The following is a 62,808-nucleotide window of genomic DNA, read 5'->3' on the forward strand; positions in this document are numbered from 1 at the left end:
TTAGATGACTTAACTGATGCAATATGAGTCATATATTACACCCATGACAGAACTTGACACACACCCTATCAGAACTGATTACCCAACGTGTAAGTGGTTACTTATGTGACGTTTATAGTCACCCACTCTTCATGAAAAAAAAATCAATTGTTTTTAATAAGGACCATGTATTACACGGGTTAGATGGCTATGTGACGTTTATGATCACCCACTCTTCATGAAAAAAAAATCAATTATTTTTTAATAAGAACCATATATTACACCGGTTAAATGGCTTAACCAATGTAATATGGATAATATATTACACCCATGGACTCCTACTTTTGTGACGTTTATGGCCACCCACTTTTCATGAAAAAAATCTAAAAACTTATATATGGAAATATAATTTAAACCGGATAGATGGTTTAACCGGTGCAATATTTTGAGTAAAAAAATTATATATTACACCAGTTGTTATAAAGAACCAACATAATATATTCCTTTTACCCTATTTTAAAACTCGCATCTTATTGTTCGGTAGCGTTACTACCATATTTTGAATGTCATGTTTTAATCTCAGTCTGTCACATCTGCAACGTATGTTAATGTTAAACGGTGTCGATATATCATAACTCAATAAAATAATAACAATAGGAAAAAGATAATGTAGATGAAAACTGTTTAAATATATAGCAACACCAATTGATCCATATAACAATTCAAGCCGGTTAGAATAATTTAAAGGTTTTATTACTGTATTTAACACGAGCTCTTAATACAAGACTTACAACAAGCCTTCAAAAGATCCTTTAGTAACCAATGTAACAACTACGACTAAAAAGCAAGGAGAGACGCCAAATTTCTTGCACTAATATTTGGGATGAAATCAAATAACATTAACTGATTTTACGATAAAATTATGTGAAGAAATAGGAATATACGAGACTAATTATCAAAATTTCATTAAAACTTTTAACTTCCAAGCGCTGACGACAAGGAGACTACAACTAAGCAGCATCACAAAACCATTATCCTTCAGGCAACTAGCTCCTTCAACCGGTTAGCTCGGTACTATCTTCGGTGGCGGCGGCTGCATTTGAAGAGAACAGCAAATCAAATAACTTATAAAATCACAAAAATGTCAAAAGAAACTATTATCATAGGAAAATTAAGAACACTTTCGTAACATTACTACCATCTGAAGCGCAAGGCACTACAGTAATACGTTTCTGTACGTGATCCAAACCCTGATTTTGTGAGCCAAAAATTTCTAGAGATTTCAACCCTATAGAACCGATCATGATAGATAATCTTGAAGGATGCGATGTATGATTCTAAAGTATTTCCTACCAAAATTGGACTGAAGCAACTCCAACAATTAAATATAATTTTTAAGCCCATTGCTAAGGACATTAATATTTTCAAGATTAATAAATTCTTACCATTGACAACTCTTCCTCGTGTTTTGGAATAAAAGCGGTGTCAACTTTGCCATTTCTGAAATCCTGCAATAAGATGAAAATATGACATATATTTATTTAGTCATATAAATTCTGACTTCTGACCAAAAGAATATGCTACCAAAAGTACACAAAAGGCACACTCACCTCTATGTCAAGGATAAGTTTATGATAATCAATTGTTGTAGGAACTCCTGTATCAAGACCGAAATTGTTACTTTAACTTTACAAAGCGAAGGGTTTAAAAAAATATCAAGAAAATTAGGTTAGTTATAAATCCTATATCACACACAAGACCATCTGATGTGAGGCATGACCTACAACACCAAACTGACTAGCAGCTGATGCGTAAAAGGAACTAGACTGTAATAGTATTTCGGTATCCAACCTAAACCCAGATTCTGAAAGCCAAAAACTGCTAAAGCCAAATTTATAGCAAGAGGTGTGCCTTCGTTTTAAAACAGAAGGGTTTAAAATTGGAGATCTTTGTAACAGAGTTGGTTCAATGGATATGATTTCTTGGATCAGAAAGCTGCACCTCCTGCAATCTGTTTCAAACAACAGAAGACGAGGATTTGGTTCTTTAAAACAAACTTCTTTGTTCTTTTTGCAAGTACATTTACCAAGGAGCAAATGAAAAGTATTAAGAATGTTTCAGCCTTTTCAGGCTTCAGGCGAGCAATGGACCTACAGCAAGTACAGGTAGTTAAAACAAAATTGAAATCGTTTTAAACAAAGATCAAGATCAAGATCAGATTCTTTTTAAAACTGAAGTGTATTAAATTGGCAATATCTGTGACCAAGTTCAGTGGATATGATCCTTTGGGTTAGAAAAACTGCACCTCCTGCAATTTGTTTCAAACTACAGAGGAAGAGGACCTAGTTCTTTAATGGTGCAAAGGAAAAGTATTTGATTGTTTCGGGTCTCTTCTGGATTCAGGCATTCAACTAACTAACACCAAGTATAGGTATTTGACAGAATAATCACAATCATAAAAATCAAATTAATTTACCTGTGATAACTGTGTCATCAAGAGCCCTTTTCATGCGTTCAATGGCTTTTTCTCTATTTGGAGCCCAAACAATCAGCTACAAAAAGTTCACAAAGTCAAGACAAGAGTAAGAGTTTGAAACAAAAAACGCACTTTATATATAGTTTGGGGTATCACATCTAGCCTCCTCACAATAAATTGAACATAAATTGAAACTCGCATCTAGAATATATTACATGCTATTCATTTAATATTTGAACCTCTTTTTTTGTTTTTTTAATCCATTAACTCGCTCCACTTGTGTGGGGGGAAATGAGCAATTATAAATCACATATTACATTCTCCTTTTAACAAATTCTGTAAATTTAATTTATATTTATAACCTATCATTTCTTCTTCAATCCAAAAGCCCAATCATCAAGAGAAGCAAAAAAAATGCAGTTGAGTTTTCAAGGAAAAGACCATGACAAAAATATTTCTGTATTATATATTGATGTTGTTATTGATTACATTGAAAAGTACAGCCAAGAAATTTATATGAACAGGACATAGACAAGTTACAAATACTTGATGTCCATAGACAACACAGACATAAATTATGTAGTATAACAATGCAGGGTAGGATGACAAATCAAAGCTATAAAAGAACAAATAGGCATACCTTTCCAAGAAGGGAGTCATAGCTTGGAGGAACAACATAATCAGGATAAACATGGCTATCCATTCTGACAAATGGACCTCCAGATGGCAAGTATGCTGTAATTCTACCTGTTATTTGAGGAAGAAGTTTCCTTAGATTAATAAACTTTTTTAAATAAAAGATAAAACAAACCCATAAAATGCAAGCACTTGGCACAACAAAATTCAAATGATAGAGAGAGGTAATTGACCAAATGACCTAAAATATGTATGAAATCTATTGAGCTCTAAGCATTAAGCTGTATTTTTTTTATACTTTTGACATAAATTTGCAGAAATATATCACTCCTACATCAAGATACCTGGCCCTGGTCTAAATCCCTTAAAAGCATCTTCAGCATTGATACGACATTCAATAGAATGTCCTCTGAGCACAATATCCTCCTGTAGAAAATAAACTACAATAAGACCAAGATTCTAAAGAATCAAAAGTAAAATATACCTGTATTACCTGTTTAAATCTAAGTTTTTCTCCCATAGCAACACGAATTTGCTCTTCTATCAAATCTGTTGAGGAAATCATTTCTGTCACAGGATGCTCAACCTGACACAAGAATAAAATAATGGAAATTATTCACTCACAAATATTGAAAATTTCCCTAGGTTTCTTTTCATATAAAACAAGTATATAATAGAAATTATTTTGAACCTGGATACGAGTGTTCATCTCCATGAAGTAAAAGGAACCCCTTTCATCCAAAAGGAACTCCACTGTTCCAACACCTATGTAACCAATAGATGCAGCAGCTGCAACTGCTGCATCTCCCATTGCCTTTCGCAACTCAGGGGTCAGGGCAGGAGATGGTGCTTCTTCTAGCAGCTTCTGATTACGCCTCTGCATGAAAAAAACACAATTAACAGAACTCTTTATGGGTACAACATAAACAGAAAAATAGAAACTAAATTTGAAACCCCTTTTGATATTGCTATCTTACTATAAAACTTACTTAACAATAATATTAAAGTCACAAGACAAAACAAGTTCAAGGTTTTTAGTCCTTCATTTTATCACACGTATCTGCTATTTGTTATCAAGCAATACGAGAAATACATGGGAAACTCCATAGTGAACACAAATATAATTGAAAAAACCATAAAATAATCATTATGGCAATTGCTTCAATTAATGCCTGTAAATAACATTGCTTTAAATTTTCATAATGCAGAGTCATAAAAATAAAATACAAAACTTTTTTTCAAAATGCATACCATACATATTTTAATTACTTTATGTTCAGTTTTTTAATCTTTAGTTCACCTGGGTCAGAAATTACAAGTTTGAGAACACAGTTATTATTATGTTATATTCAATGTCATTTTAATGTAATCAATATTCAATTTTTACATAATTTGGAAAACTAAACAGAGAGATAGAAATGAAGGAGTTCAGTTTGGAGTACCTGGATGCTGCAATCACGTTCTCCAAAGTGAACGATGTTACCATGTTTATCGGCAAGAACCTGTTATCCATGAAGCATAAGGATAGATTACAACTCCAAAATATCACCAACAATCATAAAGTATTAATCTTTAAGTAATTCAATAGGACCTAAGCCCTTGATATAATTTCATAATCGGTAATTTAAATTATACTAGAAATTTGTCTGATCAATTACAAGACTGACTGTTTAGACAATCACCATCACAGCTTTTATTCAGCCTGCTTTAACATATAGCCAAGAGTATGCGGTTAACTATGTGATCCATGAAATTGCCACGAATACAAAATACGGAATTTAAATTGACATTATTTTTTGAGGTGAACAGTATACATTGTGGAACCTTTTAGGCTTCTGACTTTGGTGTTGTAGCTTTCATTATTGATTGAATTTAGTTAATCAAATTGAATAATGGCATCAAATAATATCTACTTCTTTCTGAGACACAGATAACCAATATATTTTATTTGATGTAAACAAAAAACAATCAATTATTACATTTCTCAAATGCAAAAGTTCAATTTCTTAAGTAATTCCCAATTTGAGTGTTTTCCACAGAATCCCATAAAGATAGCATTACCTGGAACTCAATGTGCCTTGGGTTTTGAATGTACTTCTCCAGATAAACACCATCATTGCCAAATGCAGCGGCGGCTTCACTCTTAGCTTGCTGCAAATAAATCAAATCGGAAAAAAAAAATCACCAAATATGCATGTCCACTCCCACATCAATGGGATAAGCTCTACCTGCCTACAACTATTTACAATAATAAAATCCATCTCCCTTCCACCAGAATCCATTAAGATGGTCAAGCAATAAAACATATTTCTGCAAAGCAGCAGTTTCTGTTACAGAACAACTGCTGCAACAAATAAACTGCACAAAACCTTGTTCTTCGTATTGGCACCAAGCAAAGTACTAAGAAATCTTGATCCATTACCTTATTAGAAAATAGATAATGTAAAAGACTGTCCTCAAAGTGGAAGCACTCGGGCTTCAGTTTTTTTCCTTAACCTGATTTTTGCAGTTCTTACAATAAGGTGATTTTAAGAATGTACAAAATAATGTATCTTTTTGAGATTTATTTAAAAGAAGGGTTCTTTTTTAAAAAGTAAATTTCATTTTAAAAGGTTAGCTATAATTGTAGGTTTTTTAGGAGAAACACAAAGCAGCCTCTCAAAATAATCAGAAATTTTATTAAGATTCTGATTTTTTGGAGGAAAAAAAGAAACTAAACACACTAAGAATTTTTAAAGTGTTATGTTTTCAAAGTATAAGTAATATTAATGGAAAAAATATGAAACAATCAAACTCTTGATCACCGTTGTTTCTATACTTCAATGTGTTTCAAATTTACAACTTCTAGCTTTTTCCTATAGCTATTACAACAGATAAGAAACTAAAGATCATAACTGGTTCTGCAGTGCAGACAACATAACAAGAAATACCTGCAACAACTTCACAAATTCATCAGGTTCTTTAGCAAGACGCATGCCACGTCCTCCACCACCAGCTGTTGCCTAAGAAACACCAATGTTTGCCAGTTTACAAGAAGCTGTTAAACATTGTACAGGATAACTTCACAGTTCCCATTTATAAAGTTTTAATCAGAAATGAAATGAATCATGTGGAACCTTGTAGAGACTATAATTTTTTTTTTCTTCAATGCACCACAAAGTAGAATATACGGGATCTTCAACACACTCTCACACTAAGGACTGAACATTTCAAACATGAAGCTAGATATTTGAAGGTGGTCCGATCACGGTCCGAGTGACCAACAAACCTTGCAAGAATAGGCTTTAATACTATTTTAGAAAGTGAATTTAGGTCAAACTCATCCTTACAAAACCAACTTGCAAGGTAAGATTTGTACCCATTTTTACATATTATAATTTGGCCACATTTTTAGTCGCTATGAGATTTCCAACAACAAAAAATCAAAATGACCATCACTATAAACATGGTCAGTACAGTAATCACTCTATCCATGGCCAGTACAGTAATCACTCTATCCATGGCCACAAACAATTACAACGTAACCACAAGAAGATATGGTGGGTCCTAGGAAACAAGTGACCATAAAGAAAAGCAGAAGCACGTCAGGAAAGCTGATTTATATATAAATCAAATGTTACTATCTTTTTCAAGATCAATGTGTTACAACCCACATTTTTAGTCGCTATGAGATTTCCAACAACAAAAAATCAAAATGACCATCACTATAAACATGGCCAGTACAGTAATCACTCTATCCATGGCCACAAACAATTACAACGTAACCACAAGAAGATATTGTGGGTCCTAGGAAACAAGTGACCATAAAGGAAAGCAGAAGCACGTCAGGAAAGCTGATTTATATATAAATCAAATGTTACTATCTTTTTCAAGATCAATGTGTTACAACCTTGCCATTTTTATGCCAGTCTAATTGAGTCAACTATAGTCTATAACCCAACACAAAATGTACAATTGGACAAAGACTCAATCCATAACAATGTTCAACTTACTTTTATTGACACTGCAAAGAATACATAACACAGCTAAGCAAGTGAAATTGGCAATCATTTCTTTGAAAGAGACAATCCTGAATCATAAACTCCTCTCCTATTTAATTTCCCCCTAAAATGGGATATGTACACAAGTATACGCTAAAAAAATTGAATATGAAATGAAACCCTATACAGAACAGAAGAACTTCAAGAAAATTAGTAGAGTTCCAAAAGGGATGCAATATGCTATTTGCTATCACAGGTGTAAATTCCTCCCGTAGGCTGTAATTACGAAAGTCTGCAGAAGAAATTCTTCCTTTCCTTTTCTTTCCCATTTTTACAATATATTCTCACCCTATTATGGTTATAACTTCAAATTGAAAATTATTTTAAGGAAGGCAAAGTAAAGAAAAGGAAACTCAGACTACTTTGTTCGTTTTTGCCTAACCTTTCATAACCACAACACTTAAGCCCTTGTTAGTATAAATGGAGGGTTATACTTGGAGATGAAGCTAACTTTTTTTCATTGTCACTGTTGGAAAAAATTTAAGACAACACAAACATAAATGAGAGTGTGCCAACATAGTAGATACCTCTCAAATATATTACTTTTGTTAAGAACCTAGCTTTTCAAGATTACTTTGTAGATTCGCACACGAGATTATGTTGTATGTATAATGCAAGTGTTCTATGAATACGTCAATCCAAAACATTAGAATTATCTTCAAATAGGCACAAGACTACAAATACAAAATAATAAAGCAATCTACCTTGATCATCACAGGGAAACCAATCTCTTTTGCCAGCCTGATAGCTTCCTCTGTGCTCTGTTACATAAATTCAATTCATCAAAGTGATGGTACAGAGTCTGATATTGGCCTCCAAATTTAACATTGAAGCTCCTTATTAACATGAGTCTAATATAATACCTGTAAAAGACCCTCGCTTCCTGGAACAGTGGGAACACCTGCTTTCTTCATTGTTTCTCTGGCAGTTGCTTTGTCACCCATAACCCGAATACTATCAGGCTGAAAGTTTAAACTAAATATTCAGCATTACCATATAATTTGAAAAGGAATTTTTTTTATTTCACAGCTTTATGAAATAAATTATCTAAATATACTCAACAGAGAAAACATTAAAAATTAAAATCAATCCATTCAAATCAAATCAAATTTGGGACAATATATAACTTGCAATCCCCCTTTGGCTTGGCCTACACTATTAACATCCTTAAAAACTGAACTCTTCAAGCACAAATCTGCAACCACATTTTGCGTACAGGTTAACAATACTGTCATTTTAGCTCTGTAATGCTCTCAGCAAACATAGCTTACTAGTTACAACTTTCAAGCCGGTCACCATGGATAAACACTAAACAGCAACCCTCATACAATTTCACTGTTTCTATATATTCTAATACTCAAGATATTTTAATGGCTTAGTGTATCTACAGTAACTGGAAATGAAATTACAGGCTTCGAGATCGTTTAAATAGAAGCAAGTTTTAAGATTTAATAGGATAGATCGTATAAGTCTCATTCAATCCAGGTGAGTCAGTTGTAAAGCTCTAAATTAGGAAAGTCCAAAGACAACAAGCAAACAAACATGTATTCTACACGCTACACAGTCTACTCACTTTAGGCCCGATAAAGTTGATTCTATGACCGCAGCACATTTCAACAAACCGAGCATTCTCCGCAAGAAAACCATAGCCAGGATGCAACATCGTGCAATTGCGGCTAAGAGCAGCAGACAGAACATTCGGAATCAGCAAGTACCTGAACGGAAACAGCAAGAAAAATTCCATCAACCACACGAATATAGACGAACACACAAACAACAACCGAAATTAAAAAAAAAGGCAGCCTAACATACGATTGGTTACTCGGAGCTTCGCCAATGCAAACAGCTTCATCAGCCAATTTGACATGAAGCGAGTCCTTATCAATGGTGGAGTACACAGCCACGCAAGGAATCCCCAATTCACGGGCGGTTCGAATCACTCGAACCGCAATCTCGCCTCTGTTCGCGATAAGGATCTTATCGCCGCTACAAGTCGCGTGGAGAGCACCACAGTGACGCGTTTGGCGCTGTTTGCGGACGTGACTAACTTGACCTACTTGCCTAGGAAACTTCACTCTGTTCGTTCCTGCTAAGAAACTGCATTGCGAACTCTTAATCCCTCCCTTCCTCGCAGATAAGCCCTAGTTTCGTCGTTTTCCATTTCAGATCAGATTGAAATTCAGATTGAGAGCAACAAAACGATATTAAACGAGCGAATTAATCAACACACAGTGTTACTACGAGAGTAGGAATTGTGATTTGCGAGCGAAATGGAGAAGAAAATGAACGAGTGCTTACTGCGACGGGAAGAGAAGGCGAGGTAACGGACTTGCAGGCGGAGAGTGTGACTTCCATTTCCTGTAGAAAGAAAGAGAGAAAGGCAATGCAAACGGCGTGTGAGTGAAATATATATATAAACACAGTGATTGTGAAGGAGTGGTGAATGGAGCTTGTAGTGGTTTACCTATTTGAGATGATGGCAATGGTGTGATTGTAAGAGAGTGTATGATTTGTGTTGCGTTGTGATGGGAGTGAATTTTGATGTGGATGGCGATGGAAACGAGGGAGGCGCCAAATTGAAAGCTCCGCCTAAATCTAAATCTAAATGCAAATGCTGGTTTAGTTGGACTTTGGCAGTTGGAAGGTGAGGGTGTTCATCCTCTTCCATCACAACCCTTCATTTATCCTTTTTATCACTCCACAAAAGTGGACTGCTACGTGGCCCACCGCAATTGGGCTCTTTCAAGCCTGTTTCACTTTATCACCTGTTTTGTTCAATTTGTCAAAATAAAATTTAATTTGAGTATAAATAGGACACGAGACAAAGAGTTTAACCTAGATTTCATTAGTTGTATTGTAACATATATATAATTTTTAAAATATAAGACACAAAAATATGAATATATATTAAATAATTATAAATTATATAAATTGATAATAAAGATGAAGATGTGTATGTTTTAGTTTTTTCAACTGAAAAATTTTAATCATGAATTGTTCGAAAGGATTTGTTTATTATTTTTATAATCATTTTAAAAATTTATATAATAAGTTTAATTTTTTTTAAAATTAATGTATTTATTTTTTAAAAAGTTGTGTTAAAATTGTGTAAAATTACCAGAAATCTAACAAATATTTTTTGAATTGAAATCTTTATCGAAACAATCTTAGAAGTGTTGGTGTCCGTATGTCGACACACATACACCATTCAAAAAGCGTGTCTGATACGTATGTCGACTCATATACACCATTTAAAAAGTGTGTCCGATAAGTTATTGATAAATTATTTTCACATATCATAATAAAAAATAATCGTGAAAGTGAAAACAGTGATAATTAAAAATATATAGTCATGTAAAAAAATAGATGTATAAAAATATTTACATTATCGTTATCTGTATTTATTTTTTTCTTCCCAATCCCTTATAACATTAAGCAATTCGAGCACGACAAATTTTTCTACAAACACATGAAAATTGAGCAATAGATTTAATAAAGTTCCAATAAGAAAAGCCAACTTCCTGCTAATTGAGCAATAGATCTAATCAATAGTCAAACACTCTAGAAATCATTATTGTCCACTAATGTAAGTAAATTTTTGCTACTGAATTTAGGGACTGTGATATGTTAGGGAATGGCGTGTTTATGCATTTTGTGTTTGCAGGTTGAAATGCTCCTTCATGTTTGAGATAATCAAGACAAGAAGTATCGTTTTTAAATTATTAGACAAAGAAATAAGTTGATACTTGGGAAGATGTTTTTTTCGTAGAAGAATCATCGAAAGGGAAAATATAGGAATGTGTTATGGGGCAAATGGAATAAGGGGAATGTATTTACAAACAAGAGAGGTTATGTAATTTCAGACTAAAACACAGAATAAATAAAAACTTTTCAGCTCAACCAAAGGAATCAGACATAGTTTTTTTTTCCTTCTCAACAACTTGCCTCCCAAAATCCCTTTTCTGACCCAATTAGTACCCATATATTTTTAATTTAACCAATTTAGTTCATCAATTTCCTAATCTATAATCCTCCATTTCTTATGCAATTAAACCAATTTGTCTTCTACTCAATACTCAAACCAAAATATGAAATTTTACTTAAAAAATCAATTTTATACACCTTCAAACATTGCACGTTAAAAATCTTAGTTTTTTGTTAAATTTAAAGTACATTTTCTTTTCTGATATCTTAAAATAATTTCACACTTCATTTCCCGATTAAAGAATAAAAAAACAAAATTGAATAGTTTTAAAATAAGACTGATCCAGCTAAAAGAAAGTCACGAATTCTTACCATCCAAACTATAAGTTCCTTAAATGCATACTTTAAAACATATATATGCTCTTGACTGACATTTATCTACTATAAAGACCTATTTCAACATACTTTAAACCTATTCTAAGAAAGAAAAATAAAACTAATTTCTTCATTAACAAAAATTAACTCAAATTAATTTGCAAAACTTCCACCTGAACTTTTTTTTAAAATATATATTGCATAAATTATTTTTTTATCTTTTAAACTAATTTTAACTTTTACTTACATTTTTCTTATTTTCTCTTCCAAAGAAACTAGTTCAAAGTAAACAACAATCAGAAGGACGAAGGGCGCGTTTTCCTAAAAGAAATTACTGTACATTCACTCATCTGAGAAGCATGAGTAAACGCAAAAGAATGAACTGTCGAGCAAATTAAATTATCACCGAAAACAATTAACTGTCGATCAAAATTTGTATTGAAAAATTTCAGCAATTACAAGCAAATATCTTCAGCACCTCACTCCCCAAGCCCCAAGATAGGCAAGGGGTTCTGAAGGCAATAATACTCTGAACAAAATGGACCAAATGCTGTAATCTGTTATATCATACCATACCACATCTATTGACAGGATGTTTTCAATCGATCTGAAGTTTATATCATTCTATACTGACTACTTTCACTATTGGTCACAATCTAAACTTACAACATGCTCTAAAAGTTGAATGCAAATATTTACACAAAAAGGCTTACAAGAGAAATGGGGTACACCTCCAAAGGTTGAATTTGAAAGTAAACTTTCTGCCAGCCGGAATAACCATGAATATAACGAATGGACTACAGGAAAACGACCTCACAAATACAGAGAATTTGCAAACATAATGCCTCGTCGAAGACTTTCGCTTGCAGCTGCAAATTTATTCTCCAAGTCAGCCTCTCCAACTGCATTTGCAGCAGCACGCAACTGGAAAGTGGAAGGGTAATTTGAACACTAAAACTTGTCATGTCACTGAATTATCTTTGATTTCCAAATTTGAATTCGACTAAGAAAGTGTTCAGATAACGAGAATAATCAAGCATATCAATTGTTTATTTTATAAGCCCATGAAGGTAAAATTATAATATTTTGAAACAGTTAAAGAACTGCGCTGGGGCACTATGACTTCGTTTGTCCCAAATACATACATTAAAGTGTCAGCCCAGGCTATCTATAGTGAAGGAATTTCAAAAACTGCTAAATATATAAGAGGTAATTTCTGGTGGAAATTTGTTTACCTGGTTCAAAAACTCATCAAGCCTTCTAGCACTCCGAATGATACTCCCCTCAAAGATATCAGTCATTTGTATAACATCGGCAAAATTTGCTCCCTGGGAGAAAATTTTGAAAGCAAGGACCAGAAAAATTAATATAAATATACTCAAAACAAGTGACTCTTTCATTTTCGCTTCTCTCACTAATACAAGAGAGCACATACCCACCATTAGTCTCACTGAGCTGAGAAGTATATACATGTCTTGCATTACGGTATAAAATGATTTTTAGCACCACAATATATCCAGATGAGTTCATGTTGAAGATACTTGGTTTGGTATGTCACTTAGGTAATGACTAGTAGACCATGGAGTTTGTCACTAACATATTCTGCGGCATTCTTTAATCTAATGTTAGATCAAAAGTTCATGCTTAGAAGATAAAAAATTTAAGACACTAAGGACACCTAACTTATAAATTCTGCAAGAACATCTTAAATCCCAAATCATACAAATTTTGCTAGTCATATTTCCGTTTCTCTTTCTCTCTGTATATATATATATATATATATATATATTCAAAGAAATGCTCAACGAATAGTTTCAGATCCTATAATCACAACTCAAACAAATGCAAAAGGCTCAAGCTTAGGCAAGGTTTTTGACAAGTTGTGTGACAATTTGATATATTGTGAAAAGATTTAATTATCCTCAAGCCTTTTTATTTTCCTCCTTACATGGACTTTTAAATGGCAAGTTTCCTGAAGCTCACTGTTGAAACTTAAAATCCATATTAATGAAGAAAAGTAACAATTTAATGATGCTTGAATATCTAACGATGATCATCAACCCAAAGAAAGCCTAAAAAATTAATGTTTACTTTAGTGGCAAAAACAACATCAGCACAACATGAAGTTAAATTTATAGTATAAACAGTTGGACAGTAAGAAATTGCCCAAAACTAGAAAAGACAAAATGCAAAAAACCAAAAGTGAAAACTTTTTTTGAGAAAGAAAAAATTATTTTAACAAAAACCATAATAATAATAATAATAACAATAATAAAATTAAAATTATCATATTTTCATGTGACATTGCTTTTTGTCTACATTTTTTGTTCTTCCATGAAAAAAACTCTTAACATCATAATGACTTCAACAATCGGCACATATCCAATAAAATCCAGCATTTCAAACTGTCCAGAACCATCAATCCAAAAGCAGGAGACATTTGGACTTGAAACACAGACAATGCACAGACCCACCAATTTTGTGTTTAAATTAAACTATTTTTCACTAGGGGAAGGGGACAACAATGATCAAACCCTAGACCACTTGGATCATGAGAGGCTTTGGAAAGTAAATGACTTAAGTAAGCAAGCGTTCAAGCCAAAAATATGGTATAACTAACCTTTGACCAGGAGTATATCACATCCATCAAGTATGGCCTTACTGTTGATTCAACATACTCATCCACATTTATATCCAATTTGCATTCATGTTGAATCTGACAAATGGTAATCCGATTTATATGTTAATTCAGAATTGCCAAAAGATTTAAGTAAAGTGATAAAAACACCTACTTCTGCTATCCTTCTTGCACTATCTTGAAGTTGTTGCAAAGGCCTTGCAAGCTCGGTTCTTAGTTGTATCTGCTCATTTGATTTATCTCCCGGGATGAAACAACTTGCAAGGGCAGCAACTTGATGGTGGTCAAGGTCATTAAAAGTACCTAATGGGGGCAAAGAAGAAAAACGCATTACAAAAATAATGAACTGCAAATTATACAGAAAGCAGAATGAGAAAACAAATATTAATTCACCATTAAACATCAATTCAGTGACAAGGAGTTCATCTCCAGTGTCAACCAAGCATGCTGCCCGTCCCTTCAACTGAACTACACCATCAGTATCAATATGACCAAGCTTCCTTAAGACTCGCGAGCGATTTTTTAATTCTTCACGAAATTTTTGTAGCTGAAAATTTAACAATTTTATTTCTATAAGCATTGAACCCATCAAAACAACAACCAAATCATGCAAAAGGAGATTCAAAAAAGTAAATGAAGGAATGTAGTTATCAGATATATTGCACTCTATTTGTCATCAATAAAATCTGCACATTAACAATCCACCCACTGATAAGTTGTTAATATGCATGGAGCCTCGTGGATATACACACAAAAATGCATAGCAGACACAGTTGAGTAGATTCACATTCAGTTCCAAACTTCTAAGATGTGATCTGGATTAATAAGTAAATCCAGCAAAGTCAATACCTGAGAATCCCGCATTTTTGTCTTCAATTGCTGAATTTCATGATTCACTTCTGCTTTCCTCTCAAAGCATTTAATTTGATCCACATCTTGGTGCTACTTGTAACAATACAAGGTAACATTAAAATCAAAGTCAAGGAAAATCATATTTATAACATAAAAGAAAGAGAAAATGGAGTTCATGAACAAACCTTATGCATAGGATGAGCAAACATTTTCTTCTCAATTTCCTCTATTTGATTGACTACTTCAACTATCTCAGAGTCTCGTACGTCCATGTCCTGAAAAATTTATTTTAAAGAATATGCAACATAAATAATGTTTGATTCAGTAGTAGAGTTAAACATCACTGAAGCTCAATAGTTTTCTGACTTGGTCTCTATAATAGTTGGAAAATAATGCGCCCATCAAATCTTTTGACCAGATATTACAAAAAAGAAAGATTTTATATTTTAATAGTAATCATGACATTAAATAATCTTAACCATTCAGAAGGAGAATGAAATAGAGAAGTTACAAGGTAAATGCAATGAAGGAGAATATTAAGCATGAACTTAGCTATTATGTGTATGTATAATTGTAGCATGTAGTCAGAGCTGTTGTGCACAGCTACCTCATGTAACCTTTTCAGTAAAGGCAATTTGCTATCTCTTGTGTTTCAAGTAGTTAGCTATAAATACTAAAGTCTACTTCTACTTTCAACAAATTAATAGAATGAATACCATTTAGTTTGTTAAACATCTCTCTCTTGTTTGATTCTTTAAACATGGTATCTAGAGCCATTTTTCTGAAGTCTCTTCCTCTTCCCATCCAAGGTTCCCTTTGCGCCATTCGCCATGGCTTCCACCTCAAACTCCTTTCCAACCTCCATTACTGAGAAGCTGGATGATTCAATTTATCTCCATTGGAGCCAATATGTTGAACTGGTCATCAAATCGCATAAGTTCCAGCTATTTGTTGTTAATTCTCACTGTAGAGGATCATGCATTTGATTGTCTTAATCCTGAATATGGGACGTGGGAAGTGCAATATCAGACATTACTTGTCTGGCTTTAGTCTACTCTTTCTAAATTGGTTCTCTCTGGTGTTCTTGGATTGACTCACTCCTATGAAGTTTGGGAGAAAATTCACAAATATTTGGTGCTGCACACTGTTTGTCTAGATTCTATGGGAGAATATCTTCTCAAGATCAAGAGTTTTGTTGATGAACTCGTGGGCATTGGGGATAATAATTATCCAGCTAGACGAGGAGTTTTATAATTATAGAAAAATTACCAGATCCAATATAATCAAGAATAACTAGAATATATATGTATTATTAGGAGCTTTTTTATTTATTCTTGTATCATATCTTTAGTATTTGGGGATATCAAATCTCTATGTATTGTATTGATTCTTTTTCTCAATATAAATCAAGCACTTATATTGTCTTGGAAACATACTGTTTCAACTCAATGTCTCTTTCTTCTCTATATCTTGACATTAATAAAAGCTTCTATCACACGTAAATAGCATGATTCTATTACCAAGTGAATAATTTTGATGACCAAAGTTGAATTATTTTACTATTTTAACTCTTGATAAAAACAAAACAATAACATACAACCAACTAGCTACATCTGTGTGTGGAAAATAATTACCTTTACAGGGTTAAGTTTTGGAATACCTCCTGGAAAACGATTTATCAGCTCATGTAGAGCTAGCAGTACACTCTGCCTTGCTTCCAGGGGTCGAAGATCAGAAGGTATAGATACCCTCAGTTTACCAAGAGTAGATATTAATGGTAATTGAACAGGGACCTATTACAAAAGGAGCAGCCAAGAAAAAAATAACAAGTTTTCAGATAAAGGGAAAGTTCCATAAGAAGACACTAAAAAAAATCATGTAACAGTTTGAAATATCGACTTACCACATGCATTTCACCTTTCTCTCCAGGGCGGGGTGGATATGGTTTTGGCCGTGAATTGTTTTCAGATGAACAAGGTGAACATTGAAGTAAAGTATCAACTATATAACCACCACCAGAAGGTTTCTTAACAACATTAACTACAACACCCCAGCCCCAATCAGTTCCACCTTCTCTGACTTTGATCTGAAAAGGTTACAAAGTGCATTCTAACTCAGTAAAGCAAAAGATAAGGAAAAGGTGTACAAGACAAAGTAAACAATAACATAAAAATTGAAAAAATGTAGACAGAGATTAAAGGGGTGCAAAAAAACCAAATAGATATATAATATATCTACAAATCAATATTTGCGCTGTTGCTAAAGAAAACTATATAAGCACAACATAATTCAAAATCATTTGCAAGCTGATTCATAATAATACAGTATCGCATACCAATCGACCAGGAACAAGAAAATAAAGGATTATTTCTGGCCGAATTATTTTTGCCATCATCTTCTTCTCCAACTGTGCTATTTCCAATTTTAACTTATGATACTCAGACACTTCAGCCTGCACAAATTATAATAAAACAAATGCCAATATCAACAAAATACCACACATAAATAAGAAAACTACACTACGTAACTAGGAACAAATATTACCTCCCCTGAAGCATCAAGCAAGGTTACCTCCTGCTCCAGATTTGACACCCTTTTCTCTATATCTGGTAAGGCCTGAACAAGAATAAGATGCTAATAAGATATAGATCTCGGTGCAACAAAAATTAATAAGATTTTGAAGGAAATGGTTCAGTATAAACCTTTTCATATTGAAATTGATGAAATGAATTTCGTATCACGTGTTCAGCAGTGAACTGACCCTCTGCACGGCTCATCAAATTTAAAATTGAGTAGTAGCTAAGCCTGAAAGTACTAACTAAAGGAGCAGGTTTACCCAAAACCATGTCTTTGAGGTTATTCATTTCCATCTACATAAAATAATCAGATAAAATGTATGTTGTGAATATAAAACTAACTAGTTTTCAAATAAGGAACTGTTGTATAGATAGCAGATAAGAAAAAATGAACACGATACACAGCAACAAACTTATAGTCTCATTGACATGCCATATGAGTGAGTTATAAACAAAACAGAAAAAAAAATATATAAATAATAGATTTCCACAGCACAAATAAACAGTTTAATTTGCTATCCTAAATGTAAGAAAGGAAAATAGAAGAGAAACAAATAAATACATTTCACAACAAACCAACCCAGAAACTTCATTGTTCATTTGGCGTGACAAATAATACAAATAAATAGTACCATGTGTCTCACTAACAAATTAACACTAATTAAACTACTTGTCTCAAATTAGATTTAAATGATTTACTCCAAAAAGAAAACTCCAACCAGTGGCATGATTTAATCAAAATACTTTATTAGTTAATTAGTTTCTGAGAAGAACTCTTTCACATTTACCAATTTAATCTCATTTTTGCTTTAAACACTCAATTGAAAGCTGGTTCAAAACGAACTAAACCTTATGCATTGAATCTACACCTGACCAACTTAATAGATTGAATTGTTTACCTTCTTGCATATTCATTTGTAATCAAAAAGTTTCCTAAACAAAATGCATTGGATCTTTCAGTGTGCAGTATTTTTTTGATACAGGTACGGGTACACAGTACATTACTCTGTCCGATGTGTGATATTTGGGGGTATGCATAAAAATACTATTAGGTTTGGGCCAATACTTAATATAAATTAAAAAAAAAGTTCAACTTAATTCCAGTTTAAATATTATGATTATATAAAAACACTACACAATATTTTTAGTCAAACTCAAATTGTCATTTTGAATATGTTAATGTTTAAACAAATCCTATTCTAGTGGTAAGAAAGACATTCAATGGTGTTCATAATTTCATTTTATTTTTTTTATTCTCAGAAGACATACAAAACGTGATATTATGTAAAAAAGTGATTACAATACTTGAACGGCATATACACACACACAAAAACTTCAATTGGTACCACAGAATGGCGGGACTATGTGACGAGATGGCTATCCAAGATTTAAAACATTGACGAGTACACATGTCCCAGCTCAGAGGTGAGTCAATCAACGTACCACAGAATCTTACACAATGTCCTTATTTTGTAAACCTTTTCCTCTTACATAACATCATTCTTTTTTAAACCTTTTCCAAGGAAACAAAAGAAAGGACTCTGAATACCAAGAATATATTTGAAATAAGCCAACTTATGTGAAACATAAGAGAATAGATCTGTATGATTTATATGTTGATGGAAGAGCAGGAATTAGTCTAATCTTTTAGTTAGGACACCAACAAAAACAAAAGCCTTACCCACACAAGTTGATAGAACACCACACAACAAGGCTAAGAAAAGATAGAGATCTAATTGTGGAATCTCATGAAAAAGCTCTCAAATTTATGCAACAGAAAACAAATTTGACCACCAATATCTCACCTGTTCATCAATCATTATGATACAGATTCCCCGCTCATCTTTGCCACGACGCCCAGCCCTTCCACTCATCTGAAGGCAGCAAATCAATAATATTAATGTGGGCACCAGAATGAATATTTTAACAACCACCATCACCCAAAAATATATCATCTCTCACCTGTATATATTCACCAGATCCAATATATCGGTGACTATCACCATCCCACTTCTTAACAGCAGTGAATACAACTGTTTTCGCTGGCATATTCAAACCCATGGCAAACTGAAAAAAAAATGTATCCGAGACTCAATCTAGAAGTAACAGAAAAAAAGAAATCAGAAGCTGGACAAAATCTTACTGTTTCAGTGGCAAATAGGGCTTTTACAAGACCTTCCTGGAAAAGAAGCTCAACCAATTCTTTGATAACAGGAAGAAGTCCAGAATGATGGACAGCAATCCCTCGCTGAAGAAGAGGCAACATCAGCTCAATAGCAGGTAAGCACCTGTCTTCTTCATTCAAACATAGCACTGCATTTCGAAAAACCTGCTCCACGTTTTCCTTTTCTTCTGGGGTGTTGAAGTCAAGCTTAGACATAGACATTGCATGTTGTTCACACTCTCTTCTACTGAAGCTAAAGATGATAACAGGTTGGAATTTCCGTTCCATTATCATCTGAAAAATAAGCAACACACTAGCTCAAATAAAGACTAAGCACAAGTTTTTTCAATAGAGTAGTTTATTGAGACAAGAAAAATAGGGAAATGAGGATAGGAAGTCCTCCTTAAGAAACGCAAATGTAGAAAATAGACCCCATCATAGTAAAGCTACTCAATCTCTTAACATTATTGTGAAGGACAATCATTTGAAAAGGCCATGTGCTTTACACCATATGGCAGGAAGCCAAACGCTTAAATCACTTCCATGTTTTTGGTTAGTTTATTTAAAAATCAAAGTGCTTTTACTGTTACACTGTTGTAAGAGAAATTTGAAAATAAAAAACAATTATTTACACTAAAAAAGGCTTTCTCAAAAATGCAATAAATTTTAAAGGCAGCTTTAGACTTCCAAAATTAATAAGGCAGACCAAACTACAAAAGACTTTAGAATAAAAGTTAAAAGAAAATGCAAGAAAACATCCCAAAGGGAACAAGAGACTTGGAAGGACTATGAATACATTTATGACTAATCTAAAAACAATGTAGATTCCCAACTTTTGAATTCTAGACGGGGAGTTCCAACACATCGTTTTACCTTATATTTATAAGTTGTTCATAACTTTCTATAATGCAGAACTTATACAAACAGGGCTCTAGACAAGTAATTATAAGATAAACCCAAATAAGTCGTAAGCGATCTCTCCCAGAGTCACCCTAAATAAATTAATTAATAAAAGCTATGAAAACTTAACAGAAGATATCAAGACTTAACATACTACTCATTTATGGTTAATAAAACTGACATGCTGAATAACATAGTGTCAAACTAACCTTAACAATCTTGTAAATGTCAGAACCACCAGAAGAAGCATTGCCACCTCTTCCACCTCTTCCACCGCTTTTCCCACCTCTCCTCCCATCAGCCAAATTCTGTTTCACGAAAGTATCATGCAGCTTCAGAAAATTGTCCTCCCTGAACTGTTCATTCTCATCCACAACCAAATACAACCCACTCCCTCCAATAGGAAACGCATAGTGCTGTAGCGGGGTAGGCCTAAAATCAGTGTACACAACGTGACAAGGCTGCTTGTGGATATTACAAATCCACTCCGCAAATTCCGTCGCATTCGACATAGTAGCGGAGAGAAACACCATCTTAATCGCCGGAGGCAGAAAGACTATACTCTCTTCCCATACAACGCCTCGTTCGCGATCCTTCATGTAGTGAATTTCATCGAATATAACCCACGCTACTTCTTTCAGGACTTCGGAGCCTCGGTAGAGCATTCCGCGGAGAATCTCGGTGGTCATGACGAGACACGTGGCATTCGGTGAGAGTGTGACGTCGCCGGTCATGAGCCCGACGTCGGTGAACTCCTGGCTGAGCTCACGGTACTTCTGGTTGCTGAGGGCCTTGAGCGGGGACGTGTAGATGACGCGCTGCCGGTCTCGGAAGGACATGGCAATGGCGTATTCGGCCACGGCGGTTTTGCCGGCAGAGGTGTGGGCGGAGACGAGAACAGACTCGTTGCGCTCCAAACACGCTATAGAGACCTGTTGGAAGGGGTCGAGGGCGAAGGGATAGGACTTCGCCATGGCACCATTGTGGAGAGGGTTCGAGAGAGTTCCGTGGAGCTCGGAGTCCTTGTTCGAGACGTAACCGCTCGGAACGGCGACTTCGTGCACGCACGTGCGCTCTGCGCTGCGAGCTCGTTTCGGCTTCGAAGCGGTGTCTGGGACTGCAGCTGGGAGTTCAGGTTCTCTTCGCTTTCCCAGCGACGGTGATTCCTTCTTCTCGTTCTCCATTTCCTTCGAGCTTCTGCGAGTGCTGCTACTGCCAAAGTTTGAATCTAACGGTGAACACGCGGGGAGTGTAACCTTGTTTGATTTTCAGGCCAAAACCCTAACTTGTGCGCGTGTCCACAATTTTGTTATTTTCAGTGCCTGTTCAGTTTACTAGCCTTCGAGCTTCGAGCTTGCTTCTTTGTGATTGTGGGCTTGGAGTGGAATGACAGGCCCAAAAAAATGATAAAATAATGTAATAAATATAAGACTACGGCAATTGCTTCCTGCACCATATCACTACCCAATCACAGGAAAAAAGCCGAAAATACCCTTAAAAAAATGGGGTACATATAAAATTACATTCCGGACTTCCTTTTCCAGAACACAACAATCTCTTCTAGATAATTTTTTTCGGAATGTATTATTTTTAGTTCTGGATTTTTTTATCCAAAATGGAATTTTGATTTTCTTTTTTTGGATTTTTATATCCAAAACACAAAAATCTCTTCCAGATTTATTTTTCCGGAATGTATTATTTTCACTTACGAATTTTTATTTCTGAAATAAAAGATATTTACGAAATTTTTGAAATTATGTTGGGTGCAGGTTCAAAAGTGTTGGGTGCAGAAAAAGAATTGGCCTAAATAAAGATGGATGTGATAAAGTTATAATAAATAAATTCTAACTAGTTTTATTTTATGTAATTCTCCATTTTCAGGATACTTTTTTTTTCTTTTATCAACAATGAATAAATAAAATTAAAGGGTATACTTCAGGGGTATCCTAACTCATATACATTAACCAGAAGTGGACTTCCTAAATTATCCACAAAAGAAACTCTCCTTTATGGTTGGAGCAGCACAACCTTAAAGTGAGAAAACCACACATGGAGCTCGTCGTTTCATCGATCGGCGATCATGTTCACCTTTGCATAACTTCGACGACCACCGACTACGCACGCATGGAGATCGTCGTTTCATTGACCGGCGATCATATTGGCTTTGGATAACTTCGGCGACCACCGACTACACACATACGGAAAACGTCGCTTTATCGATCGACGATCATGTTGACCTATGGAGAACGCCGCTTCATCGACCGGCGATCATGTTGACCTTTGCATACCTTCGACGACCACCGACTACGCACGCATGGAGATCTTCGTTTCATCGACCGGCGATCATGTTGGCCTTGCATAACTTCGGCGACCACCGACTACACACACCTTCGACGACCACCGACTACGCACGCATGGAGATCTCCGTTTCATCGACCGGCGATCATGTTGGCCTTGCATAACTTCGGCGACCACCGACTACACACACATGGAGAACGCCGCTTCATCGATCGGCGATCATGTTGACCTTTGCATACCTTCGACGACCACCGACTACGCACGCATGGAGATCTCCGTTTCATCGACTTGCGATCATGATAGCCTTGCATAACTTCGGCGACCACCGACTACACACATATGAAGAGCGCCACTTCATCGACCGGCGATCATGACATCCTTCCCAAATCTTTGGCTCTTGCTGATAGCTTCGGTGATGTCCTCTGCCTTTCTCATTTGCAGCTGGTGATGCACACCAGAGGATTCATCATTCATTCAGCAAAAGAGCAATTGAATTGTTGTGCCTTATTTTTCAGCCATAACCACGATTTGAGTTGGGCATTGTGAAACACTTCTTCCGCATCAGCTAGTCCTTGATTGAACACCACTTGGTTTCTCTGCTCCTATAAACACCATATTATGGTTGCCCACACACCTTTCCAAACCTCGTTTTGTACCTTGCTGCTCTGCATTAAATGGAAACTCACAAAGTGGGCCATAATGTCATTATGTTGGACAAACACTATTCCACTCCATCTGAAGCATAAAGCTCATACATGTATTGCAATCTTACATTCCAAGAACAGATGCTGGCATGATTCCTCCTTTGTTTGGCACATCGGACACACTAGTGTGCTTAACACAACTCCTCTCCTGCCCAAAGACACCCTAGTTGGCATTCTGCCCATCAAAACCCTCCATGTTGTGGTTAACACGTTAGGGAACGCCTTAGCCTTCCATAAATACTTAAAGGCATCATAGTGTGGTCCCCTATCAATTTTATCAAGGCAAGCATAAGCAAAACTTGTAAGAAATTATGTAAATTAATTTCTATAAAGTGACTCACATGACTTAGAGTTTGGGCTTTGGGCCCAAATATGATTTAATAATAATAATAGAATTAAAGGCCCATTGGTTAATGTGAGAAATATATATCTGATGATATACCTAATGAAAACCTACATCTGATGGAGATTGGGTACTAAATGTTATAGGGTTTTGTCTCTGCAATTAATAGTTGTCTCACTGTTAACCATCACGAAAGTGTGTGACAAGAACGGAATTGCAAGAGATAGATTGAGATAAAGGAGATAAAGTAACTGCTCAATTAGGATCACTCATGGATCAAGGTAAGTGTCTATTCCTTATTCATTGTATGTTTTGTGTGAGAATCATGATATGATAAGATTTATTTGTGAACATAATTGTATGTGTTCAATTTACGTTTATTAATGTTTTGACTTACATGTGGTATCAGAGCCTTGTTGCTCATTTTTGTGATTCTCCATTAATGTTTTTCCAAAATTCAAAGAACCCTAATTTTAAAATATTTTCAATTTAAGAACACTAATTTTAAAATTAGGATTTATAGATTAAGGTTTCCATTCCTCTATAATAGATCCCTAATTGTCCTAAACCATCAAAATTAAAGAACCCTAATTTTAATTAATCCCAATTGAAGAACCCTAATTTTTAAAATTAAGGTTTATGGATCAACACCATTAACGGCGTAAAACCTTTTGAACCCAAACGCAAGAAAGTGGCTGCTGCTGCTGCGGCACGGTGACTCATTGTGAGAGGGGTGGTTAACGGCATCCCTGCAGCTTAAGAAATTTTGCTTCATGAAAAAGAAGCAAATTTGATTTACTGTGCCTTAGGTTATCAATTTTATTAATATTATATTATAATATAATAAAATGCATGAAAAGAATCCAATTAGTGAATCTATGTATGAATTATTCACTGTCATCATGAAATGCATGAATTCTTTGTTGCACCCCATATTAAAGTTTAATCAATTGTTACTTTTCTGTAATTTAAGTTATGTTATAATGTAATTAAATTTACATTTAAATTAAACTTTAATTAATTAATTAAAAGTGAGTAACGAAAAATTATTTTTTGTTTTATGTATCATGTTTTAATGTAATTTTATTTGCATTAAATTAAAGTTTAATTAAAGTTTTAATGAAATTTTATTATGTTTTAATGTAATTTTATTTGCATTAAATTAAAGTTTAATTAAAATTTTAATAAAATTTTATTATGTTCATTAAATTAAAGTTTAATTAATTGACTGAAAGTGAGGAATGGAAAATTAATTTTCCGCTTTATGTATTTAATTTTAAATTGAAATTTTGGAATTACTTGTATGATGGATTTGTAATCACCAAAGTGATCAAATCTTTAAGTTTTATTTAATTCCAAATTATGGATGAAATTTTATTTCAATTAATGATATTATTTATGGAATTATTTGTATGATAGATTTGTAATCACCAAAGTGATCAAATCTTTATGTTTTATTTAATTCCAAATTATGGATGATGAAATTTTATTTCAATTAATGATATTATTTATGGAATTATTTGTATGATAGATTTGTAATCACCAAAGTGATCAAATCTTTAAGTTTTATTTAATTCCAGATTACTGATAAATTTTATTCCAATTACCTATAGAATGGATGCTAAGTTATTTATATATATGGGTAAATGGAAATTCATTATTATAGGGCATTATGGATCACCCAAAGGTTGATTAGTTGTCCTTATAATTAATGGATATGATTGTTGGTAGTGAGTATGTGTTATTAGTTTTGCTTGTATATCCAAAGATAACAAGTGTTTCTAGTTAATGCATACATCTTGCCAAATAAAGTTAATACTATTAGCATCATTATGTTTTTTGTATTAATGAATCTCCCAAAGGAGAACATTAGTATACATAAAATGTTTTCTGAATCTGTATAGTATGTTTAGTTTATGACTCAAAGTATTAATGTTAAGCATGTGTGATCAAGTATTGTTCCTGTATCTTTATGCGAATGAGCATAGCAAGTAATATTAAGTCTGATCTTCCCAAAACTGATGGTGCAAAAGAATTTATGAAATTTGTGGAAGAGCGCTCCCAAACTACTGATAAGTCTCTTGTTGGGACATTAATGAGTATATTAACCACCATGGAATTTGATGGTTCTCGTAATATGCACGAACATGTCATTGAAATGACTAATATTGCGGCAAGACTTAAGTCTATTGGATCTGGTACTCTTTATGATGGATTATATAGATTGAATCTCGATAAACTATATGTTGAAACTCTTATGACCTCGCATCATAATGTTGGCACTAAACGAAGTTTGGTGAATGAATGTTCTACTTTCTTGTGGCACAAACGTTTGGGACATATTTCCAAGGAAAGAATGGAGAGATTGGTAAAGTATGAAATACTTCCAAGTTTTGGATTTTAATGATCTAAATGTATGTGTGGATTGTATTAAAGGCAAACAAACAAAACACACAAAGAAGGGAGCCACAAAAAGTACTTAGCTTCTTGAAATTATACACACTAATATATGTGGACCTTTTGATGCAAGTTCTTTCAATAAAGAAAGGTATTTTATCACCTTCATTGATGATTTTTCACGTTATGGTTATGTCTATGTACTGCATGAAAAATCGCAAGCGGTGAATGCCTTGGAAGTTTATATAAATGAAGGAAAGACAATTAGACAGAAAGGTGAAAATTGTCAGGTCAGATAGAGGTGGTGAATATTATGGAAAATATGATGAAAGTGGACAACACCCTGGTCCGTTTGCTAAGTTCCTTGAGAGACGTGGTATTTGTGCTCAATACACAATGCCAGGTACACCACAACAAAATGGTATTTCAGAAAGGCGTAATCGAACCTTAATGGATATGGTTAGGAGCATGTTAAGTGAGTCAACTGTACCTGTTTCATTGTGGATGTATGCTTTAAAAACTGTCATGTATCTATTGAACAGGGTTCCTAGTAAGGCAGTTCAAAAGACACCTTTTGAATTATGGAGAGGAAGGAAACCCAGTTTGAGACACTTGCATGTTTGGGGATGTCAGGCAGAAGTCAGAATATACAATCCGCAAGAGAAGAAATTGGATGCAAGAACAATCAGTGGATATTTCATTGGTTATCCAGCAAAGTCAAAAGGGTATATGTTTTACTGTCCTACCCATAACACAAGAATTGTTGAATCTGGAAATGCACGGTTCATTGAAAATGGTGAAACCAGTGGGAGTAATACTTCACAAAACGTGGAGATTAAGGAAGTTAGAGTACAAGTTCCTTTAACTAATACCTTTACTTCAAGTATTGTTGTTCCTAATGTAGCTGAGTCACTCAACGATGAAGAAGAACAACAAATTAATGATCATGAAGAAAACAATGAACCTGTAGTAGAACAACCACAAGAAATAGTATTAAGAAGATCTCAAAGAGAAAGAAAGTATGCTATTTCGAATGATTATGTGGTTTATCTACAAGAGTCAGAAAATGACTTAAGTATTGATAATGATCCAGTTTCATTTTCAGACGCCGTCAATGATGATAATTCTGATAAGTGGTTAGATGCCATGAAAGATGAGCTTAAATCAATGGCACAGAATGATGTATCGGACCTTATAGAATTGCCAGAAGGATGCAAGAGAGTCGGGTGTAAATGGGTCTTTAAGACTAAATGTGACTCTCATGGCAATATCGAACGTTACAAGGCCCGACTTGTTGCCAAAGGTTTTACTCAAAAGGATGGCATTGATTATAAGGAGACATTTTCACCTGTTTTTAAGAAAGATTCCTTTAGAATTATCATGGCATTAGTAGCTCATTACGATCTTGAGTTGCATCAGATGGATGTCAAAACTGCTTTTCTGAATGGGGATTTAGAAGAGGATGTTTATATGGACCAACCAGTGGGGTTCATTGAAGAAGGAAAGGAACACATGGTGTGTAAACTTAAGAAATCAATATACGGGCTTAAACAGGCTTCTAGGCAATGGTATCTTAAGTTCAATAATACTATTGTGTCCTTTGGGTTTAAGGAAAACATCGTTGATAGGTGTATATACCTGAAGGTCAGTGGGAGCAAGTTTATATTCTTGATTCTGTATGTTGATGATATCTTGCTTGCAACTAATGATCTTGGTCTATTAAGTGAGACTAAGAAGTTTCTCTCTAATAACTTTGAAATGAAAGATATGGGTGAGGCATACTATGTGATAGGAATTGAAATATTCCGTGACAGATCACAATGACTGTTAGGTTTGTCTCATAAAGCATATATTAATAAAGTTTTAGAGAGATTCAGAATGGATAAATGTTCGACATCTCCTGTTCCAATACAGAAAGGAGACAAATTTAGTCTCATTCAATGTCCAAAGAATGACTTGGAACGGAAACAGATGGAGAATATACCTTATGCATCTATTGTTGGGAGTTTAATGTATGCTCAAACTTGTACACAACCAGATATTAGTTTTGCAGTTGGTATGCTTGGTAGATACCAGAGTAATCCAGGATTGGATCATTGGAAAGCTGCAAAGAAAGTTTTAAGATACTTGCAAGGAACGAAGGATCACATGCTTACTTATAAAAGATCTGATCATCTTGAGGTGATTGGATATACAGATTCAGATTTTGCTGGCTGTGTGGATACACGAAAGTCTACATTTGGTTATGTGTATCTTTTAGCCGGAGGAGAGATTTCATGGAAAAGTGCGAAGCAGTCAGTCATCGCTGCGTCCACTATGGAGGTTGAATTTGTGGCATGCTTTGAGGCCACAGTTCAAGCTAATTGGTTGCGGAATTTTATTTTAGGACTTGGAATTGTTGACAGTATTGCCAAGCCGCTGAAAATTTATTGTGATAACTCCGCAGCAGTCTTCTTTTCTAAAAACGACAAGTATTCCAAAGGTGCTAAACATATGTAATTGAAATACTTTGCCGTTAAAGAAGAAGTTCAGAAACATAAAGTGTCAATATAACATATTAGCACTGATCTTATGATTGCTGACCCTTTAACAAAAGGGTTACCGCCCAAAACATTTACTGGTCATGTTGTAAATATGGGCATTATGTCTATTAGTGAATTATGAATGTTGTTAATGCTTATTTGACACTCTGAGCTCATTGATAAATAAAGTTTCTGAAATTTATGTTGTTTTCTACTTTATGTATATGCATGCAAATTATGTTATTATGGTGTGGAAAACAAATTATGTTGTTATTGATGACAATGACATTATGTTTGAACCTATTATGGATTTCTCACTATAAAGTCATATTAAGGAGAAAGAATGATATAGTAGTACATGGAAGGAAATGTGTTGATTCAAATGACATGTAACCGCCATGACTCTTATTATTTCTGTATTCTTGATTATGAATAATGATAGAACCAATTTATGTAAGGCCTTTTAAATGCGCATTTATGTAATTATTAAATCATGAAAGTATTATAACTCATATGAGTCAAGTGGGAGAATGTAAGAAATTATGTAAATTAATTTCTATAAAGTGACTCACATGACTTAGAGTTTGGGCTTTGGGCCCAAATATGATTTAATAATAATAATAATAGAATTAAAGGCTCATTGGTTAATGTGAGAAATATATATATGATGATATACCTAATGAAAACCTACATTTGATGGAGATTAGGTACTAAAGGTTATAGGGTTCTGTCTCTACAAATAATAGTTGTCTCACTGTTAACCATCACGAAAGTGTGTGACAAGAACGGAATTGCAAGAGATAGATTGGGATAAAGGAGATAAAGTAACTGCTCAATTAGGATCACTCATGGATCAAGGTAAATGCCTATTCCTTCTTCATTGTATGTTTTGTGTGAGAATCATGATATGATAAGATCTATTTGTGAACATAATTGTATGTGTTCAATTTACGTTTATTCATGTTTTGACTAACAAAACTGACATTATAACATCCAGATTCATCACCTGACCATACCTGTATATCCTTTACATCCTTAATGATGATGGATCTAGTTAAGAGTATACCGAGCTCCTCTTCCATCGGGATTTCCCACTCAAATCTTGCACGCCTCCATCTTAAACACCACCTCCACCTCGCGTCATCCCACATACCTACCTCCTCCACCTTTTGGCCTTGGTTCAACGACACAGAATACAATCTAGGGAACAATGTCTTTAAGTTGACATTTCCTAACCATACATCCTCCCAAAACCTTGCTTTATCACCCCTTCCTACTTTCCACCCCACAGCTTCTTGAAACCACCCATCTCCGTCGCCCTCCCCACAAACCTTCCCAAGGTCTTTCCACCACCAGGATTGTAGTCTCATAGATGTATGATTACCACCATGTTTCAGATCATACTTAGAGTCCAGGCATTCTTTCCATTTTCCTTTCTCACTCGAAATACACCGCCATCTCCACTTGGCTATAAGTGCTACATTAAACTTCCGAATATCTCTTATACCTAGACCACCTTCCTCCCTCGGTGTACATATAATTTTCCAGCTTACCCATGATATCGGTATCTTCTCCTTGCCCCATCCCCAGAGAAACCTTATTTGGATGCTGATGATACTTTTGCATACCGAGTCCGGTGCTTTGAAAAGAGACAGATAGTAGAGCGATATAGCCGTGATAACAGATTTTATTAAGCATATTCTACCAGCCATAGACAGAAAACGCCCTTTCCATACACTAAGCCTTGATTTCAGCTTGTTCAGAACCGGCTCCCAAAACTTCTTCTTCCTTGGGTTACCCCCCACTTCTAATCCCAAATAAGTAAACGAGATTCCCATTTGATCACAATTCAGAGTCTTTGCGTAACACTCCAAATCACATTAGGGGACATTGATACCAGCTATCTTCGACTTATGGAAATTGATCTTCAGGCCAGATGCCAGCTCAAATCCCCTAAGGATAGCTTTGAGAGTGACTATATTGGCATAAGAATTCTCACATAGGAACAATGTGTCATCTGCAAACTGGAGAAGACTCAATTCAACCTCCTTTCTTCCGATCTTAAGGCCCTTTAATAACTCAGCCTTCACAGCTTGCCTTACTAGCCCTGCCATGCCTTCAGCAACCACTAAAAAGAGAAATGGAGCTAAAGGGTCACCTTGCCTTAGCCCCCTTGATGGTTTAAATTCTTCCGTAGGACTCCCATTTACGAGTACTGACACCGTTGCACTTTCCATACAACCCTGAACCCACATAATCCACCTCTTGTGGAACCCCAACCTCTGTAACATATCATACAGGAACTCCCATCTTACTGAATCATACGCTTTTTCAAAGTCCACTTTTAAACACAGACCGCTCCTCCCTCCCCTCTTTAGATCCTCCACTGTTTCATTGGCCAAAAGGACACTGCCAAGAATTCCTCTGTTCTTTAAGAAAGCCGACTGACTTTCATCGATAACAGCCGGTAGCACTTTCTTAATCCTTTCCGCCATCACCTTTGCTATGATCTTATATACAGCTCCCACCAGAGAAATTGGCCTATATTGCTCAAAAGTGAACGGATCCCTTACTTTAGGAATCAAAGCTATGAAAGAAGCGTTACAGCCCTTCGGTATACACCCTTTCTCATGAAAAAGACACACCGCTGCCACAATGTCTTCTTTAATGAAATTCCAGCTTTTCTTAAGGAAATTAAAATTGAACCCATCAGGGCCTGGACTCTTTGTGCCTTCGCACTGCCACACTGCATTCCTTATTTCTTCCTCAGTAAAACTAGCCATCAGACTCGCATTGTCTTCCTCTGAGAGGGATTTAAACTCAACCCCATCAAGACGTACTCCAAAATCTTTAGTTGCTTTAAACCTCTTCTCAAAGATCTTCTTGGCTTCCAGACGAACTGTACTAGGTTCTTCACACCATTGATCCCCTACCTCCACACCTTTTACTTCATTCCTCAGACGTCTCCACCTCAAAGTTGAGTAGTAGAACTTAGTACATGAGTCCCCATACTTAAGCCAGTTTACTCTAGCCTTTTGACACATGATAGACTCCAGCTTCTTGTCAATATCCCTCAGACAACCAATCAACTCACACCTCTTAGCCCTATCACTTTCCGTGAGGTTACTGAGACAGTCTTGGTTATCAAAATTCGCAATTGCCTGCAATATCTCCCTCTTCTTGGAATGAATATTACCAAAGACATCTCTATTCCATGCTTTTAGATCACCCTTCATCCGCTTCAACTTCTCTTTACACTTAACGAATTCACACCCCTGTACATCGTAAGAGGACCACTTTTCCTTTAACATCTCACTAAAACCTTTTTCCAGCATCCAGGCATCGATTGTTCGGAAAGGCTTAGGCCCCCAATCTTTAACCATAGATTTGACCACAATAACACAATGGTCAGATACTTCCCTTTGTTGAACATATTGCTTGCTCATAGGCTAATGATCCAACCACTCTTCCGTAACAAGCACCCTATCTAGTCTGCTTTTTGCCGAGCCATTGGCTTTGAACCATGTGAATTTTTTACCCACAATAGGTATATCAAGCAGCAGGTTTGTATCAATGAACCTGTTGAACCCATCCATCTCACTTTATTGGTCTACCCCATCTTTACTTCCTTTCCTTTCACCTCGTCTTCTAATGGCATTAAAATCACCACACATACACCATACCATATCCTGTGAAGACGCTTTAATATTAGACAATTCCTCCCAAAGTATCCTCTTATCACTCAGATTACATGCAGAATACACATTTGTCACTACACATCTTATGTTGGTTTTTGAATAATAACCAAACACCACAATGAACCCCTTTCCCATGACATGACTATCGTAACTGTAGGCCTCTTTATGTCACATTGACAGAATGCTACCTCTTCCGTTATCACCTTCGTAATATAACCACCCAATATTGTTATTCCCCCACAAAGAGAAGCACTTAGCATCAGAGAACATTTTCGATTTAGTTTCTTAAATACAGACAAATTCCGCTCCTTCACACCCTATGATACGTCTCAAATAACTAGTTTTGATGCTCCCCCCATGCCTCTAATATTGAAATTCACAATTAACATTAATCACCTATTACATCCCCCTTCTTGTTGCAGTTGACCACCTCTTCATCCCTTGCTTCCATTCTCACATATTCATTAATGACTTCATCTTCATCTCCTCGGCATGCTATCCCACACCGCTTTCCAGATTCCCACAGGTTGATATGATCATCCGCAGCACGATAGGAGCACCAGCGGGAGTTGCACAGATTGATGTCCTTATCAGAGATTGATTCCATCGAAACACCGTCCCCACGAACCAGTTTTGCACCAGCCTTCTGAAGTCTCGCATTAATCCTTGTTGACCGTCTCGGATTGGGTACCGAATCCCCTAATTCAGACAAAATTTTCTTCTTTCTCCTTCGTAAAGGAGAATTAGACATACTTCTTGCCTTTAGTCCCCCCTCACCTGTAAATTTTATAGCGGATGCACACAACCATGTACCTCCTTCTATTCCGTCATCTTCTTGATTCCCTTCCTCTTGCTCCACACCTTTCCCTTTCTTCATGATTTTCGGCAACCCATTCTCAAGCATGGCTGCTCCCATTGGGCTACCTCCATAAAGATGCTGACTTGAACCATGATTTTCCTTACTCATCGGGCCTCTTACAAGGCTTTCCCCAAATTTACCTATATTGCCGTTGGCACCCCTACCACCACTAGCCACTTCTATTGACCATTTCGCAGACCCACTCTGTTCCGCTTCTATTTGGGCTGGGATACAATGGGCCTTCATCTCCCTTGCATAGCCCAACCCTACGTTGGTTTCTTTTAAGTTAGTACCACATTCTATGTCAATCACAAGTCTTGCCACCTCATCTTTTGCAGGGGAACTCCGTAGGACGGCGCCACAGACGCCTTCAGAATGGTAGAAGTCAACATCTTCAGACACCTTTTGCTCCTTCCTTGCTACATTCGTTATAGCTGTGTAACTTTTCCCCTTACATGTGATATTTTTCGCAGAGTAGCCCCTAGTGAGTGGCGTTAGCGGCTTTGTCGTATGCGAACACTGTTCATCTTCTTCCTTTGTCTCCCATCCTTCTTTCGCCCCGGTTGACCAATGGTTCTCCCCCTCCCACAGCCAGTGCTCCTCCAAACCATTATTGGCTGTAAAATCTGTTTCTTCTACGTAAGTTTCTGAGGAGGAAACGCTGTCTGATGATTCTGACTGAGCACTTTTAAATTTATAACTATCTTCACACCACATGGGTATCTCCTCCTCAATAAGAATATTGCAAAGCTGCTTATTAATTTGCACACATTTTGCTAATCTCGCACTATCAACTTTCAAAATGCGAACTTGGAGCCATGCATATGCCAACATCTCCCACGATTCAGTCACCTTGTCAATGAATATAAGTGAAGCCGAAGGGTTCACAATTCCGATCAACTTGGCAAAGCAATCCCTATTCCAATATGGCAGCGGTAGACCATAACATCTTATCCATACTATTCTATGACTCGAACCGCTTGATACCGTCAAAGGCATTATGCTGGTAAAAACATTGTCAAACCATTCACCATTTTGTTTAATAATCTCCTCCATACTCTCCCCTTCTCTCGGGGTAAGCATTATGAGGTTGTCCCCCATGGCCCTCAATGCAAGCATACTCATTCCCCCTTTCACTACTTCCTCCCCCAATTTGTCATTATCCATAGCGTCTCGGAGCTTCCCAATAACACTTCTTTCCATCCACGGAAAAACAGAGAAATGGGTTTTGATGCTTGGACCCTTCCATTGTTCCGAGTGTTCTCCCGTCACAGCTTCTGCATAGGATCTTCTCCCCTTCTTCTCCACCCAAGTCTCCTGGCTACTCTGTTTTCTGCTAGGCTCAGCTACGTTCTGGTATCGCTTCCTTAGTTTCGATTGTTTTTCTGTGTGGATAACCCTCGAGACCTTCGTGTCCAGTCTGCGTGATTCGGAGTAAGTTCTCTTATATTTTGGAGTGTTAACGTAAAGTTTCCTACTCCCTATGTACACCTGGTCCAGCTCTTTCTCCAACTGCCCTGCATTTCTAACACCGAAGAAGCTCACAAACTCAAACCTCCGTCCCCATTTGTTAAGTCTTTGTGGGATAAAGACCTCTTTCACTCTGGCCCATTTCTGAAAGATCTTGAACATATCGAGTTCTCCAAACTCATTTGGGAAATTCGAGAAGAAGAAAGTTATGTAGTCTTGTGCAGTACCGTTTCTTCGTCCTCTCTCCGTGCGACCTCTCTCCGTGCGGCCTCTCCTCTCCATCCTGTCCTATTTGCAGTGAATATATATAACAGTGTGAAAGAACTAAGAGGAGCAGGAAATGATGATGAATTTTGTATACGCAACGAATAAGGAAGCGTAGGTAGGAATTTTCAGGATACTTAAGATAATTTAAATATAAAATTTATCTCAAATAAGGTTAAAAGAAATTTATAAAATATAACATCTTTTATCTTAAATCAACAAAATTAAATACACTTCATTAATATTCTAAATCAAACTGACATTATATATTTTAAATGAACTGAACACACTCTTTTTGACACATTTTATTTCATTAAGAAAGTTATTAAAATCATTAAAATTGGGCGATTGGAGTTCTGTTTAATATGTTGTCTTCTAATTCTTTGATTTTCAATAAACTAAATGTAAAAAAAAAGAGTGTGTTAGTTCATTTAAAAATGTTGTTAACATTATTGCTTTTTATATATTAAATTTTAATAGTTCTTGACAAATTTTCTAGTCTACATATCTTAATTTTAAAACTATCTAATAAAGCATTCTATCATACAATATTTTTTTAAAATATAGAAAAATGATAAATATAAGAACATCTTGTAGCATTCATCCACATTGAAATAATATTAAACCATTGAAAATTTTCACATATTTAAGAGCTTAATGCCACGTCAATGAAAAAGTTTTACACAAAATTAATAAAAAAAAGGTTGGTATAACTACCAACAAAATTTTAATATTAATTGGGTTAGATGTTTATGTGAATTTATTTTATATGATTAGTTCCTAAACTATTTTGTTTGGTTTAATATATACAGAAATTACCAAAAATTGTTCAAGTGAGTTATTCAACATTTTGATCCTTACATGTTTAGGATTGGAAAAAAGGTTAGGTTGTACCTTTTATTTTCACACAGCAAATACAAATATACAAATAACTCTAAACAAACTAAATAATAGCGTTCAAAACTATTTGTTCGAATATATTAATCACCATTTTTAATTACACAACAACGATAATTGACCTTCTAGCTCGTTTTCATCAACCTATGGTTGGCATAAAGATCACACGCAAATTCTTCCTACACCTAATATTTTTAAATCTGCATCTAATATATTTTTAAAACTTCAAAAATATCCTTTATTTATGAAAATTCAAAATTAAAAATAATACATTTCACGAAAGTAATATCTTTTTTCTATTTCAGACATAAAAAACCAGAAACAAAAATCAAAAGCTCAAAGAAAATTCGCAATTAAAAGAATAATACATTAAGAGATTTTTGTCTTTTTTACTGGAATTTGGTGCAGTGATATGTTGTAGGAAGCAATTGCCAAGATCACAACACCTTTTCTACTTTCTTGCACCTCCATATGTTTGCACCTCCATATACATTCTTTTGTCATGAAAATATATTTTTATCCTTCTTGTGTCATCCATATTTTGAATTATATAATCTAAAAATTAATCTTAAATTTAGAAATAACTTAATGATTATGTAATCCAAAATATATTTTTAAAAAATTATATTCTGAATTAGATAATCCGAAAGTATAGATTTGAGAGTAGCTTTCATATTATATAATCTGGACATGCATTTAAAAAAAAAATTTATGGATTACATAATCCATAAGCTATTTTAGACTTCAAAATTATGTAATCCAAAAATTAATCATACATATGAAAAAAGGTTTCTAGATTATTTCATCTGAAAGCTAATTACAAGTTAAAAAAAAATAAATCTGAGGGACATTTTTGAAATATAAAAAATCTATGGAGGTGGGAGAAAAACATATATGGAGGTGCAGGAAGAAGCAATCAGATCACAATCCCAATTATTAATTTTGTAATGATAACCTATTTAACCAACTGTAAACACATTAGACCCTCATACCATCTTTAATTAGGCTCAAAATTTAGTAGAAAAAAAAAAACTTTTACACCCCAATAATAAAAGTTTTATTCCGTAATATCTAAAAGGTCTCCTTTCTGTATAGAAATGCTAATAAAATTTCACATTGGAAGAAGAAATAGCCCATTTATAGTCGTCATGCATAAACTGGATATCTTCTAGGCCCAAAAATATATTTTTTTCTCCCCTCATAAGTTTACCTAAATCTGAATATGAATTTCATATACAAATTGAGCATATTAAATTACTTGTTATAATATTTAGCGGGTAGAAAAATTGAGCCTATTCACTATATACTGTATTGCTTGAGAAGTTGCCAAACTTAATAATGCTTAATTCTAAACACAAGTTAATCTTTTAACATTTTCTCGGCGTGTTGGTGCAATAGCTGTTGACATTTGCAGAGTCTTGGAGACCCTGGCTTGAACAACATGCTAAAACATTGCGTTAGAAAAAAAAAACATTCAATTTCAATTGAGTTAAAAACCATGCCCATAACCATGAAATATCATATTTTAATGTGCAAATATAGTTATCCTAGCCTGGTTGGTTGATCAATAAAATTGGTATAGATAAACTGCAACTGCATAGCTAGAATTTTATGCCTATACAATTAAGCACGTCTGTGTTTCTAAAGCATAAAGATGGTTAAATTCCGAACACTGTTTACGAACAAAATTGGGTTAATACACACTCACTTGAAATGTGTAAATTGAATCAGAGATTTTTGTTTGATAAGACTTGTTTTGCTACAAAAAATAAAGTCAAGTGCTCAAAAAATATTGAGTAATCACTACTTTTTTTTAGTGAAAACCATAAAATCGAAGATATAAGGATCGATTTTGCACACCAAATATCAGCAAACATGATTGCCAAATCCAATACAGCAAAGATCGTAAAGATACGGACACGGTAATTTCTTGCTCAACCAACCACAAAACACGATACTCTAGAAGCCACATACCAGTTCAACCAAAAAAACAAAACAACCCAAGTTCACATTCTATTGATCAAGCATCAAACAACTATCAGAAAACGCAATCATTGGTAGATAAAAACAAACTAAAACACAGGCACGATGTTTGAACATTGTAACATTGTAATCGTAATAAAAGGCCGTTATTTACTACTGCGTCTTCGAAAATTGTCTCGAACAAAACAAACTAATCCACTCTAAAACCAATCCATGAAGTTACAAACATGAAAGACGGGTTAAGAAAAATAAAAGAAAAAAAGAAACGACGTCGCGTTGATGGTGGAAGAATCGGAGAGGTGGATCAGACGGGGCTGAAAAGCTGCGAAAGTGCAGGCTTAGGGTCAGAGTTCATACCGATGATGATGACCAGAGGGATGAAACCGTAATGAGTGATGACCTTTGCTTTTCGCATCGTCCATGTTGTCCACTCCTTCAGAGACTCGCTCACGGATCGATCTTCTTGTGCCTTCGATCCCTTCGAACTCTTCCCCTTCGCCTTCAGAGAAATCCTTGATGCCATTGAAACTAAATTCCCCTTTCTCTCTCTTTCGTTCTCTTGGTTTTTCTCCCTCCAAATTGGTCTATTTGGGGGACACCATAAACCCTAATTATAGTGGCCCTGTGGTATCGCTGGCACACTTGTCGTTTTACTCTTAAACGACAAGGGTTGCGTCCTTTAATGTGAAAATGCTTTTACTATTATATTATATGAAAACAATTTTGAATATTTTAATAATCGCTCTATATTTGCAGAAGTGTTAAATATATTTTGTACTGTCTTTACTTTTTATTTATGAATTTATAAATAATAAAATATTTGTAAGATAATTTTGAGGTAATATAATACTACTTTTTACATTTGGACTGTTGGTTCAAGCATCCAACAAATTTGTACATGATTTTATCATTGACTCAAAAAAAAAAAAAAAAAATTTGTTTTTCTGGAACGTTTTTTCATAAATATTTTTTTTTGCATTTTTTAATTGTTTTTTTCTAATGATTTTTTTATTTTTTACTTCTATTCCGAAATTTTATAGCTGAAACACACAAAATTTATTCTAGATTTTTTTCTATAATATATTTTTTTAATTTTCAATTTTCAATTCTAGAACAAAGGTCAATTTAAAATTTAAAAAGTTGATTGGGCGTAGGAATTAATTGTCCTAAATTGGATGTCCTTAATCGGAAGACACACGTGAGTTTTTTTCTTTAAAAAAATAAAAACCTAACATGATTTGCACTTCAAAATTTAATCAGCAAAATATTAAGAGATTAATTTCTTTTATCAGTAAAACTAACATGATTAGCACTCCAAAATTAATTTTTATTAATTTTTTATTTGTTTATGAAGTACTTTTAAAAATTATAATTAATTATGAAGTATATAATATGTTGGTAATGGTTATTTGGTTTTATATATTTTCTCTAGTTAACTTTAATTACTAATATTGCTATTGTTAATAAAACGAGTTTCTGCAAAAGGTTGTAATTGAACATGAGTTATTCCTTGTAGATTATTCTCACAATTTTGACATTTTAATTATAATGAATAATTTAATATTTTAAATAATTAAGATAATTTAAAAATCATTTTAATCATAGTGTATATATGTTAAAGAATGTAATTGAATTATAGTGGATATCTTCACGAGTAGATTATAAAAAATTATAATGTTAGATCGTTTAATTAAATATTCACTAGGATCTTTTGCATTATGTTCGCTACCTTGATAATACAATTAAAGTTTTTTTTGTCATTATTTACCAAGGGACATGAACATGATCTTCTCCAATCAAGTTTAAGTATACATTTTCTCTTTATCATTTATATTTGTTAATGAAATGCACACTTACAAGATTTATAGACTCCAATAATATTGAAGGATTATTTTGCCAATACGTAAATAATATAATAAATGAATATTAAATTTTTAATCAATAACTTTTTTTTATCAACTCACCTAATTATATCAAGATAATTCATATAACAAATAATACAAAGTTTTGATCAATTAATAATAGTATCTCCATGGATCGTATTTGAAGAAAACAAGATAAGCCCACACAGAGGTTATAGATGTTATTATAAAGCAACATCATTTTAAGTGTGTATAATGTTTAGACAATAAATATATAAAAAATATCAATATGAAATTATAGACATTAAAATTTCACATATAGCAGGTTTTTAGTATTTAAATTGACTTAAAGTTAACTTAATAAATAATAATCAAAATATTTTTCTCTAAGTGAGATTCTAAAATGACTCTCAAACTCAGTAATGGACAAATTCGGTTGAATAACTATTATGAAATCATTATTTTCATTGAAAAATTTATTGTATTTACTAGTAGAAATTGATATTTCAATTTTTAACATAATTAAAGACAACAATGCATTCGACATATTTTTCAAAGTTATTGTCTTGTATTCACAGCAAAAAATTGTTTGGCTTAAATATAATATTTTATTTTAACTCATTTGTTTAGCATATGCTATAGGAAAAATCATATGTTGCATTACTTCTTCCTATGTTATATTATATTTTTCTAGACATAAAAAAAAGTAATGGTCGGGAGAGACTTACATCCCCATAAAACTCAACTACAACCTTATACTTGTTGTGAAAAGACAAAAATATCATTGCTTATATTGCTTATACCATTGCATCCTTTGAGGATTTCCTTCCTCCATTTATGAGTGGGAGAGGCTACCATAACATCATCATTGCATTGGTGTTGAAGAGGTAAGTTTTTAAGGTGTATATTTGTTCTTTGTGGTTCTCTTTGCAATCTAGTTTTCGAATTCATAAATACATTCGAGATTGTACAAATTGGAGTGTACTGTTCATTTTTTTAAAAAATAGTGATTGTTTGTTTGATACTGTTATCACCAAATATATGATTGAGACTAAAGTTGAATCATAATGTCAAGCGCAAGCTAGATAGAGACCGACGATGTCAAGATGTAGAACAGATAGGGAATAAGTTTTCACCCTTCCCATTGATGAGGAAATTGGAGTAGGATTTTCGGGGGGACTTACTGATATCTCGTTGTTGCAGAGTTACGCCAACCACATGGTGAGTAGACTATGGAAAAGCGAGGATCGAGGATAACTAAAGTTGGTATTTCACGGACCCAAACTCAGTAAGTTTGAGATTCTCCATCCCCAAATTGAGGTCATAGTGTTTAAGATCGAATTGTTGTCACTGTGCAAACTTAATTACGAGAGCACTGATAAAGATTTCATATTAGTCTTTGTAAAGAGAATGCAACACCAACAATTTTTACCTCCCTATTTGCGAGATGACCATCATTATGGATGATGTGTCCACATTTCTCCATCTCCCTATGTATGTGACATTAGATTTCACATTAATGTCGTCATTGTTGATTGAACTTCTTGTGGTAGATTTTGGTGACGTTGCGATAAAGTTGAGACAGTGTTGTAGTGTTCACGTCCAACCAGACTGATTACACGAGGTGCACAAGGAGTTCATCTTACACCACAAATGGAGTTTGTAGCTCAATCTTATTTGTTACATCTGGTTGAGTGCACAAATTTTGCTAATAAAAGTGTGACATTAGTTAACATGTCATACTTGTCGTTATTATGCAATTTAGGATTTTGTGGTGGGTATGCTCAAGGAGATACCGCACTTAACCCACATGTACGATTGGCTAGGAAATGCTTACTTTGCACATCAAAATAATTAGGAGGTTACGTCACACCATTACCATTACATGTAAATAATACACATAATTTGAATAATTTAGGTTTTTTTCCAATTAAATATATTTATAATATCTAGTTCAAAGTGGTAAATGTGTGGATATACGGACACTTCCCAATGATGGACATAAGATATATCACTCCCACATACTAGTAGTTTCTTCCTCGAGCGTGTCATTACGTCCTCAAAAACCATAAATGTAAAATGGACGTTATGCACGAGCAGATCAATGATCTTACCCATGCTGTAGTGCTTTGGATTCCTTATAATGATCATCGACCTAATTGACCATTTAAGGTGATAATCATGTTATCAATATATATTTGGTTCAGAATGTGCTCATAACGTTGTTTGCTAAAGCATGTGTTGCATTGGTTTGGGTATGAGTAGATGATTTCTCAATCTTCCCCACTTTCTATGGAGGTGTATTTGCTATTGTTGATGATCGATTGTTGCACTTTGTCGACCATCTTGTTAGTGGTGCGACACTGGCTTCACAACCACAACATGTGCAATAGGATACATGCATTAGTTTACATCAGTGTCACATCTCTACATACTTCCTCAGACAGACAAAGATTGACCATATGTATTGCCGTGTTGTCAAGCATATAGTCCTTATGATGGTCAGACACGACTGTCGCCACAACATGAGCATGATTGTGCGGTGAGTTGTTTCCATTATTATGTTACCATGTTTTTTTGTTTTTAGTTTTCAAGTACCAATGCACTCGTTGAATGAATGCATGATATATTTAAAAAAATTGTTGACATTTTGCAGTGCATGATCGACTGTGGACTTGTGAAAAAAGGCACTCCAACATAGGACGAAAGCCACATACTACACGGGATAAACACCAAAACTTAGGTTTTATATTTTTAAATGATATTGTACACACATTTTTTATTACTAATATATAACATATTATTATCATTTCAAAATGTTTACTTTTTTTAATATTATTTATAATGAACAAATATTTGTTCTATTAAATAAATTATTTATTTCAAAAATTAAAAGATGTATTTAAAATAAACTAATTATGTTTAAAATTAATTAAGATAAAATATAAATATGTTTACTTTTTTTTTTTTTAAATAATGTATGTAAAATAGGTAAAAATGGATTTTCAGATGGCAGTCGAGTTTTATGGGGGTGTAGAATGTAAAACCCTCGTTGCGAAGGGGTTGTTTGGCTAAACTTAGAGATATTTCTCTTCTTCCATAAAACCCAAAACCCTACTTCTCCTGTCATATTATCCTCACTCTGCTTCTTCTTTCACTTCTTCAACTCACTTCCTATCCTCTCTTTCATTTCATATACGCATAGTGGTCAAGCTCCAATCGCGGTACCGTTATCGCCTCAATCTTCTTTTCCTTCAATTTTTTTCTCTCTCCATACTTTCTTCAAACACTGCCATAACACTGATTTCAACCGTCGTAACCGAATTCAACGAATACGAGCATTTGATCGCAGCAATAAAGAATTGCATCTTCTCCGCAAATTCGGTTCGCAGTGCATTTCAGCGTCATTTCTGAACTCTGATTCGAGTTTCTTCCATTTTTGTGTGGTGCAGATGAGAAGCACCGAGCACTGAGGGTAATGGAAGGCCATGATACGCGGAGGGATAATGGTGGAAATGGAGTGGTAGTGCCGCCGTGTACTTGCTCGCGCGACGAATTTCGCACACGTGGCGGTGGAAAAGTATTATCGCGAGTTGCTGCTGCTGCTAGAAACTGTTCTTCTGCTTCAAAACATGACATGGCTGTGACGCGGAACGTTAAGAAAAAACAAAAGCGTAAAGGTCTTCAGGAGCTGTTCACAGCCGATTACATCGTGAACAGAGTGTTACGGAAGGATGGTCCTCCGCTTGGTCAGGAGTTTGACTTTCTTCCTTATGGTGCGTTTTGAATGATTTATAGTTATTCTACTGTGCGCCGAGCGCTTAATCCTCTGTTTTTTTTATTGTATCTGGTAGTCGTGTAACGATGATGTTAGATGGGAGTATAAGGGAGTGCCTTTTTGGTGATCAGATTCAGTGGATTTTTGTGTTGTTAAATACTGTATATTGCGATACATGAATGCGTGGATATTTTACTAAATTTTTGAAGAACAATGGGGTATAGATGGAAATTGGAATATGATTCTTTCAGTAAAGAACTTTGAATTACATGAATTAATTTTGATTTCCAAATAAACACCATCCCTTTCTTTGATTGGAATGAACACGGAAGGGAGTAAATAATAGTCGTTAGTTAAGCATCGTATTTATACATGTATTCATAGGAAATATGAAGTTAAATAAAATATTTATTTTGGTTTGATTATTAATCATACCAAATGTTCTCAAACATTTTTCTTTCTGACAGAAGAAAATAAATTGTTTGGCCTCAATTCAATATCGAGTCGCAAAAATGGGCTTCCCTATTTTTTAATTCATTCCGTTGTGCACTTGTACTTAGCGAGTATACATTGTTTCTTCCCGTTTAGCCATTTCTGTTATTATTCTAAGTATACATTTAATTCTATTTAGCCTTTTGCACCTACCTCCTATTATAGCTTTTATAACGAGCCTTGTTTCCATTTCCTCTTTGATTGATTAGGACCCAAATACTTCACTTCTGCTTGTCAAGAGGACCAAGGATCTTCAAAAAGGAAGAAGGTAACTTTTAGTATTCCAAGAAAGATTTGTGATGTTTCTGTTGACACTCCTTTGCATTTATCCCAAGTCCTTTTTGGTCAGGGTTCCAAGAATGCAATTCGAAGTCTCGCTGATTGTAATATGAAAGCACCTGTGAAGAAGCATGGTATTGGCAAAGGTCTGATGACAGTTTGGAGGGCAACAAATCCTGATGCCGGAGACGTTCCAATTGGTTTTGGTGCCGATGGCCAAGAAGTTCCTTTACTTTCAAATTCTATAGGTCAGAAACTGATCCATGAGAACAACAGGTCACGGAAAACAGTTAACAGGAATGTAAGCTATCTGAACCCATAATATTATGCACGCTTTCTCTTCTTCCTATACAAAACATGAGTGAGCTTGTTAGTTCTGGTTTATAATAGTAGGTCTGGATTTTTTTTTCTGAACAGGTAATGCCAAAAAATAAAACACAGAATAAGAGAAATAAATCACAGGATAAGAGGAAGACTTCCATGCAAAGAAGAGTGGTAACCAAAAAGTTGAATGTGAATTTGTGTTTACTGTTGAATGGTTTGGCAAGTTTTTTGTTTTTCTTATCTGGCAGGGGGAATTGAACCTATATGTGACTCAGAATCAGTCACCAAACGAAAACTGTGGACTAGCTCTGGATAATTCAATATCTGAAGAGGGAGTTGATCGCGTTTCAATGTTAATTGATGATGAAGAGCTAGAGCTGAGGGAGTTACAAGAAGGAACCAATCTGTCTAGGTGTTCTAATCATCTTGCGGCCAGTGGCATGCTTGCCTGCTCACTGAGTAAAGGTAATGTGGAGGAACAAAATTTGACCAGCATTCCTTGTTATATTCAAATGAGTAATGATGTTATGAAGCTAGAATGTTCTGATTCTTATTAATTCCATTCATTAAATGCATGTGGCATGATACAGATGCACTAGTGAAGTTTCCTCCAGATACCGTCAAGATGAAGAAACCTATCCATTTGCAACCTTGGGACTCCTCACCAGAAATTGTGAAGAAATTATTTAAGGTGCATACAATCAATCAGTTGTGACTATATGCTTATGTTATTGCACATGTATTATTAATGGTACTTTCTGTGCAGATGTGTTTCTACACTCATCCACTAAAGTTTCTCTTCTATAACATGCATTTTTACTACTTAAATAGCACACATTGTTGCCATGCCAGAAAAATGTAAAAATTTAATCAAGATTGTCGTAAAAGTAAATGGAAAGATGTAGCACTTTATATCAATAATTATATAGTAACTTTTTCAAGCAAATTTACTCAGCATTGACGTGCTTTCTATGTGATTCTCCTTGTGAGTGTTTCTGTCGTAGCTCAACCTTCCTGTCACAATATCATTTTTTGCCTCCTTTGAAAGTTCCTTTGCATCATGGATAAAAAGGTGTGCAATCACTAATCACATGAAATCCGATAAGCCATGATCTGTTAGTAATTTGATGGTATAGAGACACAAGGAAATTTTGGAGAGTGTTTTGAGAGAATTCAAAACTCAGTTCCCTACACCTCTGTTGCACCCTGTCTGTGAAAGATATGAGAGGTGCTTTAGGTGGAATAAAACTGTTTTCAGACACCAACATGATCAAAACATGTAGAACACTTAAAAACATTGTAAGGCTGTTGGTCGGAAAGGAGGGGGGACGAGGAATTCTACTTCTAGGATCACATGGTGTGTTTTTCAGCAGCCACTGAAAATGGAATTTTTTATTCTGCGGAGCACCAAACCAGCCATGGGAAGAGGCTTGCCTCCTGTTATTGTACTTGCTTCTTTACTGTATGAGACCATGACTAGTTCTCTTTTGAATCCCTCCTACCATTATTGTTTTTAACAGAACCTACCTAAGTCTTGAAGCTCAACATTCTTTCTTCTCTACATACTTTGTTTATGGTTCTGGAATTTAAACATGTGATGGACATGATAGGTTATATAATGTGAAAGTGAAGGAAATTCTTCCTGATTCTAGTACTTTATTTGTCAGACAGATCTTTATGGGTTTTTGTTTAAATTTGGATGAACTATTACTGATTTTTTGGATTTATTAGTTACAGCCTGCTGGATTTATTTTTTGTGACAAAAAGTTTTTTCTTTGATTAGCTAATCATTGTTAAGGTGTACTGAAGTTACCATATAGCTTCATTTTAATTCTTTTTTTTTTACGAGAAATAACTTTAAATTGACATAGAACTAACTTTATTTTGGCAGGTTTTCCATTTCATTTATACATATGCTATAATTGTTGAGATTTGTCCCTTCACTCTTGACGAGCTTGTTCAAGCTTTTCATGACAAGGTTATAAGCCATCTGTGACCCATGCTTATACTTTGGAAGTATTTCCAATTTTTATTGTTTGATTGTAATTTTAACATCCAAAGTATCTCTTTTTACTGCATGTGTTTTCCAGGACTCAATGTTACTTGGCAAGATTCATGTGGCCCTTCTCACACTTCTTTTATCTGACATTGAAGTAGAGCTTACTAATGGTTTTTCACCTCATTCAAATAAATCTTGTAACTTTCTTGCATTACTTCACTCGGTGAGTTGCTTATTTTCCTTACCTCATTTTGGGAGTTCATGGATTATTAAGTACTTATTGTTTTATAATATTTAATATAGAATGACTTATTGTTTTATAATACTTTAGGTGTTGTACAAGTTCATTACGTGTTTACTTTCATAATGATTTGGCAGGTTGAAAGTGAGGAATACTCCCTGGACTTCTGGAGAAGATCTCTAAATTCTCTTACTTGGATTGAAATACTTCGTCAAGTGCTGGTTGCTTCTGGATTTGGTTCGAAGAAAGGCTCCTTACGCAGAGATGTCCTTAACAAGGTATTCCAAAGTCCAAATATACCTATTCTACATCTGATCCGACTTGAATATGTTTATGCTTTATATTAGTGTTTTTTTTACATAAATAAGATATTTGAGAGGCTTTTGATTATTATTGTATATTTTTTTATATTGCCATACTATAACACATCCTAAATGGTGAACAACATCTGTTTTCTTGCATATTGTCTTCTTAGACAGACTTTTGAGGTAAAATAATATTTAGCTTAGATCACATATATTGTAGATGAAGGCTATACATTCATGGTGTTCACTTAGCCATGGAAAAATTAGGTTTCAGAAATGCCTGTCTTTCTGCCACCCTCAACTTCAAGTTCCTAAGAGAGGGAGAATATCCTTGCCCCTTCCCTCCAAAAATAAAATAGCATCGTCTTCTATGATTTACTAATTACTATCCACTCCATGGCAGTATTAGCAGTAAACCTTTGCTGAAAAGATTCAATTTCATCAGATTCATGAACTACTAAACTGTTGTGATGAAGTTGTTAAGCATGTACTTTTGAGTGTGTTTGACCAACTTATTTCTTAACGTTTTTTCTCCTTAAGAGAAGTTGGGCCAAAAGAATTTTATGTACAAGTTTTTCATTAAGGTGCTTATTTTACAATATAGATATTAAAACAGTAGCCTTTGGAAAAAGCTCCCTCAAACAACTTGTGATTGGCTGCGGATCTTTTCTGCACCAAGGCCCTTATAATTCCATGACTTGCATATTTTTATTTAATTTATTTTCTAAATTGTAACTTTTTGTTCACTTATAAATCGTTTGTACAATGATTTTTTATTTTATTTCACTCTTGTGAATACTGATTATTTCTATGTTTCTTAAACAAAATATGAATTTTTACATGTATAGAAATTAAAAATTTAAAGTACTTGTACTTTTATTATTTTATTTATTTTTATTGTTAAGATATTTTTGTGTAAATTAAATTAATTTTGTATAATATTTTTATTCTATAAATATGTTTTTTCACTTGACAAGTAACATGTTTTAGATGAATTAACATTTTAAAAATAAATTACCGAACAACTTTTTATTGTAGCATAAAAGGTGCTTGATTTTTTAAGTTGTAATTTTCAATATTAACTTAAAAGTAACTTTTAATTTAAAAATAAGTTGGGTCAGACATACTCTCAGGTTTCCAATTCCAATAAATTCTACTTGATTCTCAAATATCTAAACCACTGATTTTGGCATCTAAGATGAAATTATAGTAGTTTCAATTGATATAGCTTGGATTAAGTCTGTAAATACAGAGCCTTAGACGGTTAGTTAAATTGAGATAGTTAGAATAAATAAGGCATGTTGCTATGAGGAGTTGAGAGGAGTTAGTTGGTGAATTATCATTGTGGCTAAGGGGAGTCCTGAATGTCCAGTGAATTTTGTTATTTAATAAACATTACCTTTTTCATGCGCATAATCCCAATTTCTGTTTTCCGGATTACTGTATTTCGCTCGATTTAATTCTGATCCATCGACAGTGTAAAATATATACTATATCAGTAAAAGATCTATTGCCACCTATTTATTTTTTAGGGTTTTTGAGTCAGTCAATAAGCTTTTCTTGGATGTTAGTCCAAGTTTTCAGTACTGAATGTTTTGGTTTTAAGGTGTAGTCTTACATTTTTGTTTTGTAGGAATTGAATCTTCTTGTAAACTATGGTCTATGCCCTGGCACCTTGAAGAGTGAGTTGTTTAATATCTTGTCAGAGAGAGGAAACACTGGATGCAAAGTGGTTGAGCTGGCGAAGTCAATGCAGGCAACTAACTGTTGTTTTCTGATTCATTTTTTAAAAATTATATTCTTTGTCTATATTACTGATGAATTTCAACTGTATTTTTGATATCATATAGAATGTTGAATTAAACCTTGCGAGCACTACAGAGGAGCTTGAGTCTTTAATTTGTTCTACGCTTTCAAGTGATATTACTTTATTTGAGAAGATTTCATCAACTGCTTACCGACTGCGTATGAGCACAGTTATGAAGGACAGTGATGAATCTCATTCAGATACAGAGGATTCTGGTAGTGTTGACGATGAACTTAATGACACTGATACATGCAGCAGTGCTGATGATTTTGAAAATGATTCAATAGATTCCAGTATAAGAAAATTGAAGAGTGTAAACAGTCATAAAAATAATATGTTGAAAATATACACTGAAATTGACGAGAGTCGTCCGGAAGAAGCGTGGTTATTAGGACTCATGGAGAGTGAATATTCAAACTTAAACATTGAAGAAAAGTTGAATGCATTGGCAGCTTTAACTGATCTTGTTTCCTCTGGATCCAGCATTAGGATGAAGGTAAATAATTAACTTCTAGGCAAAGGTTGTCATTGAATAATCTCCACCTCCCTTTAAATTAAACTGGGATTTTAAATTGATGAAATTGAAGTTACAGGCTTTGGATTGTCTCCATTCTTCTTGCATCCCCTCCCAACTCCCAACCATCCTCTAAGATGTTTTGTGAAGTGATGTTAGCATGTTAAGTTGTATCGTGAATGATCTGTTTTGTACAGGATTTGTCTAAAGTCACAGCTGATTGCAATTCTAGCATCCAATTACGAGGGTCTGGAGCTAAAATAAAGAGATCAGCAGTAAAGAAACCTGGGCCACTTTTGAACCATAAAGTACACTTGAATTCTGATCCCTGTACTGTAGACTCCTCATCATTATTTTCAAGATTCCACAGTTTTGAAGCTTATTTCCAAAAGGGAAAAGATTCATCTATTTCACATCCCGTTCAATCGGTGTTTTTGGGATCAGATCGTCGGTACAATAGATATTGGCTTTTCTTGGGCCCATGTAACGTAGATGATCCTGGTCACCGGAGGATATATTTTGAATCTTCTGAAGATGGTCACTGGGAGGTTATTGATACTATGGAGGTGAATTTCTTTGGATTTCTTATGTGTAAGAAAATATATTTTAGTTACACTTATTGGAAACATGGAAAAGTAAACAACCAAACATGCATTTGTCTTGTAGTCCTCGTGTGTCTATTGTTTGCATTACTATTTTAGTGTTACTCATTTGTATTTGGTTAATCTGTATCTATGCAGGCGTTGTGTGCTTTGATGTCAGTTCTGGACGACAGAGGAAAACGGGAGGCTCTTCTTATTGAATCATTGGAAAGGAGACAAACATCACTATGCAGAACTATGGCAAAGATTAATGTTAATAGTACTGGAATGGGTTCTATGTCTCATTCTGATCAATCTGAACTGGATATGGTCACAGATGACAGTTATTCTCCTGCATCTGATGTAGACAACCTGAACATGACTGAGACTGCTAAAGACTCTTTGCCTTCAGCTGGGGCTGTGGTAATTGAGGCTGGAAAGAAAGTAGAGGATCAAATTAAAAAATGGATCCGTGTTCAAGAATACGATTCTTGGATTTGGAATTTTTTTTATTCGGATCTCAATGTTGTAAAATATGGTAGAAGGTCTTATATGGACTCTCTTGCCAGATGTAAGAGTTGTCATGATCTATACTGGAGAGACGAGAGACACTGTAGAATTTGCCATATGACATTTGAGCTTGATTTTGACCTAGAAGAAAGATATGCAATCCACGTAGCCACATGCAGGGAGAAAGAAGACAGTGATGCATTTCCTAATCATAAAGTGCTGCCATCACAGATTCAATCTCTGAAAGCTGCAGTTTATGCTATCGAGGTAAGTCGTCATTCATTTGCTTCAATTTTGATCATTTGATGCTTACTGGCATTGATGTCTTGTTTTGTTACATTGGATCTTTTAAGGCACAAATTCAATGCAATTGGTTGGGCTTTGTGCGGGAAAATTGATACTTCATTCTTTGTGCTACTTGGTTTTGTTTTGAATAGGAATGTTCCAATTCTAGAAAAAAATTTACTTATGTTACTTCTAATTCTAGATAAGCATGATAATGATAGTAAATTGATTTCAAATGTGTTGCCCTATCTTTTTATCTGCCTGTCCAACTACTTTCTGATGTTCTGTATTGAAAACATGACATTTATACAAGTTTCTTTTAAGCACGTGGACATTTTGAAGATTAATTATCTTTTCCATTACTCTCACCCCACTGTTTGTACAGTCTGTTATGCCTGAAGATGCCCTCGTTGGTGCTTGGAGGAAATCTGCACATAAACTATGGGTGAAACGACTCAGACGCACCTCAACTTTAGTAGAGCTTTTAAAGGTTATTGTTTTGACTTTATGTTTGATAGAATTTCTGGAGTGTCTGACATTCTATTGCTCTTAAATTGACTTAAATCTATGTTATGAATTTTTAATTTTATAGGTTCTTGATGATTTTGTTGGTGCCATCAATAAGGGCTGGTTGTTTCAATGCAAATTTCCAGATGGTGTGGTTGAAGAAATCATTGCATCTTTTGCATCTATGCCCCATACATCATCTGCCCTTGGCCTGTGGTTAGTGAAGTTAGATATCATAATTGCTCCCTACCTGGACAGAGTTCATCCACTGAAAGCGCAAGGAACCAGTAAGAGTTAAAGTAATTCTAATAAATTACATGACATGATATGATTATTCTGGCTGTTATAGTTTGTTGTTTCACTTAGTTTAGATTTTTGGTTATCTGCTTGAAAATTGAGGATATATCATATATATGCCCAACGCTCTTCTGATTTTTGTTCTGTTGCATTATAAAATACCCAGTATGGTAATTCATTTCATAAAACTTCATGCCCTCAAATCTCATCATTCCACCCATCATTAGATAATCCAAAGCTAGTTTAGTTTCACACCTGTGAAGCTTGCTGCCGTATTGTGTTCATACACGAGTATGTGCCAACATCTTGCTGATGCATAGTTGAATTCAAATTTGCACATTCTTTGTGCAAATTGGTGGTGTAGGATGTACCTAACTCAGGCCGCCTAAATTCCCTCTCCCTTTTTGAATTATTCAAAAGAAATACTATCAATTACCAAGACAAGCATGCAAGTCTAGATCGTCAAACAAAATTTGTGTCATATGACAACTTAAAATGGCTGGAATGTAATTTATTTTATAGTGTTTTCCCCCCTTTTTTTATTTGGGGTTGTCCCAGATGTTTTCATTGTACTGTGCCCATAAGATATTTATTGGGGTCTCTCTTTCAGGTCAACATGGTCCTTGGCGATAAGTTTGCTTACATTTGTTTAATTGCATTCGTATGTTGGAATTGAAATCAAGAAACTACCTGTTGACGCCCGGGTGGATTTATCTTGATCAAAGATTCAATTGCTTCCTAGTTTTTAGATTGACTACAAATACAAACAGTTTGGCCAAGGCTTAGCACACGTCAAAGTCCATGTTTCTTGTATCCTCCCTCTTACCCTCCTTTTTCCCTTATACAAGCAATCTTGTTGGACACATGTATAGCTTTAGATTTTTTTATATAAAAAAACTAGGTAGCTCCAGTTTTTTGGTGCGTAGTCCCACTCGGTTTCTACAAGGTCACCCCTTTTTCTTGCTTCTTGATGTTTCTGCTCTTCTCGTTTGAGAAATCAATTTTGTCTTTGTACCTTACAGATTAATAATGTCGTACTGGTTGAAAATAATTTGTATTATGAGAGGATTACAGAGTTTCAGGCCATTTATTAAGTAAAAACAACATGCGAGTTTAAGTACTGTTTTCTTTGCTTTAAAGTTCCTAAAAATTGAGCTAATGAGTTACCTACCTTACTTTCGTGTTTTTTGATCGCGATATGGTGTTATTATTAGTATTTTACCTCAGAAATAATTTTTATATTTAATGTATAGTATTCATATTTTCCCACAAATAACATTTATTAAAGGCATGACTCAGTCTATTGATTTACATTTCTCATGCCTCTGTAGTTATTAGAATAATTCATTTAAATGATTACAACACAAGAAATATGCAGACGAGAAATTCAAATGAATGAGAATATAATAAAAATGAGTGAGAATGTTATGCAAACAAGCTACAAAATTAGTGAATAAAATTTGTTTAAATGAGTGGCGGGAAATAATGTACATGAGTGAGAATGAAAGATCATTGAAATAAAAGTGGAAAAACACATCATGATGGTTAAAGGAAAAGATATAAACAAATGAGTGAGAATTTGGGGAAAAAGAAATTTAAATATGACAAAATGTACAAATTCGAAAATGATGAGAAAACCATGAAGTCATTTTTTTACAATAAATTAGTATAAAATACCCATTGATTTTGTTGATTAATCTTCATTTAATAATATGATTGTCCATAAATATTTTTTTTAACTGTGTTCTTTCCGTTTATAAAGTTTAAACTTGTTATCTTATTCAAGATATCTGAATCTAGTTATACTTAATGTTGGTAAGGGGAAATAACTCAAAAAGAAAGAAAGAAGTTTGTAACATAAATATATTAAATACAACAGTGAATTATTTCTCATCACATTTATATCATTAGTTTAAAAATATTTATCAGTCACATTACTCTCTTTTTTACATTAGTTAAATTAAGAAACAAACTTATTTCACGCATTTATTGCAATTTCAGCTATAAGAAAGGATTTAAGTCAGTCAAAAGATCAAAGTTTCATCGACGATCATTTATCATAAAATCCTTGTTGACTACTTATACTATCTTTAAACTTTGTAATCTATTTTTCTCACGACTGTACCTTACCTTATTCATGTTTGAATTGTTTTAATAATTTTTTCTCCATATCTCACCAACATCTCCTTCTCTTGTATGTTCACACATCCATCTTTACATTCCATTTCTTTATTTTCTCCCTCTAAAACCAACATCTATCATACCATTTTAATAACCTTGTTTATATCCTATTTATCACATCTCATTAATTTTCTCCTTTTTTTTCTAGTATTCATACTTGATACTTAAACTTAAAATTAGTATGACATTTTCATTTTCTCCTTTTTTTCAGTTTAACATCACATTCACATTGGTTCTTTTTAAGACTACAACACATATACTGTATTTTACCCCAACATAATCGAATCGTTTATTTCCAAAGTTTTCCTCCAAAAATCATGTTCCCTAGAGTCCTAATCAAAACTACATCATTAACAAAATAATATAAAAATGCGAGTCAAACATTCCCTTTTCCACCTTTAAACATTTGATTTGATTCAAATCTCTTGTTTTCTGTCCCTTTTTGACAATCTTTTTATATCTTTTGTTCTCCATCCATTCTTTATTATACGATCTTTGTAAAACTCTTCAAAAACTTTAATTGTGTTTCACTCAGTTTTTTCCTATATTATGCCCAATTTTTTGCACAATTACACCCGTTTAAAATTTTGAAACATTCTCTTTCTTTCTTACTTTATCTTGAACATTTTCATTACACTACCAAATATCCTTGTCTCAGTCCAAAATGTGATAACTAAACAAAGTTTCGTTAACAGTCGTCCCTGTCTTCTTATACATATATTTCATCACGAATACAGATGAACATGATTCCAAATGCAATAACTTCAAGTTCTTTAATATGCCCACCAACAAAAAAACAAAAAAAAAAAAACAGCTAAACTGCAAATACCGAAACTAAAATGTGCTAATATCAACGTTGATTGACATACATTACAATCCTTGCTGCATTAGCAGCAACATTTGGCTGTGTGATCCTTAAGAAGGCATTTAACAATTCAAAACAAAAATTTCAAAACCTCTATTCAATAATTTCGATATTTCTATACCAAAGCCAACATGAGCTTCAGACACTCTACTTCCTCGTTTTTAAAAAGGATCCCAGAAAGATGGAAAGGAGCAATCAAAACATTACTGCAACTGTTTCACTATAACACTTCATACATATCTGCAACACAAACACAGCTATTTTAAGAAAGTTTATCGAGAATGTCATGTTAATTGAAAGACTTGTATATTTTACTGCTCAAATATTATTATTCTGGGAATTTTACTTTCTATACCAATTTTTGTAAAGAAAGCATCATTTTGTTACCAATACAGTGGTAAAATGTGTAGAAGTTAAAAAATCAGATGGAGAAAGAAATGTGCAAAAAAAGACTTCAATGGTAAAAATTTACGAAATAATAATAGTTGCATGATAAAATGTACAATTAAGCCCAACTGAAACACAGTAATAGTATTACGCGGCTTAATAACAATCTTTCTATGACAAATGACTCTGCCAAACATCATAGTAACTAAGTTGCTTGATAAGGTCAATCAATGACAAAGTTTCATGATTTATCTTACCGTCAATTCAAACATATTTTACCCATATCAGTGATCATTAAATAATAAATATTAAACAAATTTTATAAGTCCATATTACGAAACAATATTTAAAAAAACTTGAGGGTTTGAAAATGATTATGATCAAATAAACGAGTTGAAGTGCTCAGCATTTGGAAGAGACCTTTCAAAACTGAACGTGAATGGATTTTACCTGGTAGTGCATCACATCTGCGTTGAAAATATTTTTCTGATCCTTACAAGTACAGTACTGATGAAATGTGAGACTAATGTAGATGCACTGAGATTCAACATTTAAAGATTTTCTTATCTTCCAGGATTTTACTACCGGGAAAAGCATATCTGTAACAATTTAAATTTATTAAGTATTCAGAAATAAAAGATTATTGCTAAAAGCCTCCCTATTTCTAACATTGCCATCAAAATGCTAAATCATGAAAGTAAATACATTTATTGAACTTTTAACAATACAAGGCATGCTCATTGGTTGAAAAATTATCACTAGTTAAATTAGTGACATTAAATACAACCATCCCTTAAACAATTTATGAAATAGAAGTTAAATGTATGGCATTAATAATTAGGCTTAATCAACTTTACTACTTTTATTGGTCTTGATGAACTATATGTTAGTTTTTCTTATATGGGAGGACGAGGTAGTATTCAATTACTTCCATCAATGAAACAAACAAATTTCCCAAACTCATCCTTGCAGGAGAAAGGCTATTAGATGAGTTTACAGAATGCCAACCCATTCAGTACGTAATCTAAGTATGGAGAAATAACCAAATCAAACCAGAATGAAGAAATGTTTCAAATTAACATGAAAACAAAATACATTTATGAACCGCCCAAATCAGTACACCTTATTATGTCTCTCACTACAATCGGTAAGAAAATTTTCTTTATTTCACATTATATACTGTCAATTCCCCACTATGCTCTTGCAAGGGATACTCTGTGCAAATATTATAACATGAAAAAGAATTTAAACTGAAACAAGATCAGGAAATTCATACTGAAGTCAGATAAAATACCGATACATGCTGTATTATGGTAAAGTGGAGACAGTTTCATATCCCTCTGCCTCAATAGCTTCTACCATTGATAAGTCACCTGTTCTTGCAATTTTCCCTTTGTCCTGATTTTTTTGAGAAAAAAAAAATCCATTCATATTATTTCACACACAGCTTACAGCATAGACATAATACATATATACACATTCAGTTTCTCATACATGGTCTAAAACTGCTTTCTAAGAAAGATAAACAATATTCTATCAGAAGGCAAGTAAATATCTATTAACTTGCAAACTTAAACAAGATATAAATCAAATATTTAACGACATGCTCTTAACTACCAAAATACCAAAGATGACAACTACTTAACAAAATATTTTTCTAAAGTGTCAAGAGTTAGTAGCATGCTATAACGGCTCCTAGAGGCTATATGCACTACCATAGAATTGCACTTTCTGTAGCAATGGTATAGCAAAGTTATGCTGAAGCTGTCCAAAATCCTGAGATTGCTCACCAAAATTAACATTAAAGGGTCATTTGTGGAGGAGGTAATTTTAGGTAAAAAAGGGATTTCAGCTTACAGAAATTCCTTTTAAAGTTCATGATTACCATGATTCACTTAACTCCTCCCTCCTCTCTCATGTCGTGACTACTTCACAACTTCTTTTTGATCCTCTGGCGACTTTCAGGCAACCCAAGATGAAGCTTATTTGACATCTAGTTCTCACTCTTAGTTCCACATTTCTCTAGTTTTCATTGTTCTCATATTCTTATCCATCTCTGTTTTCAGTGTTATTGTCACACAACTGAGTTCCTTTTTCTGTTTTCTCTAGTTCCCTTTGTTCCATCAGTCCATGTTCTCCGTTCATTGACTCTATAGTCTAAGTCTCATGTTCTATTGTCATCAATCACCCACAGACCCAAACTAATTGTAGCAGTAGCAACCGGAATCTAAAACAGTAGAATAGGCTAGCACACACACAAAGATAATAATATAACAAGATTCAGCAATGTTCCTATGTCCTTGGAAACAAAGCAGTTGTCTTTCAACTGTTGATTAGAAATAGGGTTATTTATAATCGCTCCAACATCTACCCACCCATAGATATGAGTCGTGCACAACACTAAAGCACTCTCACAGCATTCTTCGTTACTATTTTACTCAAGGTTTTCTTAAAAGCTAAAACCTATAGCTTAATAACGAGCATGTCTAGATACTTTAGTACCTTCTAATATTTGATCATTTGCATTTATATAAACTGTATAAAATATTTCAAACTAGTCATTATCCCAGTAAGCCCTATATTGTAAATTATTCAGTTTCATCCGCTATCCTGGGATTGTTTACAATGCCAGTGTCCCAATAAAAAGGGAAAAATAATGTGATAGAACTAGCATCACGATTCCAATAACGAAAAGTGAAAACCCATGCATAACACGTATTCCAACTCCAAAACTTGCAATGACAATGAAGATGATTAGTAAGTCTATAAGTTACCATAACATGGACATGTGTAGGATTCAAAAGATCCAGAATCCGTCTATAATGAGTTATCATCAACAAAGAATTTTGTGGGGTGAGAATCCGATTAACAGCATTGGCAACATCCCTGAGCGCATCAACATCCAACCCGGAGTCAATCTCATCCAAAATAGCCAAATCCGCCCCCAAAACCGCAAGCTGCAAGATTTCATTGCGCTTGCGTTCACCGCCACTAAACCCTTCATTCACATTCCTATTGAGAAAATCAGGCTTCATATTAACAAGCTGAAGCTTCTCCATCAAGTAAGAAAAACACTGCACCGCAAAACAATCACAAACATAACATGTAATATCAACAACCAACCCCATAACAACATATGACAAACACAGAGTACTATTCCGATAAACTTCTTCACAAACACTCAAATTAAATGACTTAAAGTTAAAATCAACTTATGTACTTCATCTTTTACAGTACCTCTAGTGGACCAAGCTCAGGTAGACCAAGCTTTTTCCTACGAGCATTGTAGGCCATGACAAGAAACTCATCGTTGGAAACACCAGGAATCTCAACAGGGGATTGGAAACTCATGAAGAGGCCCGAAAGAGACCTTTCTTCGGGTTCCATTTCAAGCAAATTCTCCCCTTTGAATGCAACACTGCCTCCAGTAACTTCATAATCCGGGTGCCCCACCAGAACCTACACATTGTTCAATTAGCATCATCACATTTCAACACTAAAAAATCCTTTTTTTTCAATTGAATGAAAGAGGGTAGGGTAGATGAGCAACCTTGGCGAAAGTGCTTTTGCCAGAACCGTTTTTTCCCATGATGGCGTGGACCTCTCCTTGGTTAACGGTGAGGTTAACGCCGTGGAGAATCTCGACGTTGGACTCGACGATCTTGGCTCTAAGGTCATTGACTTGGAGGAGGGGAGTGGAGGCAGCGGCCACGCAAACACGGTGGTTGAAGCGGCGGAGGGTGGGGAAAGTGGGTTTGGTGGATGGTGGAAGAGGGACGAGGGAGGGAGAACAATGGGTTGGTAGGGATAAAGCCATGGCTGCACTCGAAAACAGAGAATCAAACTCCCCAAACCCTTTTACCACCCACTGCTTGTTTTTTTCGGAGAACTCATTCCTCCCATTTTTATTTTATTTTATTTTCCTCGCAACTTCTCTCCAAGTAAAAGGTTTATTAAATACATTGTTGGCTTAATAACTTTTTTTTTACCCTATTTTTTGTTTAATAAGCATGTTAGTTTCATAATTATTAATAAATTTTAATTGATGGGTGTGTTAAAAAAAATATATTTAAATATATGTGGCCTTACCTACGTAACTGTTATTTTGGGCTTTTGGCTACAACATCCATAAAATTGGGTTTGATCAGGTTTTAGACTACTGGATATTGAGTATGAGTTTTTACTTTTTCTGTGAGTCATGATCAACTCTCGGCTTAGGATTGTTTTCAGATAAGTGGGTGTACTTGTAAGAGTTACGATAATAAAGTTAGAATCAATTTATTTAGTTATCAGATAAAAATTACTCTATTTATCGTAGATAATCTATTTATAGTACTCACTTATAATTATTAAATATACTCTAAATTTTTTTTTGATATAATATTTTCTTATATCTTATTATTTATTTATTTTAGTTTAGCTTTTATCATTTAACTATCTTTCGGTATAACTAGTGCAATATGTTTTTGACCCTTTTGTTAATTTTTTCTAGGTGAGTTTCATCTTCCTTAAAAAGTGTGTAGTGCAAATCAACCTAATCTATTTGTTGATAAAATTTCTTTTCAAAATACCTTATTTGGCATGACTTAAGTGTATCTTCAAAAGTTCAGGATAATTTAACATTAATATTGAGATTAATATATACATATATAATATTAGGTTTAACTCGTTAGGTTTATATGATATAAACATCATTATGATAATTTATTTTAGAAACATTTTATAATAAAACATCTAAATATTTATTTGTGTTTTTTAAATCAGCTAATTTAGTAGACTTAAAATAACCTTCTCGGTAACACAAATTTTAATAAAAGGAGTGACTTAATATTTATAAAAGACCGCATCAAAAATTTATACAAGTATAACATTTGAGTGTGTTTTTAAGATTAATATTAAACTAAGAGTTACAGTCTAATAAAAGATTAATTCATCAATACACATACATGATATCTATTTCCATAGGTTAATACATGTTTGAAAACATTTTCATTTAATTATAACTATATATATATATAATACTTATCAATTTTTAAATATATTAATTTCATTATACAAAAGTCCCTGTTATATATATATATTTTTTTAAATATCAACTTAAGAAAATAGAGTCACTTCAACATGAATTTCTTTTTAGTTATCAAATCATTATTTCGAAGAAAATCATGGTCGATTGAATGATCATAATGTCATACGAAGAGTGAAAGTTATCTCAAACTCTTTAAAGTTTTTTTAAAAAAAAAAAAAATCCTTTTTAAATGAAAAATATAGAAAATATTTTTTTTTGGATAATCTTCTACAATAATCAATTCCATTTACATTTTAACATAAGACTCGATAATAAAGGCAAGCCTTCTATCTCTAACCTAATTCATATAAAACTTCAATTATCTAATTTAGAGATGTTTTAATAATATTATGTTTAATAGATACAAATAATCTATAGTTAAAATACATTACTCCAAATCTCAAAAATGTGTTATCATTATATTACAAGACTTTATATTATCATACTTTGGGACTATCTTACCTAACGATTATGAAATTATAATAATAGACAAAATATTTTTAAATAATAATCTTTTAGATAAATAACTAAAAATTAATATTTTAATTTATATAATTGACTTAACCTAAAAGTTTTTTCATTATTAGTTTTAAAATCATTTATAATAAATAGAATTCTCACCTAACTAATTAAGTGACAATGTAAACTACTCTTATTTATTTTAGGAATGAATCATAATTAAATTCATTTTGCATAATATTTTTTTTTTATAAAAATAGACTAATCTTGATGTAAAAGAACTTATACATATTTTTCAAGTTAAATAAAGTAAAAACATAACATTTATGACATGGATACAATATATTGTTTCAATAACTATAAGTGTTAAGAATCAACTCATAGTGTTCTGATTCATTCCATAATCTTTTATATAACTTTGTTTCGAAGTTATTAATTTAAATATCTCTAATGTCAAATATATAACTTTGTTTCGAAGTTATTAATTTAAATATCTCTAATGTCAAAGAAGTTAAGAAGATGTGTGTTATCTGTATTTACATCACCTCACGTATAGTAAATATATATTAGGGAGACTAGACTTTTTCTCTCCAAATTATAATTTTTAGGCAGATCCATTCATCACGAGATTCTATCATTATTAAATTAATCACATATAATTGAGTACAGTATCGTACAATATTGCATATAATTGCGTATAATTTGATAATTATTACTTACTTAATACTCCCCGTCAAGTTGAAGTTGGTATGGATTATCCGATTTGTAATTTTTCTCGCACTGGCAGTCTATCTAAATGTTTTTGTGGGTTCATGAAATATTGAGTTTGCTGCTATATGTAATGTTGTTTGATTGTGACAAAAAAAGTTGAGGTGACAAGTTACATGACACCTTTAAATCATGCAACAGATATCGCAACCAAACTATCATGATCTTGACACGTTTGTCTGTTTTTTTTTTACTTCCATGGGATAATAGAAGAACCAACAAAAATGCAATACTGATCTCCGAGTTGTCTGACAACCTCCCCAGTCTGAGTTGCAATAAGTTGTCAATGTCAGATGGTTTTCGGAACACCGGGACTCGAATTGCGGCATCAATGAGGTTTCCGTGGATCTGTATCAGTCGTCCCCCACGAGTCGCCTCTATTTGATTGAATCACTTAATAACTCCCCATCGTCTGGTGTGAGTTTTAGGTATTGCTTATGAAATATCAAGCGCATATTTTGTTAGTGACATGTAAATACCAACTTTGGGAAAATTAAATCCCTACAAAATATTTTTTAAGTGTCCAACATCTCTAATGCGAAATTGTTGTAATAGATAATTTTAAGACGTTGAGTTTCTGTCAGATCATTTCCTATCAAAATAATATCATCCACATAAAATCAAAAGGAGAGTAAATGACGAGTTATTCTTGAATAGAGGTAGTCTACCATATAAGATGGTATGTAAGAAGAAAGAAGATGTGTTTATTCTCTTGTGTATGTATTTACATAAGTTCTTCCTGTTTAGGAAATATATACCAGTGCAAGGAGAGACAAAACTTTCTCTCTCCAACTTACAATGTAATTAGGCAGATCCACTCATCATAGTATTAATATTGTATCATTATTAAATTAATTGCATATAATTGGGTACAGTATAGAACAATATCGTACAACATGGTACATTATCGTACAACATCGTACGATATCGTACAATACAATAATTACATATAATTTGATAATTATTATTTCTTTAATAGTCGACATGTACAATTAATTGTTTTACTAATTATTTAATAATTTCATAATTCATTTATAAGTTGTTTGAGGAAGAACCAGGGAGATTAATTTCTGATATTTTAAATGAATATTTGTTGTTTTTACATGTAAATTGTCAGAATGAATAGTGTATAGATTCTTATAAGATTGCATTAATAACCTATAGTACCATGGTATTTCATATTTCCCTTTCACTTGAGTTGGCTTATATATATATTTTTAAATTTAAAGTTTGTATTTTTAAATTTAAAGTTTGTATATCTTAAATTTAAGCGAAATTTGATATTTTCTAACCTAAAATAAACT

At 33.9% G+C, this 62,808-nt stretch overlaps 5 protein-coding genes across 7 annotated transcripts; 1 reads left to right on the forward strand and 4 right to left on the reverse strand.

The window, feature by feature from the left end:
- Window positions 1–710: 710 nt before the first annotated feature.
- LOC137812774 (biotin carboxylase 1, chloroplastic) lies at window positions 711–9,861 on the reverse strand. Its single transcript, XM_068614969.1, has 17 exons — window positions 9,596–9,861; window positions 9,430–9,489; window positions 8,944–9,272; window positions 8,705–8,846; window positions 7,995–8,093; window positions 7,836–7,892; window positions 6,022–6,093; window positions 5,153–5,242; window positions 4,534–4,593; window positions 3,783–3,968; window positions 3,585–3,677; window positions 3,436–3,517; window positions 3,096–3,202; window positions 2,456–2,531; window positions 1,590–1,636; window positions 1,425–1,487; window positions 711–1,072 (listed from the first exon to the last, which is right to left on the reverse strand). Exons 2-17 carry the CDS (start codon window positions 9,484–9,486, stop codon window positions 1,043–1,045), a joined length of 1,590 nt encoding a protein of 529 aa, XP_068471070.1. The 5' UTR covers window positions 9,487–9,489; window positions 9,596–9,861; the 3' UTR covers window positions 711–1,042.
- A 1,984-nt stretch (window positions 9,862–11,845) lies between these two features.
- On the reverse strand, window positions 11,846–21,984 carry LOC137812768 (DExH-box ATP-dependent RNA helicase DExH10). The gene is made up of 16 exons (XM_068614963.1): window positions 20,770–21,984; window positions 19,640–19,954; window positions 19,459–19,563; window positions 19,302–19,370; window positions 17,623–17,790; window positions 17,465–17,536; window positions 17,256–17,372; window positions 16,824–17,006; window positions 16,555–16,713; window positions 15,106–15,195; window positions 14,918–15,010; window positions 14,462–14,615; window positions 14,223–14,371; window positions 14,051–14,146; window positions 12,666–12,758; window positions 11,846–12,354 (listed from the first exon to the last, which is right to left on the reverse strand). The coding sequence occupies exons 1-16, from the start codon at window positions 21,742–21,744 to the stop codon at window positions 12,244–12,246; spliced, it is 2,949 nt and encodes a 982-aa protein (XP_068471064.1). The 5' UTR covers window positions 21,745–21,984; the 3' UTR covers window positions 11,846–12,243.
- Window positions 21,985–38,115: 16,131 nt separating this feature from the next.
- LOC137812769 (mitochondrial import receptor subunit TOM7-1) lies at window positions 38,116–38,603 on the reverse strand. Its single transcript, XM_068614964.1, has one exon. It carries the CDS (start codon window positions 38,516–38,518, stop codon window positions 38,300–38,302), a length of 219 nt encoding a protein of 72 aa, XP_068471065.1. The 5' UTR covers window positions 38,519–38,603; the 3' UTR covers window positions 38,116–38,299.
- Window positions 38,604–42,908: 4,305 nt separating this feature from the next.
- Window positions 42,909–52,893, forward strand: LOC137812777 (homeobox-DDT domain protein RLT3). The gene is made up of 17 exons (XM_068614973.1): window positions 42,909–43,081; window positions 43,310–43,633; window positions 44,337–44,395; window positions 44,477–44,707; window positions 44,824–44,901; window positions 44,979–45,195; window positions 45,321–45,421; window positions 46,622–46,708; window positions 46,821–46,952; window positions 47,108–47,248; window positions 48,909–49,031; window positions 49,126–49,578; window positions 49,794–50,162; window positions 50,337–50,954; window positions 51,358–51,462; window positions 51,565–51,766; window positions 52,387–52,893. Exons 2-17 carry the CDS (start codon window positions 43,336–43,338, stop codon window positions 52,407–52,409), a joined length of 3,237 nt encoding a protein of 1,078 aa, XP_068471074.1. The 5' UTR covers window positions 42,909–43,081; window positions 43,310–43,335; the 3' UTR covers window positions 52,410–52,893.
- A 1,890-nt stretch (window positions 52,894–54,783) lies between these two features.
- On the reverse strand, window positions 54,784–59,132 carry LOC137812780 (ABC transporter I family member 6, chloroplastic). Of its 3 annotated transcripts, XR_011081282.1 has the most exons (6): window positions 58,760–59,132; window positions 58,447–58,668; window positions 57,984–58,283; window positions 56,504–56,607; window positions 55,660–55,808; window positions 54,784–55,062 (listed from the first exon to the last, which is right to left on the reverse strand). XR_011081282.1 is itself a non-coding variant. In XM_068614977.1 (5 exons), exons 1-4 carry the CDS (start codon window positions 59,024–59,026, stop codon window positions 56,518–56,520), a joined length of 879 nt encoding a protein of 292 aa, XP_068471078.1. In that variant the 5' UTR covers window positions 59,027–59,132; the 3' UTR covers window positions 54,784–55,062; window positions 56,504–56,517. The 3 variants fall into 3 exon arrangements, 2 of the variants coding, with proteins under 2 accessions (XP_068471078.1, XP_068471077.1); XM_068614977.1 differs by lacking the exon at window positions 55,660–55,808; XM_068614976.1 differs by lacking the exons at window positions 54,784–55,062; window positions 55,660–55,808 and having other exon boundaries at window positions 56,259–56,607.
- Window positions 59,133–62,808: the final 3,676 nt, after the last annotated feature.

Source organism: Phaseolus vulgaris, chromosome 2 (genome assembly GCF_000499845.2).
Source record: "Phaseolus vulgaris cultivar G19833 chromosome 2, P. vulgaris v2.0, whole genome shotgun sequence".
NCBI classification, from domain to species: Eukaryota; Viridiplantae; Streptophyta; class Magnoliopsida; order Fabales; family Fabaceae; genus Phaseolus; species Phaseolus vulgaris.

Bases quoted from the DNA above. Each gene is read 5' to 3' on its own strand.
- LOC137812774 (XM_068614969.1), bottom strand. From the start codon at position 9,486: ATGGAAGTCACACTCTCCGCCTGCAAGTCCGTTACCTCGCCTTCTCTT. The intron at 2,532-3,095 runs GTATGCCTATTT...AACTTTTTGTAG, and splicing joins ATGACTCCCTTCTTGGAAAG to CTGATTGTTTGGGCTCCAAA. The intron at 1,488-1,589 runs GTGAGTGTGCCT...ATCTTATTGCAG, and splicing joins AACTTATCCTTGACATAGAG to GATTTCAGAAATGGCAAAGT.
- LOC137812768 (XM_068614963.1), bottom strand. From the start codon at position 21,744: ATGGAGAACGAGAAGAAGGAATCACCGTCGCTGGGAAAGCGAAGAGAA. The intron at 15,196-16,554 runs GTAATTATTTTC...TAAATTTTTCAG, and splicing joins CAAAACTTAACCCTGTAAAG to GACATGGACGTACGAGACTC. The intron at 14,147-14,222 runs GTAGGTGTTTTT...ACCATTTGTCAG, and splicing joins GTGCAAGAAGGATAGCAGAA to ATTCAACATGAATGCAAATT.
- LOC137812769 (XM_068614964.1), bottom strand. From the start codon at position 38,518: ATGGCATCAAGGATTTCTCTGAAGGCGAAGGGGAAGAGTTCGAAGGGA.
- LOC137812777 (XM_068614973.1), top strand. From the start codon at position 43,336: ATGGAAGGCCATGATACGCGGAGGGATAATGGTGGAAATGGAGTGGTA. The intron at 44,396-44,476 runs GTAACTTTTAGT...CTTTTTGGTCAG, and splicing joins GATCTTCAAAAAGGAAGAAG to GGTTCCAAGAATGCAATTCG. The intron at 44,708-44,823 runs GTAAGCTATCTG...TTTTCTGAACAG, and splicing joins GGAAAACAGTTAACAGGAAT to GTAATGCCAAAAAATAAAAC.
- LOC137812780 (XM_068614977.1), bottom strand. From the start codon at position 59,026: ATGGCTTTATCCCTACCAACCCATTGTTCTCCCTCCCTCGTCCCTCTT. The intron at 58,669-58,759 runs GTTGCTCATCTA...AACAATGTGTAG, and splicing joins GCAAAAGCACTTTCGCCAAG to GTTCTGGTGGGGCACCCGGA. The intron at 58,284-58,446 runs GTACTGTAAAAG...TTTGCGGTGCAG, and splicing joins CTGAGCTTGGTCCACTAGAG to TGTTTTTCTTACTTGATGGA.